The sequence below is a fragment of the Aythya marila genome (assembly GCF_965140915.1).
Source record: "Aythya marila genome assembly, chromosome: 2".
NCBI lineage: Eukaryota > Metazoa > Chordata > Aves > Anseriformes > Anatidae > Aythya > Aythya marila.
Window position 1 is genome coordinate 118,005,896 of NC_139043.1, and position 72,089 is coordinate 118,077,984.

Here is a 72,089-nt window from a genome sequence, read left to right on the forward strand (position 1 = left end):
TATGCGATGGTTTATGCAATAGGGGAGTTTCTCCAGACGAGCTGTGGGCAGCGAGCCGCAGGCCAGGTGATGTGGTCACGGCAGGGCCCCGCGACGTCAGGACTTATGAACGCATGACGAGGGAAGGGAAAGCGAGACGAGATTAAAAATAAATAAACCAGTCACTGAAACAACGCGGAAAGAAAAACAAAAATAATTTATTTTCAAAAAGAACAAAGGAAAGCGAGCCTTTCCTCAGGCAACCAGGCTGTGAGAAGGCACTAAGCTGCGCGACACGCCGCGGGCAAAGCCCCGCATCTAACCAGGGACCAGGGCGAGGCACTGAGGGCCGGGACCCCCTGCCCCGTGGGGCAGAGCCGCCCCCAGCCCCGGGCTCCCCCTCTGCGGCCATCTCCGGGGCCCGGCCCCTTCTCTCGGCCGCCGCCGCCAGAGCATGCGCGGGGCCGGGCCAGCCCCGCCGCCGCCCCCGCTCCCCTCATAGCGGCGCCGCCGGGAGCTGCCGGAGCCGCTGGTGCCGCCGCTCGCCCCTGGGCTGGAGGTGAGGGGCCGGGAGGGGGGGGGGGGGCGCTTCGTTCCCCTTTGTGCTTGGGTACGGGGCGGTGTGTGGGGAGGGTGAGGGGTGAGGAAGAGGAGGAGGGGGCCTGGTGGTGTCGGAGGGAGGAAGGGAAGGAGGAAGGGAAGGGAAGGGCTTCGCCCGCGGAGGCTGCGCCGCCGTCGCTCGGTGCCCGGCGCGGAGGAGCCGCCGAGCAGCCATTTCGTGGGGCCGGGGGGCGGCCGGCGCCTTCCCTGCCGGGGCTGCCTCCCGCACCGGGCTGCGGTGGAAGGAAAAGAGCGATTAAATAAAGGCTGTCTGCGCTGGCGTCCTCTTCGTGTGTTGGGGTTTTGGGGAGAGGGGCTTGGTCGGGGTCTGTACTGCTTTCTCTGTAGGGCTGCTGTGGGTGTGTTGCGCCTTTTGGGGTGAGGGAGCCTTCCTTCGGGTCTGAAATGGAGGCGGCGGATTCCTGAGCAAAGTGCGCAGCGAGAGCAAATGCTCAGAGGCCGATTAGATGGTATCAGAAGAAAAACACTTCTCTCTTTTTTTTTTTTTTTCCTCTTTTATTGGAGGACGCCTCTTGCAAAACAGTTCCTGTCTTCCTGCTGTCTCAGCTCGACCTTCGGGAGGTTTTGTCCTTTAAAGATAAAACTTCGTCTCATGGCTTCTAGCTGCTCGGGAAGCCGAAACCAATACTTTGCTGTAGGTGCTGGTTTTGTGGCCTGCTGTAATCTCTCCACGGGACAAAACACTGTTATTCCTTCCCTTTGCCCCATCCAAATACCGTCTGCTGCTCCTTTCAGAGACGGCAGTCGCCACGGACAGGTCAGACTTCAGCTGGCTCTCAGCCTGCATTCAGCTCTGGTGTTTCCGACCCAAGAAATGTTGGGAAGCCCGTCATCTTCCAGTTGAGCCACTGTGTGTAGTAAGAGCCAGCTCCTGCATACAAAACTTCCTGCTAATAGCCCGAGAGTGTCATGAGTGCAGCCTGTCCGCAGTCTCTGCCCAGTGGTCAGGCACTTCCCTTGGTAAATAGGATCCTCTTGGTGAGACAGCCTGCCCACGGGGCTGGCAGCTGGGTTTATGAGCTTGAGGGTACTTGGAAACTGGCATTTTCTCCTTTTGCTTTCATTTTTGCTTTCCTGAAAGCTTCAGGTTACTATAGGTGTTCTCCACAGGATGTAGGAGCTTGCAAACAATCGGGGCGAGTAGCTCCGTGTCGGTGTAGGCTTGGGAGTCGCCCACCTCCCTTCCTCTCCGCTCTGTGGTTACCACTCCCCTGCTCCTGCAGAAAGCCACGGCTGTCCAAACTTCATGTTCAAATCTGTTTGTGTTGTGAGTCATGGACGGATTCTTCCTGAGATTACTGGCAGTCCCCGACAGTGACGATTGCTGCTGAACTGTCATGTTTTAAACTAAACAGGGTATTTTGGGGCGTTTCACATTACCTAATGAGTGGTTAGATGTGTACCTCGGTGTTACAACTGCCTGCAAGGAAATCAAAAACGCTCCTTGCTGGTGTAAAAGCAACAAAGCTGGTATGCAGGGAGCCGGGCTCGCTGGATGCAGTGACGGGTGGCCGTTATTTTGGGTATTTATTGAAAAACCAGAAATAGCAACCAGTGAGATTGTAAGGAGGGAGCTGGCAGGCAGCTCCTTGGTGGCCCCGACAGAGGGTTGGAGTTGGAAGCTTCCAGCTGGGGAAGGGAGGTGGCCTGGGCGGTGGCAGAGTGGTGGGGTAAGCTGCTGGAGTGCTTCCTAAAGCGTTTGGGGAGCTAATATATGTTGAGTTTTGCTAGTACTCTTCGACAGAAAGCTCCTTGTTCCTCATATTAAAGTAGAAGAAGTTTCAGATGGCAGTCTGGCAAGTGTGACCAGAGATTGCAGGGCAGGATGAGGGTGGTCTGTGGAGGAAAACCAAAGCTGGTCCAGGTGGAAGTTTGCTGGTGTTTAGCTTAGTGATATGGTTTAGCGGAGGACTTGTTAGTTTTAGGTCAGAGGTTGGACTTGGTGATCTTGAGGTCTCTTCTAACCTTGGAATTCTGTGATTCTGTGTGGAAATGGTCACTGGGACCAGAGACACAGCAGACCCTGGGTGCTGTCTGTGCTACCATGCAGATGTTGGAGCTCGTGGTGGGCTTCTGCTCCCTTTGTTGCCCTATGATGGGACCACTCTGTCCCGTGGGGTGCTGACTGCTGACTTTGAACGTGTGCTGCAGCTGAAATCACCATGACCAACGTAGCTTGGAAGGAGATATCCAGCCTGATGTGTGTGCCTCTTCACTGGTATTGGCAGCAGAGTGCAGTGCCCAGGGACTGCATACCCGAGCAAGCGTTTTGCTGGGCTTGGGTTTGCATTAGCCATTACCCCTTTGTGTTGAGCAAAAGCATTTAATTGTTTTCAGGTCAATGCTGCCTTAAAATGGAATTTTAAACTCTCTTTAAATGTGTTTAATTTTTAAGGCTTCCAGGTCTTGGCTATACGTGGTTTAGCTGCATCAACTTCACAAAATTATCAGTTGCAAGTAATTACAAACACGTGGCCTGTTATGTCAGGGCAGTTCAGATCCCTGCCACGTTTTGGGCTCTTTTAAAGTTTTAATTGCAGTTTGACATGATACTTGAGCTCCTGGGCACTCTGCTGAACAAGTAGAAAAGCTGTTAGTGACCTTGATGTAATGCAAGGAGACATCTATTGTGTTCCTGCAGTGTCATGTTAGGCATCGGATTTTTTTTAATCAATTCGGTATCTGCATGTGAAGAAGCAGTTGCTCAAGGATTTATATAGTGGTTGCTTTTAGTCTGGACTTATAGTTAACTCGTTACGCAAATGAGGACCTCTGAAGTGTTTGGATGAGAAAATTAATCCCCAAACCAGAAGCTATTAGTAGTGCTGCCCCGTTAACTGTGTTCTCTGTGCCATATGTAACTTGCAAGACTTTGTCATGTTTTGATCTCTTCTCCTTCTGTTCCTCTTCTAGCCTTCCTCCTCTCAGTTAACACATTCATGTAATTTGGGGTGAAATGTCTCATTACTCTTTTGCAAAGCTCTGTTGACCTTGGTGAGAACTTGAGTGAAGGATCTCTTGAAAATGGCATTGCCTAAAGCCTCTGGTGCCCAGCTGTAGCAGAGCTGAGCGTCGGTATGCTGCATTACAGGATCATGTGAAGTGGTTTTTTTTTTTTTATTATTACTTCCTGTTAATGTTGTCACAGGGCTTTCACAACATCACATGAGAGGCAGGCTGAAGTCCCTGTGGATTTTGAAACTCACCTCTGACTGAATCTGGCTGGCTCATAATGTGGTACAAGCGGACATGGGAAGCCAGCTCTGTTGAGTGACTCCTTTTGTAGGAACATCAGAATTATCAGAGTGTTTAGATACTTGGGGTAGTAGTGTGAAAGCTTACAGAGTTGTATATAAATTACTGTTGTATTTGTGTGGAGGAATATGATTAGGTTTTTCTTTCAAACCTCCTCACTGTTACATCATTGCCTCCTACACTCTTTCTTTGTGATACTTACTGTGAAACAGTTTTCTCTGTGTGGGATTTCTCATAGCTGAGACCTAAACTTTGGCACCACTAAGTATAGTAAATAAAGCCTATTACACAAAGACTATTATTGATAATAGATTAAATAGATAGCCTTAATGGAATTTGTCTCTAGTGCTGCGTATCTGTCATGCTGAGACTTGCAGGTCACAGCTGAACTTATTTAATGCTTTGTCTGTTTTCTCTTTTCTTTTTTAAGTTGTAACATTAGGTAAATACCTGATGTCTAACCCTGTTTTGTTTGCTTTTCTCCTTTCCGTGTCTTCCTGTAACTCAGTGAGACTGCATCAAAATGTCTCTCTATCCTTCCCTGGAAGATCTGAAGGTGGACAAAGTTATTCAGGTATGGGAGGCTTTTGTCAAAGTAGTGTTGGTGACAATAATAGATGTGTTGATATTTAGTAAGGGGAGGGGGGGATTGCTATGGAAGTTGTGATGTAATGTTTTACCATTGCACTTCTAAGGATCATTGGACCCTTGAAGTTGTAGGTAAGGATTGTAGTTGGGATTTCTTTGTTCCGTCTGCCATGTCCCATGTGCTTCTTATGTGAAGATGCAGTTGGGTAACATGAAATTTACCCCCCCGAACAAACAAACAAACCCACCCTGCCTGGAGCTAAAGATCAACTGCTAGAGCTTGTGATCTAAATGCTAAATGTGATCTATTTACTACTTTTATCTTTTGTTACCACTGAATGAAGCAGTGAGGAAATGGAAGTAGGGTATCTCTGTGTTGATAGACAAAATCTGTGTCCACAGCAAATCAGTGAGATTAAAATGGCTGCTGGTTTAAACGTAAACTTCTTGCACCAAATATTCTAACCAGTTGTTTTTGCCCAGCATTTAAGTTAGAGACATTTCTTCTAAATATGTTTGATAAATAATGAGTCACTCGTGCTCTGAAACTTCTCTCTAAACAAAACTTCCTGAAGAGGACTACGGGATCTTCTATTTTTAAACATTATTTCCGTGAGGGGGGGAAAAAATAAAAAATTAATTCAACAAGACAATTGAATTACTTAAGTGATTCATGTGTCCTGTACAGCATAGTTTTCGTTGTGCTGAAACTTTTCCCCACCTTTAACCTGTGTCTTAGAGATAGATACTGGGATAGCTGTTCCTGTCATACTTAGCAGGCCTCTGTATGCTAATTTATTTTGGCCTCATGTATTCATGATCAGTGAAAAACAGGTAGCTGAGATACCATGAGGAGGAAGGGAATTAGCTTACTTTAGTGCTATCTCTTCTATTTGCAAGTCAGCCACAGACAGTGAAAACACTAAGTTTAGTTTCTAAGCTCAGTTGTGCGTTTGGGACCTCCTGTAGAAAACTCCTAGGAGGTCTGTTTCTTTCAGAAGGTGTTAAATTAGTAGCACTGAATTGCGTGGAATGTGAATTGCAACCTGCAGGTAACTGTGGCAGAACTCATGGCTGATACCTGTAAGCAGTGAAAATGTAGAACTGCCATTCAACTGAAAACAAACCTACAAAACACTCTGCAAATGCCGTACTTCCATAATTTTAAATTTTAAAGTTTGTCGGCCAAGTTGAATGTGTCTTTCAGGGAGATCTTAGGCTCTTTAACTTGCTTAATAACAAAACTGGAACTGAGGTTGATGGTCAAGCTTTTGTGTTATTTGTGCAACTGTCTTTGAGGAAGGTACGAGTTTCTGTTGACATAATAATGCAGTATATTGTATTAAATCATTTGTTTCAAAGAAAACAGCTAACTTCAGAGCTTCAAGATAATGGCAACAATGTGTAAAATAATGCATAGTCTCCTGGCTTCATAGTAAAGATATTTGTAATTCCTCTTTTACAAGATAACACATGAGTTTCCTTGCTCTTAGGCTCAGACCGCCTTTTCTTCAAATCCAGCTAATCCAGCAATCTTGTCTGAAGCTTCTGCTCCTATTCCTCAAGATGGAGGTAAGATCATATACTGTGTGGTATCCTAATGTTTTGGAAAGCAGTTATGAAACTCTATAGTTAAAGTGCAGTCAAATACCTATAAAGATGAAACTGTTTACTGAAGGTGAGGCCATGCCTTTTTGGAAACGCTTCCCCAAGTGCAAACAAAAAAAAAGTGGCAAATAACATTTTTGTAGCTTTAAGAAGCCTTTTTTTTAAGTGAGCCTAACGTAACAAGATCTGTTGCTGGTACTGTTTGATCTCTCCTTAATGCTTACCTCAAATGCTTATGTACTTATCACGTGTTTGTAAACTTCAGAGAGCAGCCTGAGTCTGAGCGTCTTTCCCCTACCCCACCCCCAGCATATGAGCTTGCTGGGGAGCAAACAAGCACAAATCTCTGTCAGTAGAGAAGAGGAACTTCGCTACTGTCATGCAAGCAAAATAAAGCTTCCTGCAGATTTTGGGCTCAAAGGTCTGTTGGGTAATCCACCAGACCTAAAGGTGTATCGACTGATATCTCCTCCTGTTTACTCCATGCTCATATACACCCACAAACATGCATGGATATGTTTGAATTCTGGGCTATTAAGTTATGTTTGGTCTAAAGGACCTAAAATCTAACGAGCTTGACCAGCTGCAGTGCTGGAATAGCCATCAGGAATGTTGGTGGATCTGATATTAAAGCATGGTAGGTGTACCTTTGTCTCCAGTTCTGCTCTTGGAGTTGGTGCATCTAAGATCACTTTAAGGATGGATTTTCTACAGCTCACCTTAAATCCAGGAAGGATCTAAGTTCTTACCTGACCTAACCTCATTAGAGTAAGTTTGCTTCAGCAGTTCCTCTCCCTGGCAGCATTTCTTTAGACTGTCTGGAGTTTGAATTCTCCTGCAACTTCTATGTCTACTGTACTGCTGGCCAAATGACATTTTGACATCAGCTTGTCTGCAAATTTCTCAGGAGCTGTGTGTGGCTGAAGACTGCTTATCGCTTAGATCACCTTTCCTTTGGGATATGTTGTTAACAATCTCTAGGACTTGCCAAACCCACAGGGGATCTCTGTCTTGGTAAAGGCAGGAGAAGATACATCTGACATCTCTTGATGATGTTTTCTGCTGTTTTGGAGACTCTTTGAATGAGAATGTAATAGCAAGATTCATTCTATGTTGTCTTTTATGAAGAATGAAGGAGAAAAATCAATTCACTGCAGAAGTCTTGGGAAGCTTTAATTGCCTATAATCATAGGGGCTTGAAAGGCAAGCAGAAGACAGCCACAGAGCTACTCATTAGAGGTTTACTAATCTGTATCAGTGAAACCAGTTTGGAAATAAGATTGGGCAGTTCCCACATGAAACAGAATGCTCATGTGACAGCTGACAGTATTAAGGGACAAAAAAAGTTTTTCTTGATGGGATTAGAATTCTTTGTAATGGCCTTTGAGTTCCTTCCTGGAAAAGTAGCTTTCAGTTTCTGGTCAAATGTGGATTCTTATAATAGCTGTTCTTAAACATACACCCATAAATGAACACTAAAAACATCATCTGTGTGGATCAGGGAGCCTATGTGCTTTCAAGACTGCCCCTTGTACCACTTGGCTCTCTGAGCAGCCTTTTCTGTCTCTGCTGATTTGGTCAAAAGGGCGTGTGTTCTTGTAACTGCTTCTTGTTAAATAGCATCACTTAATTATCTCTGGAATGTCAAGAGCAGCATCAAGCTTCTTTCCAGAGTGGTTTGACTCAAGGTCTGACAAATCTGACTTTTCTCCCATTCCCAGCCACCTGCTCCTCTCAGAGTAGAGGAATGTCCTGCTGGATATTTTAAGGTCCGCAGTTTTTTTTTTTTTCTCTTGGTATGAGGACTGTATCTAAACAAGACTTCAATTTGAAGCTATGGGAAAATGACAGCCACTTTCTCATGAAGAATATTATAGTCAATTTTCTTCTGTGTGTTGCTTCTTTGTATGGGCTTCTGGGTTTTTTTTTTTTTTTTTTTTTTAGTTCTATCAGATCCTACACATTCAGTATCTGTTGGTTCCATGAATTCCTCTTGCACTGCACACTTCTGTCAATGCCATTCCCTCACGCTTTTTCAATTTATCCTGTGTTCTCCAGCTATCCTGCTGTGGGGGTGGGAGGGAGAGTAAGTAGTTCCACACCAATTGCCTGTAAACTTTGGAGGAAAGAAGGGCTTGTCATGATGGACTGGAGTACAGCATTGGTTTTGGACCTCATCACCGCATAGCTAATGTTGGTTGTGCCATGAAAGAAAGGAATGAATGGAATTGCTTAAAGAACGTGGATAACTTTTAGTTATCTCAAAAGCACTGCTCCTGTAGTTGCTTTTCTCAGCTGGGCTAGAATAACAGTCCTGATTCAGGTGGATCTCACACTGTAATTTTCAAGTTACGTACATTACGATACTGCAAGGTTTGTTTAAGTTGTTGTCTGTGTGATAGCAATAAACTGGTTTGTTAAACATATTAATGGCTTTGTTTTTCTTGTTCGTGTAGGTTTATACCCCAGACTATATCCAGAACTTTCTCAGTACATGGGCCTGAGCCTCAATGAAGAAGAGGTGCAGAGAAACCTACCAGTGGCAGCAGCTGGTCAGCCACAAGGGGTAGGTATCAGTCAAGCATACCTTAGAAACTGAAAGTATAAAGAATAAATGTGTATCTACCATTCTAGATAGTAGACTTATTTGTAGTATGTATCCCACCTCACTGGTAAATGATTTTTTTATTTTTTTTTTTAAGTAGCAGAGGCTATTTTTCTACAGCTTTAAACAGAACACCACACTTCCAGTTTGGGGGGCAGGAGGGGAAGAACTGGTGTTGTGACTTGCATTTTAATTTTGCTGCTTTTCTTTTTTTTTAATCACTTGATATAAACTGACATACAAGTATTGTAAAAAGTTGAAATTAAGTTGTCTGGCTATTTTGTCTTAATCAGCAACTGGTAACACGACCTTCTACTAATTACATGGTAGCTCCAGTGACTGGAAATGATATTGGAATTCGCAGAGCAGAAATTAAGCAAGGCATCCGTGAAGCAATTTTGTGTAAAGATCAAGATGGAAAAATAGGACTTCGCCTGAAGTCTGTTGACAATGTAAGTACAGAAGCTTGCTTTTGCCTATACAAATCCTACTGCTGAATTAAATTAGTAGTTGAATTAGTGTATGGTCAGAGAACTGTCTATTATATAATACTTGCTTGTCTGTTACTAGAATTTGAAAACCCTCTGTTAGATCTGAAACTAGGGCATTGACTAAGATCTAATTTTATAGCAGTAATTTATTTTCATATAACACCTGGAGAATAGCTGTAGTATTTCTTCAGAGTATAAAATGTCCTTGCAGAGCTGCTGTGACTCTAGTTTGCAGTTTAAGTACTTCCCAGAGTTTCCACAAAGATACAGAAGTCTTGAAGTTCAACAGTAGGCAGAGAAATGAATGTGATATAAAAGGAGAGGTATTTTTACAAACTCTTGCAATATGCTACTCATGAGAAAATTTAGGATAGTGAGGGTGTCAGCTATATACAAGGAGGAATTTAAAATCTCTCTTCTAGTTTCCTTTAACATGACTGTAGCTGCCAAAAGGTCCAGGAGGTTGTCTGCTTCAGAGCTTCCCTGTTTAGTTATTTTCAGATTCTCAGTATGAGAAATGCTACTTCTTTGTCTCTCTTTCTTGGGTGTGTTTTGGCCGGGTCATTTATTTACTCAAGGTTTCACATAGAACTACAGAATCATTTTAATCCTAACCCAGGAAATACTGGAGTTTTCCTAGAAAGTAGTGTGAATTCTCTGTTGCCTGCCCTCACCCCATGGGAGGGTTTATTTATCTTCTGTGTTGACATCCTTTACTTAGTTTTGGGGTTACTTTGACTGGAAACATTGTGTTTTTTTTAACACTTTTTTTTTGTTACTTGAGGTGCTAACAGTAAGTAAAAAAAAAAAAAAAGTTAAAAAGTAATGGGTTGAGAAAGAAGGAAAAATCTGCTATAGAGTTCTTAGTATTGATGATCTATTTCTCAAGCTATATGTAGACAGTCTTACACAGGAGTTTGTAGTCAAATTCCCAGGCAGACATGCAAATTTAGTACCAGTCTATATGACCTAGTTTTTCAGAATTCTTGTTAAAACAGTATTTACTCCTTCAAGGAAGGTGTTACTGTGAAGCACATGTCTCTTAATTTCTAGAAATCTAAACAGAACAGACTTCCTTATTTCCTAACTTCATTCTAACATTAATATCTATCAGTCTCTTAAAGACATCTATAAACTTACTGAAATTTCAAAAATGTGTCTTAAAGACTTGATGAATTCGTCTCCTTTTGTCCATTTGGTTGGTATTACACAAGAATAGAAAACTTAAGGGCTGCGTATTCAGTGATTGGCCTTCCCATTTAAGGAAGAACATCCTGTTTCTACCATGCCCCCTTCTTTTGCAGGGTATATTTGTCCAGTTAGTCCAAGCAAACTCTCCAGCATCTCTAGCTGGTCTGCGGTTTGGGGACCAAGTTCTGCAGATCAATGGTGAAAACTGTGCCGGATGGAGTTCTGATAAAGCACACAAAGTTCTGAAACAGGCTTCTGGAGAGAGGATTTCAATGATCATTCGGGACAGGTAAGACTGACTGCAGATTGTTGTTATCCATCTTGGAATAACTGTGAAGTTCAGGTCTCCCTCACCTGAGAAGCATGGCAGGCATACAAAATATGTTCATCTACTTTACTATTAAAGGTCATTAGAAATGTTCCTTTTTATGGGGAACAGTCAAAATAATATTTTAAAATAGTCACTAACTCGTGAAGTGCCATTGCACGCCTCTTGCTTGGGCATGATGAGGCCTAACACCTTCAAGATAAACTAATGAGTGATAGCATAACGTAAATTCTGAGTTCAAGAGTTCTGTGCTTTCTCTGACACAATTTGACTTTTGCTTATATGTATTGAAGCTTCTGCTTACTGAAATACCAATAAAGACAGTATTAATACAGTGACTATTTTGATGAGCTTAAATTTTTCACTTCCATTTTTATTTAGCATGGTAGTTTTCCTGTGGACTTTACTGCTCACATACGAGTTCATGCCAGGCTCACTAAAAGTATGCTTGATAAACCAGTATGTTTTTAATACATTAAATACCTTATTGATGTAGTAATAATGGGACAGATGCAACATAGTTTCTAGGCTGAGATGACAGAGGATGCGTGACGTGACTAAGTACATGTCTTCAGAAACATTTTCAATGTTCTTTTGTGTTTAAGAGTCAAGTTTGACCCCAGTGGGGGGCGTATGACTTCTATTGTATTAAATCATAAGATTCCCTACTGTCTACCACTTCTGCGCCCAACTTCTGCTCTCTTGCTGGATTTCTTAACTTCTTAAGACAACTTAAAGGTTTGTTGTTTATAACACAGTGAAAAATCTGTTGGAGAAGCCTTTAATCTCCAGAATCACGCAGTCACCTACAGTTGTCAAAATGGCCTGCAGTATTTTAGCTACCTGGTAACATTGGTTAGGCAGAACTTAAGTTTGAATGGGCATTTGTGTGGTTGCCTGTTGGGTGGTTTAGTAATCCAGAGGGTGGAATACCTGTAGAAAAGAGAAAACACAAAAACTTTAAAAACTAATTTCCATATGGAAAGTGACTTCAGCCTAGAAAGAAGAGATTACAATAGCAAGTAGTCCCAAAATGAAGTTAAACCCCTACCACTTTTGATTGTACTCTTTAGAGACTCATACATCAACTACATTAACTTTTTGCAAATCAAAGGTACCAAAATAGTGTGTGGTTCTCTCTGTGGTTTGGTAGACTGAAAGCATGTTCTTGCATTAAGGTTATTCTGTTTCTTACAGACCTTTTGAACGAATTATTACCATGCACAAAGACAGCACAGGGCATGTTGGCTTCATATTCAAGAATGGAAAAATAACCTCAATAGTGAAAGACAGTTCTGCTGCGAGAAATGGACTTCTTACGGAGCACAACATCTGTGAAATCAATGGCCAGAACGTCATTGGACTGAAGGTACATTTTGAGGCTTCTCTGTGGTTTTCTTTCTGTAGGCAGGGCAACTCATTCTCTTCCTCTCTACCTCTACCTTTTATAGTTGGTTCTCAGTTTTTATCTTTAAGGTATGCTTTGCCAACAAAGGAATAAGTTTTTCCCCCTGCCAGCCAGTGTAAAATCATAGTAGAATGTCTATATCCTTACTCCAATGAGTTCCTGTAAGGGATGACTCCGTAGGAAGTTCATTAGCACTGCAGTTTAGTGATTTGCCCTGAAGGTTAAATACTGTAAGCAAGGAGTTGTGTGGCTGTTAAGCTGCGTGAATGTGTCTCGATTGGGTTCCTGAACTGCTGCGTTATTAGTCATCTCAAGTGATGTTGCTGATATGATTTCTTGTTCAATAACAGGACCCCCAGATAGCAGACATCTTGGCAACAGCTGGAAATGTAGTGACAATTACCATCATGCCTTCCAGTATTTATGAGTATATAATAAAGAGGTAGGTAACAACCAAATTAAAGCAGCCATGGTGTTAATTATATCAAAGCTGACGATTATTTTGCAGGTTAAATAAAATGTAATTGTCTTGCCATGAGAACAAACCTGATAGAAGGTCTAGTTAAGGTGGTGAAGTCTGAAAGTGTACATAATCCAGTGGTTTTAATCAGACTAATGTGATGTGGTTCTGTTTTTAAACTGTTGATATGTTAGTGATGCTCCTTTTGACTTTTATTCTTTTGAAAAACCCCCTTCTAAACATGACTCGACTAAATTTGAATCTCTGAGCACTTTGAAGTACATGGATAATACCAGTCTTTGTTACCTTGCAACTAAACTGCTTCTAGTGCAGCTAGTTCTGGTGATGTAAACATGATTCTTGGCAGGATGTCGTTGGGTTTCTCTAATCCTTTGGCAGCACTAGCTTTCTACAGCTAAATCTCTCCTGGGGGAAAAAAAAAAAGTTTTAAAGCTGCTAGGAATTAATTGTAACACTTTGAATGCTTAAAGCATAATTAAGTGTTCCTCCCCACCCCCATTGTATGTTCTTCCTACAAAGCTGTTTCCAGGACAGCCGTCTTCCCACCAGCCCTTTTCCTCCCTCCTACTTGTGATACTGCTCTGAACAAATGACTGCATCTTGAAAGATGTTTGTATCACAACCCAGCTGCTAGCAAAATGTTGGGTATTGGGACATGTCTTATTTATGCAGTGTAGTGCAGCTTTTCTAGAGCAATGTATTTGTTAAAACAGTGGAGTGAGACTAATTTTTAAATCAAATTAAAGGGCTAGCAAGGACAAAGATACAGTGAACAGACGCTTTTAGTCGGCTTCCATGTCTGTCTTAAAAACCTGAATGACTTTTCCTTTTCTATAGGATGGCAACTAGCATTATGAAAAGCCTGATGGATCACTCCATTCCTGAAGTCTAAACGTGCATCATGTACATGTGTCTGTACATACATTTGATGAGAATTCCACTAAACTCGGGCTATTATACTCAGTGATTTCTTTCTTCTGCACATGAGCCTTTCTGGAGGCCAAGAGAAGATATGCTGCATCAAGCATTTGCATCTATAATGGCTGGGAATGTTACAGTTCAACATATCTTGTTTATTCACAAACTGTAAAACTTGTAGCCTTATATGCTTGACGAATGTGAAATTCCAATTGTGTTATGACTTTTCGTAGATCTCTTCCTTAGTTCACTACTCCTATAAGCCATTGCAACTAAAGGAACCAGATATCACTTGCAAAATTATGTGTTGTTACCTAGGGCAATGCTGTGCTTTGTATGTTTAAGAGAAACAAGTATTTTTACTGCTTTCTGTCTGCAAGAGTAGATATGAAATAGCCTATTTAGAAGTATGGCTAGTACTAGTTTATTTCTTGTTCTAGTAAATTCTGTTTACACAAGTATGCCAGCTAAGCTGAATATAGCTGAAGGCATCATTCAGTAAGTATATTAAATAAGGTAGTGTACAGATAATCAAATCTTTTTATTACTTGTTATATGAATTGTAACTGATGCTTATCTCTCGCCTTAACCAAGTTCTTAAAGATTCAGAAGTAACCAAATAAATGACTGAAACTTTAGATGGTGTGTGTGCATGTTCTTGAGGTGAGCTGAGACAGGTTTCTTTCTTAAGGTCATTTTCAGCTGGCAAGAAAGACAAGGTAGGAAATAAAGTTTTAAATAGCTTTCTAACAAAGGTCATAGGCATGTTCAACTGAGATTTTTAAGTGATCTGAAGCTAAATGCCAGGTGGTGAGCAGTTTCTTTTTTCATGTTCTATTCTAGCTTCTAGCTGTGCAGTTCTCCTCCTCAGATGTTGCAGTAGCCCAATGCAAGTAATTTTAGTTTAGTATAAGTATTAATAGGTATGGGAAATCAATTCAGGTTTCCTTTCCTAAATGAACCAGCATCCAAAGTTGGTTGGAGAAGATGGTACCGGACTGACTTGCTAGTCCATCTAACTGAAGAAATATTTCAAAAGGTGAGTGCAAGTGCAATATATAAAAGACTTCAAAGCTCAACCCTGCAATAAGGATAGTCCCAGGCTGCCAATCCCTTAATAGCCTGTGTAGCTAGCTGTAGCTTTTCCAGCTTGTAGGAAATGCACTGGGGGGGTAGAGTTGGGAACTCACAGACATACTTTTCTTCCTGGGAACACTGCCAAATTTAGCACTTCAAGTTCAGCCATTTCTGGCTTCTCAAATGAAGTTCTGTTACTGCAAGAGAAAACCAGTATTTTTAGGTTGCAGTGGTGATCAAATTCTTCCTGAGAGCCAATTTAATTGGATTGTCTCTAAAAACTAGTGGGGTAAGCACTTACTGGCAGGAACTGGTGACTTCATGCAGCCTTGGTATGGCTCAGAAGTGCATGGGTGTTGAGCCTGTGACCTGTAGCAATAACCTTAAGGAACTCTAGCACAGTGTTATGAAACCCCTGTAGCCCAAAGAATATATGGCCTCTGTATCTAATTAACTTCTCCTTAGGAGCAGACTATTTAGTAGGGGACAATTCTATACCCCTTCAAGCTTTAAAACCCCTTATTTAAGCAAACCTTTTCAAATATGTAAACAGCAGCTTGACCAGCTTTTCGCTAACTAAATCCCTTCAATTCGCTACTGAGTGTAAGTGGATAAGTTGGTATGCTTATTTTATATATGTAACTTAAATAGTCTTAAAAAAAGTTAAAGAAACAAACACACACAAAAAAAAAAACATGCTGCACAGAAAGCCCTCCAATGTGAAAGGAACATGCCTGTCTGAAACTTGAATAAGACAACCTGAAAAAGAGGTGTGTGAAAAGGGAAGGGTAGCTCTTTGTGGTTTTTCAAACACATTATAGTTCAAGCTGAAAAACTGCAGGTTAGTACCTTTTATGCAGGTCCTGCTAAAAGGGAAAATGAATTGCAGTGCAAATTTTAAACTCACAGTAGTATTGTATGCAGGAAGCCTAATGCTTGGGGCCAGGGATGAATACAGTAGGGTAGAGGTAAATGAACAATGAATGGCACAATTAAAACTTTTAACATGCTGCAAAATGCCTCTGAGACTTCTCCAGGCACTTGTAGAATTTGATTTCCATCTTTTTTGGCTATGTACAACTGTAGGTGGGAAATAAGTAAAATGAAAAGCAAAGAAGGAGTAAACACCACCCATGTTCCTGCAAGATCATGTCTGGTAACAGAAAGTGCATGTGATGTGGCTTAATTTTTTTGTTACATATGCCTTCACTACACAATAATTAATTGAATTTTATGTAATCAATCTAAGTGAGCAATGTAGATGATATAAGTTTGCTTTAACTCTATACCATTGCAACACTGAGAAGGTTTAAGTCCCATCATAAAAAAAGGTTAAATAATGCTACTGACCATAAAACAATTATTTTACAATGCTAACTAAAGAAACAGCTACCTCGTGTCATAGCTGTTATGTTTCAAAACCAAGGCATTATGTCCTGAACCTCAAAGGAGTGACAGTGTAATTTAGAGGAGTGTTTGTCCTGGACACGTTATGGCTAACGCTAAGAAGGTTTGCTAGAGAATACTGTCAGAGAAATAATAATCATGGGTCACAGTGATGAAATACCACAGCTGTAGGTGACTATTTCTTAAATATGGCACTTAAAGTCTATTACTTGAAGTCTTTACCCCCAGAATAGTTCCTTGCAGAGAAACATATTCTTAAGTCCCACAGGGAAAATAAGCTTGATACAACACCACTTTGACCTTGGGTTAAGACTAAAAGGATCACGTAAACCCAGAAGTTGTAGCTCTATTTGAAAGTTGTATCGAAATTCCTTCCCAAAGACTATTTGAGTTGAAAGAAGCATATAGAAAAGGTGAAGATAAATAAGAAAAGGATAGTAACGGAAGTGATGAAAGGCAGCAGTAATAAAACCCAATTATTAGGGAAGATTTATATCAACATGCATATGTATCACTTCTGTTAGGGGACCAGTTTTATACTTGGCTTCCTTTCAGGGTATTAAAATAGGTATGGTTTTAGGTGTGTCCTTCCCACATTTTCTTTTTAACAATAGGAAAAAATAAGATGGAATGTGTTCTTATTCTTCTCTATGCCTTTGCAGATAATAACAGTTGGAAACTAGATAGCGCTAGACTGATCGCTGCTCAGCCCAACAGCTGCCTTAGCAGTAAGTGTTGAAAGTAGTATTTACCTTTGTATGCATCTTCACTAGGAAGAGGTTTCCTACACAAGAGGTACATACGTTATGTAATGAGACACAACACAGAGGTGCAAGCATCCTTAAAAGACTTGAGAATGCAAAAGATTCTTCTTTTAAGCCAGTTCAGACAACATGCCGTGATGCAGTCTATGTAAATCAAACAATGACTGCCAGTTAAGAGATCTTTAATTACAGAAAAATAGGTCTTTAATGTCATCTCATATCACTTTAGACAAGCATTTTCAATGATAGTCCATGAAAAATAAATGCATACACTGTGGAAGTTAAGAGCTCTCAGTGAAGTCACCATAATCCAGAAAGCTGTAGTTGAACAGAGCTTCCTATCTGGTTGAACTTCAGCAGCCATCATTGCACACAGTTAAGTTCCTTTAAAAGGTTTGGTTTAAAATAAAGAGTTCGTTTAAGTGTCTGGAGGGAAAGGCACTTAGTATTGCAGTTTCCAGAAAATGATTTGTTTGTCTTCCCCTCCTGTAATAACACTGTTGCATTGTTCATTCATCCACATGGACATTACACCACCTGGGGGAAAAAAATAATTTAGAATACAAGTAGTACTCATGAGAACGGAACATAACTTTTAAATAGGTTAGGGTCATCAGTATATATTTAGTACCTCATTATATACTTAGTGTCTATATACTATAAACTTATATAGTGTGAATGTAATGCGAAGAAGATGAGACTGCAAGGTGGCTGTTCTTATTCACAGGAGTAATCTCATGCTATACTGCCTCAGCTGATTTTTGGAATTGGAAGTGGAACATAAGTTCCAGCGTATGATGCAGACAACACAGTAGCAAAAGGATGTATTGGGATAAGGGGAGAAGCTTCTCCAGAAAGAATTTTTTTCCTACATCATCTAGACTTGTCATATTAAAAGTATATAGCGCCTTATAGAATATGCTTAGAGGCCCACTTTTAAAGATTCTCTAGCTGCAGTTTGATGTTAATACAGCTCAAGTTTCAGAGTACAAATTTACAGAAGGGAAGTTTGAAATAACTTCATGAAAGCAGCCTTAAAAGCAAACTGAATAAAACTGAGATAGTTATTCCTTCTTCGTACATTTTGGTTTCTCATGTCTTGAAGACTATGCACATACATGTAAGATGTTTGTAAATCTCTAAACAAAATACATTTATTTAGCAAATTTTACTTAATTGTTGTTAGATTTACAGTCTGGACAGACTTTGATATAAAGTAGTCTACACTACACTTTATTAAGACTGTGAAGTACAAGAAAATATGGTATTTTTGATGCTACATGAATTAGAAAAGCCCAAGTCATCTGCCTCCGTTCAGTCTTGTAAAAAGCAGTACTGCTCCACTAGTGTCACATTTCCTAGGAGGCTCATGTGTACCTCCTTGGGGTGTTCTGGTGTTCCAGGTAACATTTAACATAAAGAACAACTCACAAGCAGAGCAGGTGACGCTAGAACTTGTCAATACCAACACAGACAGAAAGTCAGACACTTCCATTCAATTTGAGAACAAGAATAGTTCAGGCATACCTGTATGTCCCCTGATTCTTTCAGTAACTTTTCCACCAAGAAGGTCCCAAATCAGTAATTCACCAGACTGACTTCCTGATAAGATGGTATTTCCATCCCACTTGAAACACCTGCAAAGTAATCAGTTCACTTTAAGCTAAACAATTCCAAACAAAGCCAAAGATAATTGAAAACTGAGGTATGAAACTGAAGGAAATTTACCATTTAAGAGTCTTTCTGGAAAGGTTATTCCACATCCATTTTAAAGGGTCATGACCCAAACTTTCTTTTCTGATTGCCCTAAACCCTCCTGCCAGAGGGATAAAGTATATTCCCACAGCACAAGAGGACCCAGTCAGTTGTACATGTGTATGGTACATACACCCAAGTGTTCTCATCTCATGAACCACTTTCACTTCCATCACTTCACGTTTCTGAAAGAATCACTTGAAGTGCAAAGACGACTTTCAGGGTAATGACAAAAGAAGTTGGTGCTGAAAAAGCAGGAGTTATTTGCCTAGATACCTGTTTGTTTTCATTCCAGTTTGGAAAGCTTGACCATAATGCACACAACTTACTAGGATGTCAGCCTTTGCACTTAAGTGCAAATTAAGTATTTAATTCAGTAAAACAATCTTCAGCATTACTACCCTTTCCATTCTGCTATTGCCAACCATTAAGCATCTCCACAGTTAACTAAGCTGGCCATGCAGCTTCATAGCCTGTGTTCTCAGGATTACCTCTGTGGCTCATCAGCAGTTACAGAAGATATGAGCATTCCAGTCTGCACATCAATTACTTTAAAACAGCAGTCTTCTCCTGCACTGAGTAGATGTCTGCTGTCTGTGCAAAAGAGCAAACAAAAAAAACAAAACAAAAAAAGCATGTTTAAACATGCAGCTCTAGTTATCAAAGCAGTCTACAGTACAGCATGTTTGCTGTGACAGGCCTGACCTGCTTATTTATTCAAAATTTACTGTAAGTTGTCTTCAAGCATGCAATGATAAACATTGGTCTAGAGTCTAGACCGCTGGTCTACAGTCTAGTATGGCCTTATATAGAATTAGTACATTTTTTTATTGTGAAGAATCACAGAATGGTTTGGGTTGGAAGGGACCTTAAAGGTTATCTAGTTCCAACCCCACTGCCATGTGCAGGGACACGTCCACCATTCCCAGTAGACCAGTAATTTCAATAACAAGAGTGTATTACATGAAATCAGGAATAAGATTCCCTTTGAAACTCCCAACAGTGCACATTAAAAACCAAAATCCAACATACCAGGACTAAAAGCAGCTTCAAACACAGTACCAGAATGACATGACAACTGGTGCAACATTGTTGCTGTAGTAACATCCCAAATACTAATGGTACCCTCTTTGGTTCCAGATGCCAGTACAGTATTTGCAGCATTAAGGTCGATTGTATTTACCTAGGAAGTTAAACATCCCATGATTTTCCTGTTCTTTCATGTAAGCCATCTTGAGACAAGTTTTAAACACACCCAAAAAAAGTCTCATCCATTAAGATACCATTTTATTTACAAAGGTTTTACGTTTAATTCTGCAACATCCTTAATTAAGTACAATTATTACCTAGAAAAAGCAAAAGATAGGTCCCTTTGATTATATTTTTAAATATTTTTTCTTCACAGAGTATGGAATGCAAATTGACATTTCAGACTATTTGTACCCCTGCTCTCCACCTAAATGCAAGACATTACCCTTATGGGTAATATTCTCCTTTATTCCTAAAGAACTTCAGTTGTTTCCAATACTCTTGGGTACTATTCTTAAATGTTATCAACACTGTTTCAATACTTGCTTATTTTGTGCCCTGTTAAAAAACAAAACACTAAACTACCAGTCAAGCAGGTTTACAATACTTAAATATCCTAGAGTGATACCAGATGCTGTAAGTAAAAGTGCACATTACACAAAACCAATAACTCTTCTCACTGTTGCTTCAGTCCACAAGAGTGCACCTTCCACCCAAGAAAGTAGGGGACATTGTAGAGCAGGACATTCATCTCAGATTAAAACAAAGAAACAAAAACAATAAACAAAAAAACCCAAAGCAGTAAACGAAACTAATAAAAACAACAACAACAAAAAGCTAAAAACACACAGCTAAACAAAACAATCCCCCAAGACAACCCTCATACTTTAACACATTATCTTGACTTTTGTTTTACTGAGCAACTAGTCTTCAAATTCTCAGATACTGTATCTCTCTCTGCATACTTACACTAACATCATGTTCTAACTCTGCAAGGAGTTCAAAGTGGTGTTTTTTATTGCTCAAGGTCTCTCCAGGAACACAGTGCCACACCTGTAACACAGACATTTCAGTTTGCTCAAGATAGCATTAGTAAAACTCTGAATGAATTTCTCCATTCCTGAATTCTCATATTAAAAGGGCTGCTTGTGTAACTGTGGCACAATACAGCAACAACAAATTGCACCATAAATCATTTACACTAAGCAGAGCAACATATTAAACATGATCATTACAACTCCAAGTAGGTTACAGAAGCTTACCAAAGTGATTGTAAATCACTGCACTGAATGTATACTTATCAAAAGCCATTTACAGAAGGCTTTGGGAATTTTTTTCATGTTTGTAACTTTTAATTTTAAATTATCTTTCAATCTAACTGTAAGCATGCTCTTTTGATTAGCAAGTGCCTGGTCCACTTGGCTGAAGAAATAAACTACAGAACTATCAAACACTTTAGAAGCCTATTCCAGTCAGCAAACAATTTTCAGTCAAGGTCACAAAACATTCACATTCCTTCAACAAAAGCAGTTCACCCCCAAAAGAGCACATTTGTAGTAAATTAGAATGAATTAGATTCCTTTAAAGTAGCACTTCAGCGTTGAAACACAGCTGAGGTAAAGCTAATGAGCTTGTACTACAGTAAGATTATTTCTAGGATAAGTATTTATTCTACTACAACAGGTGCATCCACTCCAATGCATTTGTCTGGCTAAATAATAAAGTGTTAGCAATAAACAGTTATTGAAATATTAGAAATTTGTATACAAACCTTCACAGTGGAATCCCAAGACGCAGAATATAAACGCCCATCACGCCAACAGATCTTACTGACAGCATCATCATGTCCCATTAAGATGTCTTGACGTCTTCCAAATGCAATTGAATAAAAATATCTAGTAGGAAGGAGTTATAACAGCATTATCTCTTCAGAAAAATTAAACAGGTTTCTCTGTATTGATTAAAATAACTTTTCTTCTACAGTTTCTAACACAAACCCATTGAAAAAAAACACATAGAAATATAGATACTGCATATTAACAATGAACTTCTGTATCTATAACCATAAATATAATTACCAAGGTACTCAATGTAATTCAATAGAGTCACTAGGAAGTAAATACACACATATGATTGTCCCATGAAGAACTTATGACAGTGGTATCTCCTGGTAAGATTAGACAAGATGACAAGGCCTGTAGGAAAAAGGAAAAAGAAAACATGTTTTTTACCATGAGTCAAAGTGAAGTACATTAACATGCTTCTGGAGAACAAGAAGCATTGTAACTTATGAAAAACAACATACAGGTGTTACATGAATATTACATGTACATAAGAAAAACCTTTTAAGTTGGACACTGGCCATCCTTTAAAGCAAGAACACTGAATGTCAGGTAAATAGAAAATTAACCCTAAAGTTCAGAAACACGTGTAGAACTGATGGATCTCTTTTTTCAAAATGCTGTTTTTCCAAGTAAATTGGATGTGATTCCACTCAGGAGAAACTGGGTCAGCTTTTCGTCTTGCAAGCTACTGTCAATTCTAGATGCAAGAAGAAACCAAAAAACATAGGTTTCTTTTGATGTTTGTTCTCCATGTCAGCATCTTATCTGCTCAGCTCTTTTAAACAACAGATGTAAATACCTAATTTCTATTATTCTCAACACAAAACATTCTTTACAGACAGGTGCTCAGTTACATTGCCATTAATGGAAGCAGAAGAAAAAAATAAATAAATCAGCCCACTGCTTCTACTAGTATCATCTAAAACACGAACAATATACTGTTCTAAAAAACAGGTAGGCAGCTGGAGTGTTAAAAGACTATTGTTTCTGGCCTTTCTCCAGCAGATCTGCACTGAAACTACATAAGGGGTGGCAGAGAGGGAAGAGTACAAGAATGTACATGGCCTCCTCATGACAAATAACTTCTGGACTAGGATTCAGCAAAGAGCTCCCTTTCTATAGTGTCAACAGTGGAATTTCTAAGTTTGCCTTTGTTAAAGCATTAAGAATTCTTGTATATAAGTTCACCCGCTAGTGTGTGCCACAGAAGGCACCAACCAGGGTCTTGATGCTAAAATTTGTTTCGGGACCTGCTAGAGCATAACTACAGCTTCTATCAAGGCAACATATTTGGTTTTTCTCCCCCTCCATAGAGATGAGGGTACAGAGGAGGGCTAATGCACGCTAGTATCTTGTCTTGGTAAATTTCTCAGAACATGACAGAGAGGGAATCTCAATGACCCAGCTCTGACCACAGTGCTCAAGCACAGAAAATCAAGTAGAGAATTCATTTCCAACTTCTGATTTAGAAGCATGGGAAAAATGTTCAGAGGCTGCTGAGATCACTGCTCATGAAGAAAGGATACCTCGGGTTCACACAGCATGGATTCCACTTCCTGCCCTTGGCTTTCCTCTGCTGACTGACTCACAGACTCCAAACACTTTGCAGCAGTACGGCAATAGTGGGTATGAGAACACGGGTGGCATTTAAGCTTTGTGAATCTGTTCTTGTACTGAACTGCAGCTCAAGGTTGTACAGAAAGTCAACCTCTGCTCATGCAGAGGTATTTTTGTCTACCACAATCCCTTCCCTGGACAGCAGAGCAACTCAGAACAGCACTAACACAGATGTAAAGTGCAAGCCTTTAAATGCACCCTTCCTGTGTTCACATAATGTGCTCTCTTCTCTCCCTGGAGGCCTGACAGGGAATCTCAATTCACTCTACTAAATTATTCACACACAGTAAAACTGAGGAGGCAGGCAGGGAGGAAAAAAAAAAAGAAAAACATTGAGGTATGCTAAGAGGTGTTTCTGTGAGTAGCTTTCAGAAGATTCTTAATGATGTCCTTTTTGTTTTGACAGCAACTTACCATGTTTGAAAAGGACACACTTCTTTGCAGTGTTTTTGATTCTTTGGAAAACATCTTCAAAGTTGAATCTAAGGATAATGGACAAAACAGACAAAAGACAAAAAGGACTGTTTTATATTACAGAAGCTAGTAATTTTGCTCCTGTTTGAATATTCAAATAGTTTATTATAAAAAGGAGGTATAAATTTCTCAGTCTTTGAACTAAGAATCTAAAGTGAGAAATTACCAACTTGTCAAGCCTAGATATAGACAATATTGAAATCTTTGAATTAAAGATCTAAAACTTTAAAAATACATGTACTTAAGCTTTTTAATTACATGAAATATATATATTTCACTTCATTAATTTCCGTAATAAGTGACTTGCAAATCTGACAATCCAGAAGCAAACAGAAGAAGCCTTTACATATTGCTTGATATGTTTCAGTATTCATAAGAAGTAATTAAGCATGAATCGAAAAAACAACAATCTTGCATCTGGAAGATTAGGGCAAAGCTCCTTTAAAGACTGTAAAAAAAAAAATTGAACTCAATGATTCTGGAAAAATCCCATATAATGTTGCCTTCATTTTGCTCTCAGAGAAGATATTCAAAGGATTCAATCTTAACTACATTTGAAAGCTTCATGCTGTTTTGTTCACAAAACATTATTTGGTGTTACAACCTATTACTGAAGTATTTACACTGCAGGTTCTAGTAAATACCTCTGCAATAATACTCACCTTGGGATGTAGTGAAGACAGAAGACCCATTGCTTGTGACTGCTATTCCAGTAATTGCCCTGTTTAATACAAGTAAACTTATAGGAGATTTCATAGGTTTTAAAACTTAACCACCAACTGACTACAGTTGAAATTTGTTATTTCATCTCTGTAAGAGTTAAGACTTTTAAGGAGATTTAAAACTCTACAGCGGTGTGTTACACAGAATCACAGAATTTCTAGGTTGGAAGAGACCTCAAGATCATTGAGTCCAACCTCTGACCTAACACTAACAGTCCCCACTAAACCATATCCCTAAGCTAAATGCTTATATATAAAAATACATGCCTATATATAAAAATATACCTTGATATATGTGAAACACCAGTACAGGTCCTCCATATTGTTCTGCAATAACTTCATCCTCACCAGAAAGGACATGCCAATGTGAAAGGATTAATGATTTCACATTCCATCTTCCCAATTTGGCATTAGCTACAAACTACAAGCAGATACCGAGTACCTCAAGTATTGGGGTTTGGAATTCATACATTTTTTTCTCCTTGAATTTGATAGTGGTAGAGTCATGATAGTCTACATATTTACCCATCAACCGACTTAAGTCAGTGAGTTAGCTGTTAGGAAGCACAGAGCATTCTGTACTGCCAAGAGTCTCTTATACAGTTCTGCTTCTATTTTTTAACTCAGTATTTTCGGAAAACAAATAATATTTAGAAGCTAAAATTAAAATTTGTTTTCAGGATTAGGATTTTCTTAACCCCCTAACAACCTGGTAACTGGGGACCTTTCTCACTGCAGATACTGCCTTGTTTTCTAGACAAGGAAATACCCCTTTTCTAGATTAGGTTATAATCACTAAGAAGGTAGTTCCAGTTGGTAAGACATCCTTCTACTGGTCTAGCCACTAGGAAAAGGGATGGGGTCAAAGGAAAACTTGTTCTTGAAAATACTTTTGCTCTTGTTCATTGTTATCATAAGCCCTAAACCATCATTCAGATTGATACACAAATACCCCTTATCCCCCAGTTAAATAGAACAATTGTGACTGAAAGGCAGAGTAGTACCTACTCTTTGTGAATTTTATATTGCTCATCTAATTTTAGTTTGGCAATATTATTCCAAGCAAGCGTTATACTTTCTTCTGTCAAATCTTCAAACGATTCTTCATGTACAGAAACTGCAATAAAATGCCACAGTAAGTTTCATCACAAACACAAGTCAAAAAGATGAATTTCAAAGAGCTAGGTAGTTCAAGTTGCAAATATAAATATGAAAGTACAGAAATCATGCAGAGTTTCAGGAATACAAATTTCTGGCTACTGTAGACAGAGACCAGATAACTCTTTTTCCAAATCTTTTCCTGACTGCATAGGGCTAAAGTAAAAAAATACCTTGTTGTCTTCCTCCCCTCCCCCCCCCAAAAAAAAAAATTATGGCTTTTAAGCCATAGACTTTATGTAATACATTTCCAAAACAGAGGAGGCAGGAGGGGAGGAAAACAAAACACACACACACACATAAAAAAGAACCCTTAACACTTTCTGCGGAGATGTTGTGGTGTTCCTTTGAGATGCCAAGAGCTTTCCAAATGGAAAAGTACCAGGAAAGCCACCTACTGCTTTTTATCTTACTTCATTCTGTTAGGAATGTAGGAATTTTACAGCTTTATTTCACTGCAGTGTTCTCAAAGCTAAGGGATAAAAAATGCAAAGAAAACGAGACAAAGTAAAAATATCCATTACTGTAAAGAGGCCAAATCTAGCAATTTAACACACATGACCATTATTACAACCATATACAACTTCCAAAGCCAGTCATGCCATTTCAATGCTTCTGTTTGCCATGCTAAGTAGTAACCAACTTTACTTCTCTGCTTAAAAATGAAAGCCATCAAAAGGTAAGAGAATCAAGGACAACCACCCTGAGAGAAGTCTTTCCATGTTATAGCTGGGCTGAAGATCCAGTCCAGTTTATAGTAGATCACTATTCACATAATGAGGGCCATAACATCTTAATTTCAGAAAAATGGGCAAAGTTTCACATGAACAGAAGCCTGTGTTGACCTTACACATCCTTTCCTCGAAGTTATTCAACCAACATTTTCTTCCATACTTACTGTAGGAATAAAGTAATTTCTTTACAGATTTTCACTCAAGTTATGATAGAGTGGAGGGAAAAAAACAAAAACAAAACCACAACAAACTACGCATTCATATCCAGACGCTCAAATTAAGTTCTTATGGTTCACTTAGACCAAGCCAACCAAACACCCCACAGACATCCCTGTTCAAAAACTGAACAAATCTTTATGTCAGTTAGAGTGCCTGCAGAGATAGTCAAAGAAGTTGCTGTCAAGTCAGTTTGATTCTGAAGTGCCACGAAAGGCCAGGGAAGATAGCCCTCCCACAGCTTCAAAAGCAAAGATTGAACAGTCCCAGAGGAGACTACTGGAACATAAGGCAAACTGCAGGACCAGAGTTCCAGGACAATGCATGTATTTTCAAATTTGAAACTGATCTTGTCAGTTTTTCCTCTAACAGTTAGTCAATGTATTTATTTTGAGTTTGCTTAAAGGGCAAGTGGCCAGGAGAGTTATCTAATGAAGTCCTGTGGGAAAAAGATACAGAACTCCAAATCAGTTACATTGTCAGTTTATCTGTTACACACTTACCTGGAGACTCAGTTATGGAAACACTGTGAAAAGACGTTCGAGAGGAGCTTTTCGATAATATCCGTTGGGGATGAGGAACTGTAAACAACTGTTTTGGCGTCTGTCCAAACTCCAAGATTTGTGTCAGCAGAGCTACTTTTTCATTAGGGTCCATAATACTTCAGAGGAACAAGATATTTAATTAGGGCAAGTTGTTTGTTTCCTCCCTGGAAGCATGGATCTGCACATACAGTTACTATGCCACTATCAGCAATCACAAATTCTTACAGAACAGATTTACCACAGATACAACACACATCCATACGACAGCTCCACTATTTTAATAATAATAAAATTTCACAGAAGTCGGACTGAAGAATCATTCAAGTTACAATCTTTCAGCATTTTTTAAAAATGACAACTCTGTATCAGTTCACTGTGTATTTGGGAGTCTAAAATGGAAGAGCTACACTGTTCACATACAGAGCTTTCTTGCAGACAGCAGAGAAGCTGAAGGGATACTGGCATATGTAGCTAACTACTTTAACAAATGTCTTCAGATTTTTGTTAATTACCTGTTTAAATCCACTCCTCCTTCATAAGTTAATGGGTGAAACACTGGAAAAAAATAAATTCATACAATATAAATATACAAGGTTCATTTTCTTTAGGTATCTGCTATGAACAACTTATATTTTTACTCAACTAAGTTATATTTTAGTAACCAAGCTATTTCATCAAGCTAGAGAGTTTGAGATCCTGTGTTTTAATCCTGTGTTTCTTACTTGAAATAAAATCCAGGATTTCTAAGACACTCAGAAAAAGTTTCAGAAGTCAGTCCTTTCATAATGGTAGCAGCTGCAAATACAGTGAATTAATTTGGGACCTCTGTATCCGAACACTTACTTTGTCTTTTGTCTTTGTCATTCTTACACAAAACCCTTCTGTCTCTCGTCTGCTCAAGACTGTCTTGCAAACTCATCCACATTGCAATGAGAGAAGCACGCTGTGTTTTACAAGTTTATTTGTGAGACAACATACAGATGCCGTAACTTAAATGCCAGTTTTCCTCATTCAAAGCCTCTGGTATATTTTACTTGACACTTACAGCATCCAACCATATTGTAACCAGACCCTGCAAGCCTAACATACAGCCAATCATGATTTAAAAGCATGTGAAAAAGCATATTAATATATATTTTTAAAATCACATCATCTGACTCTTAAAGTAGAAAGCATTGACAAGCAAAATTAAGAGGTATTTATTCCTTCCCTCCCAGTATTTGAAAAGAACAAAATTTATCTATCTTGTTAAGTGCACTCTATCTCACGTTGTCTCTTACTTGTAATCCTTCAAAAGGATCAGGGCTTCTGAAATAGACAGAGTATCTTCACTCTATAATACAAATCTGCTAATGTTCTTTTACCAAGAAGACATTTCCTTACCAAACAGTAACATTCTTAAGCTAAGTATCAGACCACTGAATAGACTGATTGTTGGTATTCCTACTAGGTCTAGAGAAATTAAACATGCCAACATAGCTATCCCATAATAACATCCTCTTTTATAAGCATTTACAATGGCTCTATACACGTTCAGTATATATACAGAACAATGAAACTTTCCACACACGAAGTATACACACTACACAAGGACAAACTCAGTCACCATGTACGTTTCCTCCATTCTCACTCCTAAACAGCTGTAGCCCATTAGATACTTCTTTCCCTTGACAATTCACAGAAAAGGAGGGGGGGAATTTTAGAACTGAAAATCTTACGCGGTAGGAATGTTAAAAACACATTTGTGTGGAGGCTCCTACGAATTCCCATTCTTAACTGGGAAACACTACAACTTCAACACCACATTGCAACACCGCACTGTGTGAACAAATAACCGCAATGCTGCAGAATCTTCTTGCCTACCATTTAAAATACATCTTCAAAGATGCCAATAGATTTTACTGGATAAGGCACCATTTCCATTAAAGAACTGTATTTCCTTAAAGGATCAAGAATTCCAAGCATAATTATGAAAGCTCAAAGCAAATCGAGCATTACAGATGGCTGTTAATTTACCTTTTTTGTTTGTTTGTTTTGTTTTTTTTCTATTTCAATAAAATGTATACTTACCATTGTGAGCTGCAACTGCTTCAGTTCCCTTCTGCTTGTAGCCAAACACAATGTCAATCCATTCATGAAGATGTTCTGATACATATTGACTCTCTAAAGCCTCTCGGCTCTTCTGAAGAAAATCGTCAGGACCTGGCAATAAAAAGGTTAATTAAAGACAACATCCCTCTCAGTATTGGTATCCATTTATGTTGTTCTTCACATAAAAACCTGAGCCCTAAACAAGTAAAACAACACCAACAAAAAACCACACCAAACTCAAATTTGCTATGAAAATTAAATGTAATTATTATACCAGTGTTTAAGAGCAAAAAATACTTCAGAAGGAAACAGAGTAAGAGCTTTTGAGAGAAGAATAATCCCAGGAACCTAATAACAATGATAATTTAATTCATTCATAAAACAAGAAGCTTGACTATTAGTACCTGATGCCCAAGGCGGAAGCTCTACATCTTCAACTGTCTTTCCACCTTGTCTTTTTCCCAAGTCCAACTTCAAACTGTTTACTAGAAAACTAGAATCATTTTCATAAAATTCTGGAATCAACTGGTAGAAAAGGAAACGGAAAGTTCTGAGATCAGCTTAGCTTTGATCATTTTAAGTAGAATACAGTTAATAAAAAATGATAGTTATTGAAACTCATACATTAAGCTCTAAAGGTGGATAGACATTTCTCCAGGCTTTCCTCTCTGTCAGAGAACATCGGAAACTTCCTTCTGTTACCCTTCCAACTAGGCTTCCTGGCTACCAACATGGTAATTCTCAAAGTTAAATTCAGAGTAGCATAAATATTTTTAACATTATATGTATGACATATGAATCCATAATATCTAAGAGTATCTTCAGAACTCTAATCACAGAGCTGCCTTCTTACTTTTAAGACATGATTCAAGACAAAAAAAATAGAATAAAAATAGAATTACAAGAACAATTTGAGAGGTTAAGTCAGTTGTTTTAAAGACCACCACAGCTAACCATTCTTAATTCCACTATTAACTATTAAAATAAAAGTAGTATTTAAGTATCACTAACCCTGTCATCAAAGAAATGTTATTTAACAGTACCCACAATCTGGCAATCATTCAACATACTCCACAAGTTTTTGTCTCTAAAAAGCTCAAAAACCTAAGATAAAATTTCTGTAGTTTAATCTCTCCGGATGTACTGTTATAATGCAGCCAAATCCTAATGAGATTCCAGCAGGTGTATCCAGCACATAAAATTGCATGTTTCACCCTTAATATACTTCGATAATTCCCCCTTATTCAAATATTATTCATATGGACATTTGTCTTAAAAAGAATGTAAAGACAAGCATGGAATAACACAATTATAGAGAAGAAAAGTTTAAAACTTTAAAGGTTTCATAAAATGCATTAAATAGCCTCAATAACATATAAATTCAAATCAACAGAAGATATCTGAGAAGAGGAAGCTCAGCGTAAGCACTAAGAAGGACTTGAAACATTTTCTGGCCACTTACCTCTTTGAAATCTGTCGCACCATCCAAACAATTTTTCCAGGTTTCTGCAAGACTAGACAACATGCATCAATCACACAATTGTTAAACAAAACGAAACAAAAGCCATGTTAAAAGCTTTGTGCTCCCTTGATACCTATTTTAAAATGAAAACAACTTTGCTATAAACAAAACATAAACAAACCTGTTAAACGTTCTGTCAGCATGATCAAACTTTCCGTTCTGCAGACAGAGCATATATTCTGGCGCTAGGGAGAAAGAAAAAGTTATCAGATGGCTTCAAACCTTGTCCCCTTCTTAGGCAACAGTCTGCATAGAGAACACGTAAAAAGTTATCTTACCAACTCTAACAAGATAAAATAAAACATAACCCGGAGATGAATAGTGGCTCCCATACATGAACTTAGGTTCTGGCATTTCCTGATAACGTGTCTGCAACATAAGAAGAAGAAAAGAGTTCTGTTTAATATCAGCACTCGTGCCTTCTTTCAAAATTGTACACCCATATACTGTCCCTTTATCTATTTAATAAAAAAAGAGGGAGTTGAGGGTCACCTCCCAGAATTTTTTTTTCCTAAAGACAAAACATATTCTAAGTACTAATAACTATGCTGCTTTAATCAGATCAGTAAATCAGTAAGAAGGCACAAAGGTTTTTTGTAATTCATATTCCAGAATTATCAGGACTTCTGCTTTTTTCTTCTCTCACTTTCCACACACCATGGCAGTGACTTAACTTCAAAGTACTTGATATTTTTGCTTTTCACCTGAAGTTTACTAAGATTACGGAAGGCACATATTGATTGAACTCAGCCTGGCAGATTCCCTCCTGCCTTAAGCTCCTATGTGTTACCCCCAAACCCAATTGTACTCTAAACAAAAAGTCCATTAAGTATTTGCTGTTATTGAAGAAGTGGAGAGTACAAGCATCATCAGTATTACAACCTTAAGAACCATTTATGATTTTAAAGTACTTAATATTTTATCAATAAAATGCAGCTATTATGGCAGTATTTTCTTCTCTAATACTTCATTAAGGACTAATGAAGACTGCAAAACATGAAACATTTTCCATAAACTATTTTGGAATAGTCAACCTACCATAGTAGAAAATAATTTCATAAAAAGAACTAAGAGCAAAAAAAACTTGGGACCTTCTAACTGTAATTCTGTATTTGACTGTTTATGAAAAGAAAGCGTGCCTATTTTGAGAAATGGAAAAAAATTGTGCACTGCTATCTGCATGTGGAAATTTCAACGAACTCTGATCTGCATGGATCTGTATTTCCTCCCCTTAACAAATTCTCACTCAAATTCAACATTTTTCTAACACGGAGATACTTAAGATTTCTGTTAGTTTGCCTTGTGTAAGGCACACATTTTACATTATGTATTTTAATCCTTTGGTCTTGAAGTTTTATATTTCCATGTATGTTAACAGTGTCTGCCATACAAATGCAGTTACAATAATGACAACTTGATGATCTTACTATAAAAAACAAAAACAACAACACCAAACACACAGAATATTTAAAAGTACAATACATACAGTATGTTACTAAGAGAGATGAAGCAGATTTAAATAATTTTAAATTAGTACCAGTAAAATCAGTACTAATAAACTGAAAATAAATATAACACAGTTTATAGGCAAGTTTGCTTCTGATAAGGTTTATAGTATTTTATATATGTGCATTAACTCCAAAAGGTTGCTTGACAAAGCTCCTTTTATTTCCAATATGTACAAGGCCTAAAACGTTCAGTTTAAAAAGCCAAGATATACATACCAATAATCTATCCAGCCTTTCCTTATTCAGGGCACCAATTGGTTTACTGAGATCACGGAATGTTTCAGGCTTTGTTAGATCTAAAAAAACATAGTTAGACTATGAATTGCCAGGAATAAATATATTCTGATCAATAGTAAAAACCACAACTACTACAACAATCACCACAGAAACACCCCAGTAATTCTTCCTCCTCCCCAGGTGCAAAAGAATAATATTCTTGCTCTAAATAGCTACTCAACTCCTTCCTTCCCGGTAGAATTGCTCTTAAACCACTTGCATAAGAGCTAGTGGTTATACATGCTTGACAGTTACTGCAACTAACATCGTCTTCTATATGAGACACAAAAGCAGCTGGTATTGCCTTATTTCTGTTCAGCTATTCTGCATGCTACAGTTAAAACCACCAAACAATCAGATTGCACTACCTGAGCCGGTGCTCAACACCACAACATTCCTCTACTCTACTGGTTTTAGAGGGACAAGCTTCCAAAACAAATTACACAAATATCCTTAACCAATGAGCCTATTTAGACACCATCCTTGTTAGCCTATTTCTTTCAACTTGAAATATTCAGAACTGTGAAAGAACACCTGGATCCTGTACATTTCAATACATACAGATTGTTCCACGAAAGGCCATTTTATCCATTCTTACACACTGAATGTTCAATACCACTGATTTTCAAAGTGACCAAGCAGATGCTAAAGAGCCTTTATGTGAAAAGTGAAATATTTAACAGAGAAAGTGAAAGTTCAGTTGTCCGCTGAACTCTTGAGCAAGAGTAAATACAAATGAAAACATCCAAGGCCACTAACACCAAGTGCATTTTGATGTACCTGGAACTTTTGGCAGTGTAACACCCATCCCCCCCACCTGCCCCAGAGATGTTGGGCATGATGCACTAACATGGCTTCTTGTATATACATACCTAATACTGAACTAGAGTAGTCTGCTATGATCCAGGGAAATACAGGATACTGGGAGAGATCATTGCAGCTCCTATCAGCCAGATTGTTGAGATGAAGAAGATATTCGTAGTTTGATAAATGTCCTCGTTGCCATTGTAACATGTAACTTTCAGCTGTATGCTCCGTAATATGATTTTCTAAAATGAAACATAACATTAAGGGGTTTTGAGGTCTGGAGTTCCACCCACAAAATTATACTGTAATTAATATTAATCAATGTAAAATAATTAAGGGCACAGTTGTTTAAAAGAACCAATCAGAATTAAGTGGAAGTTTTGTGTTTCAATAGCTACTATTCTTTATATATTTTGTAATACCTGTTCAGATGGGCCTGAAGTGCAATTCTATGTGTACGTCCCTGCCCCCCTGCTCTCCTCCCCCCCCCCCAAAAAAAAAAAAAAAAAATCACCCAGAAGGAGTTTTGAAGCTGAATATGGTCACGATAGGTGGAAAAGATCCTGAAAGTTTATGAAGGTATAGAACAATATTTGCAGACCGTGAATAGTGTTCATGGCAAACAGGCAATCTTTAAGATTTCAAGTTTCAAGAAACAGCTCTGCTGGGAAGCAAAGAAAAAAATGTTTCCTACTAAAGATGCCCACTGACAATAATTTATTGCAAGGAGTCACACACAAATGTAAAAGGAGTTCAGTATCAAGACAACTGAAACAGAGAAACTAGTGGCAGATAAAACTTTACCACCACTAAAGTAGAAACTATGTAACTGAAGCATCCAGCCACTGAGATGTTACAAGCACCTTTAGAAATCATAAAAGGGTGAGCCCTATCCCTAATGTCCAACATCAACAAAATCTTCAAGACAGAACAAAAAACTTTACTGGAAGCAGAATAAAAGAGAGAAGACTGATTTTTCCACTTCACCCCCTTGTACATCTTTTGACCTCTTTGGAAAGTAGAGTTGCACTCAAATAATTTATTTCCATGGAACTGGAAGCTTTGACTTCATCAGTCCCTGCACCTGGAAACTTTGTCTTTGGAAAAAAAAGTACAGGAGAAAGTTATCCAGCAAAGTCTGAAGTGAGGTAACAGCATGCAATTAATTTAATAACAGAGGAAATCATATCAAACTCTACTTCCTTTCCAAAACGAAAATGTAAAAGACAAAAAGGATTCTCAAGTTAAGTGATTATTTCATTGTGGATTTTCCAGTTTCCTTTGTGAATACTCCAAGATTTGATGAAGTGGGGAAAATGTCAACTGGTATTTAGGCAAATTCATTAAAACAGAACTACAGTTCCGGTACAATAACGAGGTAGTACAAAATTTACATAAACACTTCCAATATTGGCAGTAAACATGGAGTTCCAGTGTTTCAGTTGTAGTAGTATTCTAGAAAAAATAACTATTACCTTTTTCTTTCATTTTCTCAGTGCACATACTAGCATTTTAGAAAGTTTGTGTTCATGATCTGCAAAAGATATGTACCACTTTCTAGGAATTAATGAATAAAAGACTTAACAGAAATGATAATTTAATTGTTTTTGAAAGGTGATTTTCATAATTTAATTGTTTTTGAAAGGTGATTTTCATCAGCCGTTGCTGCTGAGTTTGAGGAAAGTTCAAGTATTTGCCTGCACTAAAGATCCATTCACTACAGGAGCCTTCTCAACACAATTTATACCCAGACTTAACAGGGGGTAGGAATGGAATCCACCCACTATCCTCTCTATATTCTTCCAGCAAAGCACAATTCAGCTGAGTGGATCTTTCTTACTCCTTGCTTTGAAGAAACTCTATTTTATTATTTTGGTTTTTGGGCACTACCTATCAAGTTGCAGATTAAAGGAATCAGTTTCACCTTAATAATGTGAATGTGTCTCAGCTTTCATACTCAGTTCTTCAAACACAAACAAAAAACATGCCACTTTGCAACATTCATTTTGAACTTTCTTCGCTTCTACCAAAAATTTTTAGGGCTTATTCTTCCAATTCTCCCTACAAATCAAGAAAGCAAAACCCAGGCAAATTTCCCCTCACAAGAGTCTACAAACTACGTTAATAAATAAATACTGCAAACCTAGATATGTTGCAATAAGGAAATAGAGCTCATCTCGATCTTGACAGCTGTAGAATTTCAAGTAGATATCAGAACAAAGATCATTTTCTGTGCAAAATACTTCAAGTCCCTTAGAAGTTAAAGGGGAAGAAAAAAAAACAAATTGAAAGCAGTTACTGACAAGGTATAACATTCATGTTTTTACAAAATATTCCAGTTACTAATATCTAAAGCTTAAGACTAATAAACTGGGCAGTGGTTTTGCCTACATACAGTCTAATGTTTTGATCTTTTCTGTTTCCAACCCTAAAAGTATTCAATTTACACCCCACTAAGCAAACAGATTTACAGCTGTCCACAGACTGGCTCCATCTAACTTGTTTAAGGACAGGTAATATATTTTTTGTCCTAAGTGAATGAAGTGAGGCAAAGAGTTAAAGGTCCACTTAGTTTAAAGGCATTTTGACATGCGAATTTTGTTCAATACTGAAATTTCAGTGTTAACACTGAGAACACACAACTGAGGTTCCACCACAGCACTGTCAGTATCCCTCAGTCACGTACAGCAGAGCTCATCACTCCACATTAGTCTCAAACTAAACTAGTGATCAGGCTCCCTCCATGAATCAATCCAGAGAGAAAATACACCATGAGAGGGCAATTCATTCTATCATAAGATAGGTGTTTGAGATAAACGGGATGAATTGCTCCCTAGAGGTACTCCCTTCTCCCTTCCCTTACACCGACTGCTTATGAAGGAAATTTTTCATCCTTGACAGAGTTCAATTTTCCTGTTTCCATCTTTCTGACAACACAGGGAACTAAAACACCTTCTAGTGTTTTAGGTTTAGTTTTTGAGTGCTGTTCACTAAATATTCCACTGTTTTTAAAAACATATATGTTTTACCTGATGATGCACACAACTTCAGCTGGTCAGTTTAACAAAACATATACACAGCATGCTGTTAAGATATATGTATATACATATTTGATCTTACCAGTGGCATTAGACCATGTCTTCTTTTATAGATGCGACGTACATTTTGCAGTGTTATTTGTACTACTGGTTTCTGTAGGGGGAATGGGTAGGGTGGTAAGAAAGAAGACTGAGATATTCCAGGAGATGTATATTCTTTTACATTAACCTTTCCAATCAATCTGAAGTTTCTCTGAACTAGCGATACTAGCAATATCAAAGCAATATCCACCCATGTCATTTTAGAAGTGAAACTGGTTTTAAGCAGTTACTTTAAAAAAAGGAAGTTTGTCTTTGCTGTTGGTTCTTGTCTGAGTAGCAAAGCAGCTTAAGAATAAAAGATGAACAATGCATGATCACCTAAATCTGTTGCCAGTAAGAATTATCAAGCAAAAGATGTGCAGAACACAAAGATCTGTATTAAAAAATAAGGAAGCCATTGGGTTGCTGGGCAAAATGTTTGCCAATGGTGCCATCTAATGGATGAAAATTGAATGGCATTTTGTCATAAAAATGTGAAACACTTTACTTGTCTGGACACATTTTCAGTATATTAGTAGCCTGCTAGAACTATTGCTGCTACTTCTGTGACAAAGCTCCAAAGCAGTGAGATGCTCTCAATTTTCCTCTAGAGAAAGCAATACTCCGTTTAAAACCTAGATACATCTTCCAATATGAAGTAAATGTATATAAAGCTCTCACCAGGTAGGGACAGCATCAAAGAGTAAGATTAGAACTTTATCTTAAATGAAATTTTACAATAAGTTACTGTTAAATATTAATGGAGAATGAGCAAAGGACATTTTGTGCTTAGGCAGTAAGAGGTAAGTTTTAAGCAAGTTAGCGCAGAGTCAGAGTACTGAGATATACCAAATGAAATCAGAGCAGCATAAATTAAAGGAATGCTAAGGAACTTTTTATGAGAACTGAAAATACAATTTTTTGGAGATGTGCTGCATGTGCATTTAAGAGGAATAATATTAAAAAACCTGTCCACTAGAGGAGCAGCGTGCTCACATCATATGCAAGACCATCTATGAGGCACTTACAGGATATCCATTAAGAGGCTGGAAGTACAAGTTAGCATCAGTAACACACACATGCCCTGGATTAGTCACCAGTGGTGTCACCATTTCTGCTTTACATTCCATATTCAGCGTTTCAGAAATGCTTTGAAATCTACAAGTGAAGAAAGGGAGTAAGTTTACCTCTGGTTCTTACATACGCAGAGCTACCCTTAAATTCTTCAGATTAGTTTATAACCATGGGATGTCACAATGGGGACTTCACTATTTTAGGAAAGAAGAGAGTTCTTTGTTGAGACCTCTACTTTACCATGTCGTGTTCTGCACCATTCTCAGAGCAGTATACTATTTCTATGTTCATTTTTCTATACAGAGCTTTATTCTGCATATACCAATGCCCAGTTTGCAAAAAAATTAATAGGTAAACTGAACAGTTTGAAGAGGAAAGAAATGGGGGGAAATAACACATTCATCTTTACAACACATAATTTGTCATTCTCCATTCCAGGTGGTTCAGAATGTAAAGAAGATAACTCTCTGAATTAGAGAACTTCTGCTTCCCCGAGGAAGCACTTAAGTACTGAAGCAGAAGACTAATTGACCAGAATTCAAATATATTTTCCCAGTAGGAAGTTATTAGAAAAATACCTGTTTTTATCAAATGAAGTTCTAGCCAAACGGGATTGCAGTATAGCAGTTATCTAATGTGAAGAAAAAAGAAAATACAGTCTATGATCCAAATACAATTAGAGTTTCATTAGTAACATTGATATTCTGATAGAAATAATGAGATACTTACCATGGCAGCTTGATCTCCCATCTTATCTAGACAAGAAGCCCTGTAGAGCTAAAGGACGTTGAACATTAAGTGAAATAGCACAGAACTCCCACACAAGTCACAAGTCAATAGCAACTGGAAGTGTTCTTAGTGCTGGAGTACTACAAGAGCTATTATTCTTTCTTTTTAAAGTAGAACATGTTTGTTAATTATTATTATTATTACTTTGTCTATACACTACCACCCGGCATAGTAAAAAGCTAACAAGAGTAGCTTACAACAGTTTTCAGAACTAGATGCTATGTTCAACTGCTGCATTTAAAAAAAAAAAAAAAAAGATACTCCCATCATTTCACTTTGAGAATAAGTTACTCAAAATATTTAAAGAAAGCTCCCCATCAAATACCAAAAAGACACTCTGACAAAGTGTGTAGTGATACCAAATAACCACATACCTGATGTAGAGTTTGCACAACATCTCCTACTTTCCCAGCCACATCCAGTTGGAATAAGTGTTCTGTAGTACCCTAAAACCAAAAGGATATTTACTATAAGTAAGTTTAAAATAAAGAGCAATAAAAAAAATAAAAGAAAAAAAAACACCTAAAATTAAAATACACTAAAACCTTGTCAAATTGTTTCCACAGGTTGCAGTATATATTTGAAAGACCTATGTTAAACCCGAAGTTTTTTTTTTTCTTTACAAATCTATCTTCCCTGTGGTAAGCTCTTTACATAATAATTGGTCAGTCATTTAATATAATGCAACATAATAACTTTGAAGCGATCCATTTAATATAGTGAAAACATCTGTAAGTGTAGAACTAGTACATGCTCTAACTAGTTTAGTATCACAAACATGTAAATATAGAATTAGTAAATGCTCTGACTAGTAAATGGCAATACATTTGGACAGCTACTATATATAGTTTTTTAGACAAAATATTCCAGCCCATTCAATCTTGAAAGACCTGGCTTTAAAAGTCATCATTCTTCTCTACATAAATAGTTTTAAACTGGAATGATTCCAAATGTAATTATATGTTTGGACTACTCATTAATAAAAACTCTAGGAAACCTGCTTTGGCAGGGGGGTTGGACCCAATGATCTCGAGGTCCCTTCCAACCCCTACAATTCTGTGAAAACCTCATGAGTATACCACACAAGTTGGGTGATGTTCATTTCTTTCCTCTACAAAGTCTTCCCAGATCTCTCAAGTGTCATTTCATTTCTCATTTTGACTTAACTATATTAAAAGTATGTGTGCAGATCAGCTGACAGTGACTCTTACACAAAAGTCATCTTCAGCAAAGGTGGTTAGGATCCCTTGAAAGACCCAGAATGTAGTATAAAACTGTATTAACACATTTCTGTAGGGCTTTGTTTTATCTTTGGTTAGACTTTTAAAATAGTTATCAGTAAAACTACTTCAAGACATTGATCGGTGGATACAATTGGATTAATTTAAAACTTAAGGAAACAAAACAATCTAGAATTTCAGTAGCAATTTGGTTAAAAACTTTGTAACATTTTACAAGCACACAATTTTCCTTCAACAGGGAAAGCATAACTTTCATATTCTAGCGGATGGTCTACAAGGGCTGCTTACAGCCTACAACGCAGAAGCTTTCATGAGCAGTTCTCTGTCTAGCTCTCCAGCTGCGTGCAAAGACAGCAATGCAGTGTTTTGTAATTGATCTCAAACGATCAATGGAAGACATGGAAGCTAAAATGTACTACCAGATTCCAGTACTCAGTGAAGCATCCAGAACTGGCAATGATCTAAGTGTAAGACATCTAGCAGCAATTAAAAAATATATATTCTGAAGTGACTTAAGGCAAACTGAACTTCTGTTTTAATTCACAGAAACATACCTGCACTTTTGTGAAGGAAATTGTAACGGTTAACTCTCAGGAATGGTTCAGGTATGAATGACTCTTGATTCGGGACAAATTAAAATGAAAAACCTTACAAAAAAAACACTAATTCTTTTATCTTTTCACTGTTTTGACAATGTGATAGTTATAAGATATTTAATAAATGGTGCACTTGGAGGCAAAACGGAAAATACAAGGACCAAAACAGAAATCAGGTTTAACACAAAGAACTAATGGCATAAAGCAAATGAAAAAAAGAAAATCAAGAAATAAAATAAAATAAAATAGTTTAAGAGATATCAACAAAATAACCTAAACCAGTTGTTGAGAGAACAATTCCTACAATTTCTTGTCTCTTATAGCAGCAATACATATTTATGGACTCCATGACTCCTGAAATCTTTCACTTGAACGAATATGGCAAGAAATATAATACAATAGCCTGTTTCAATTCTTGCCTTTGGAAAGACTTTTTGGTCAGAAATAGCGTTTCAATGACTCTGCGTTTTCATTTTGTATTTGTATCTTAAACCATCTCCCATTCCATCTGAAAAACCCTTACTTGTGCACTTCAAAGCCCTCAGGCTCAAGAATTGGAGCAGACTCACCCCATCAGCAGAAAGGAACCAGAAGCAAGCTCTGGTTTCTGCTGTAAGCAGACTTATCTGCCATTCCTTTGAACCGCAACGCATTCAGCTGGGAAATCTCAGTTAGGAATCTCTCATCTGGGTGTGCTTAGAACTGAGGAGAAGTGGCCACTAAATACCAGTGGCCAGCTGACAGCTCTGTCTGATTGTTCAGCCCACAGAGCTGCACAGCAAGGGCAGCAAGGTCTGCAGTATGTCCTCCAACAAATAATACAAATATGTTGTAGAAGAATTCAAGCACTGTTTTTTATTCAATGTGTACAATTTTTTAAGCTTTATTGTCATATTCCTCAACTTATAATCACCTTACGGTTTCCGAAATGAGAGGATAGGTCTTTGCAGAACAAGAGTTCACTAAAAACAGTGAAAAATTGTATACTTACTCTGACTGTTTTATAGGGTGCAATAATGTTTCTTTCTTTAATGAGAAAAGCCTGAAAAAGCAAGAATGTTAGTTTTAGTCTGAAAAAAAACACACCACCCCAAACAAAAAAAGATCACATCCAAAAAAAACAAAATAAACCCAAACCCACATCAATAATAAACATAAATCCTGATAAAGGCAGAGCTAAAAACACTGTTTAAGCAGTCAAAATACTGGGTTGCAATATCCTGCTTTAACAACCCTACATGAACTGCAGAAAAACAATGACCTTTTGTAGCTGCTAACCACAAAAGGGACAAGTGTCCAATGCATTTCAGAGGCTTACTCACTTATACAGTCAATTAGCGAGCTTTTATTCCCATCATATGACCTTCAAGGAGTTGCAAGATTAAAGGCAGTAAACATAGCCACCAGTCTGGCCCCATTCAACAGAATACTCCCCCCACCTTTTTGTCTGGCAGCTCATGTCCCTCCGGTTCTGCCCTGAAAGGAATGCCCCTTCCCATAGAGGCAACTCATGAAATACCCTGAGACCTCTCAAATGAGCTCTGTCCACTGCCAAACATTTTGCTTCCTGTTCCAACAGCCACAAATGTCAGATTTCCTCTCTCATTCAATAGCTCGCTTTTGGACAGTTTTGTATTTCTGATGCTACTCAGATCTGGAGAGGACCTTCCCCTCCTCCCCCCTCCAAAAAAAAAAAAAAAAAAAAACACAAAAAAACACACATGAAACCTTCAGATTTTTCTCTTCACAGCTCCTACACAAAGGTTTAACTGTTGGCACACTAGTTCATCACCTTATCATCTGCTGTCTCAAAGGTGTCAAAAGCCAGAAAAGTGTTGTTTTGCCCTGTCCATGGGAAAGACTCAAACTTGTTAAAATCTCATGCCTGATTAAGACTAACTCAGTCCTAAACTCCACGAAAGGCACCAGACTGCACTACCAACTGCATTATTCTACACCACGGCCTGAGAGCCTTTCAACACACCAGGCATCCACGTGGCTCCACCAGACCCAGTGCCTTGGTTTGCTTCCTACAGAGAGCATCACGCCTGTGGGTCTGCATTCAAAGGCAAATAAAGAAAACCAAAACCAAGAGAAATACTGTTATCAGCCTGGCAGATCAGGGTAGAGGAGTGGACACTGTCTACCTGGACTTCAGTAGGGCTCAGAAGCTAACATCATAGCTGACCTTTGCCGTGTAACAACTCACAGTACGGGCAAGCCAGCAGAAATTGAGCAGCATGCTTAGAAGCTTGAAGGCTCAGCATGCCTCTTGAAGTGCTACATCAAATAATAATGGCAATTAGTTCCTTTCATCTGACATCAGCTTTTACAGACCTGAACCAGGCTACAGGAGAATAAAATTCAGAGTAAGAGGCACCTACTTTATACTCAGCACTTACTTCTGTACGATAACTAAATATTATTCTACACTGAAAGTCCCAAATTCCAAACTGTGAGGGAAAAGCCAACAGCACACATCAAAAAACATATGGAAGCAGAACAAAAAATTTAGCATACTACATTAATTTCATATTTTGGAGGACCTTTCTCCAATTATTATTTATATTTGCTGTTTTATAGTCATTATTTTTTAGTTTTCTTGTTACATAAAGCAAAGCTTCTTATCCAGCTATGCATTAACAGCTTTGAGCCCAAAGAAAAGGTGAACATGTTGAAGATGATCCAATTATTCACTGTGTACAGTTTCCTACAAGACAGAAATTCTACTAAAAAAATATTCGGAACTAGATCATGATTTATCATCAATACAACCACTGAGCGAGTACTTTACACTTGAAAGTCCCTATGCCTTTTATATAAAATACCAGCGTTATCATCACAGCAAAATGTTTCAGAGCACTTCCCCAGTGACAGAAGGATGACTGGCATGCTACACGTAGTGGGACAAATAACATTTGCCACTCAAAAAGTTAATTCTCTTTTCTTCATGAATGTTTTTATACTCATCTGTTCTTCAGAACATCAGCATATGGGATGAATAAAAGGTGTAATGAAATAAAAGACAACACTTTTTTTTAGACCACCTGCAAGTTTGCATGGAACAATTAGAAATACCTATAAACAACAACAACTGTAAAACACTAAATATAAAAAACAGCATAGACAAAATTAAATGCTTGGGTACCTCATTGACTGCCAGAGTACATAACACAAGGCCTTCAATCTTTGGTAAAGACATTTTACCTTCTCAAACATTCTAGCATATTTGTATTTCCCATCTCATCTCTGCTCTTTCCAGAAATGAAAACATGAGAGGTTTCTTTGTTTGTTTTAAGCTCTGGAACACTTATCAGCCCCAGTTTTGCAAAGCTTGAAGTATATTCTGTTAGTTAACATTATGTACAAACATGTTCAAGTTAATCACACCTCATGACTGAAACTTGAGCCCACATTTCAGGATAGCTACTGAAAATGACTGGTGGACATACAGTAGAGTCCAATGTTTTTATAAAGCTGAATTGAAAGGACAAAGATGGCTTTGCCATTGCAAATATATGCTGCAGAAAGAAAAAAAAAAATCTATATATATCTGTATCAAGATGAAAACAAGGATGATTAATAACCACTTTGAGATCAGTCTATTTGCCTTTTTCATTCAATTCTAACATTGCCCTAAGCTCCATTATAAAATGTAGTGTAAAAAAATCTTCTATAGTTTGAGATTTCCAACAACAGTCTCACATTAATGCTAAGGTTTTTCACACCAATTAGTTGTGTTTCCAGTCAACTTCTCACCCTAAAATTCCAGCTCTGAGAAAGACAACATTAAAGAATGTAACCTTTCATGTTTATACATCAAGAATCTGTTATATGCAGCTCTTACCTGATTACATACAACAGAAATCCCTCCAGATGTTTCCCTAAAATGTAAATAAGATATTTAAAGTGATGGGCATTTCAGCTTTTTAGAGTTAAATGCATAGATACAGTAACTCAAATTCACATACCGAGTGAAAGGATTATTTGCTTCATTGTCTTCTGGGGCTTTTATACTAACGCAGTCTCTCAGTGGTATCTGCAACAAGTCAGAAAAACACATACCCCTTCTTAAAAGCTTTTTAAAAGGAATCTTAATTTATCAAGAACTTGCAAGGTTGCAGTGCTTACCTTGATAATGGGTTGGATATTTTCATCTGGTTCAAAAATTATTGATTTTGAACAGATTTTTAGAGAACCTCTGATTTTTCTAGAAGAACAAAAAACAAGTTGTAGTTGTTGTGTGTGTTTTACAGATACATGAGACTACAACGACCAGAGCAAACAAATGTGTGTAAACCTTTCATACCTTTCATCCCTGCAACCTTTATTTATGATATGATTAGCTGTGTGCTGTTCAAAGTAATATTCTTCCAGGTTAAGAAGCAGCAGTGAAAACCTGCAAATAAATAAACAAAAAATATTTCATTAGAAAGAAAACACCATGAAACAGTTAATGTTCTTAATAAAATATATCAAGTGTTTGGGAAATCTTCACTAACATATATAGAAACATAAAATCATTCAGGTTGGAAGAGATCTTCAAGATCATCTGGTCTAACCATCCCCCTACCACCAATGCCACCCGCAAACCACGTCCCTAAGCAGCACGTCCAACCTTTCCTGGAACACCCCCAGGGATGGTGATGCCACCACCTCCCCGGGCAACCCGTCCCGATGCCTGACTGCTTTTTCTGAGAAGAAATGTCTTCTCATTTCTAACCTAAACCTCCCCTGATGTAACCATTCTCTCTAGTCCTATCCCTAGTTACCTGCAACCTGAACCTCCCCTGGCACAACTTGAGGCCATTCCCTCTGGTCCCATCACTAGTTACCTGTGAGAAGAGGCCAACACCCAGCTCCCCACACCTTCCTTTCAGGTAGCTGCAGAGAGCAGTGAGGTCTCCCCTGAGCTTGCTCTTCTCCAGACTAAACACCCCCAGTTCCCTCAACTGCTCCCCACAGGACTTGTGCTCCAGGCCCTTCGCCAGCTTCGTAGCCCTTCTCTGGGCACACTCCAGGGCCTTGATGTCCTTCTTGTAGTGAGAGGCCCAAAGCTGAACACAGCATTCGAGGTGTGGCTCTACCAGAGCAGAGTACAAGGGGATGATCACCTCCCTGGTCCTGCTGGCTACATTATTCCTGACACAAACCAGGATGCCATTGGCCTTCTTGGCCACCTGCGCACACGGCCGGCTCATGTTCAGGTGAGCATCAACCAACACCCCCAGATTCTTTTCCTCTGCACAGCTTTCCAGCCACTCTCCCCAAGCCTGTAGTGCTGCATGGGGTTGTTGTGGCCAAAGTGCAGGACCCGGCACTTAGCCATGTTGAATCTCATCCCACCGGCCTCTGCCCATCCTGTCAAGGTCCCTCTGCAGGGCCTTCCTACCCTGTATGTGCCCTGTCGCCCTCCCAACACCTGAGAATTAATTAATTTAAAATAACTTTTTAAAAGAACAAGCCTGTACGGAAACTTTGTATACACATAAAGATGATTGACTGATGCTCTTCCAAAACAGTCAAGGTTAGATATTTCAGTCTGTTCATATGTCTGAGGCGGGAACTATCCTAGCATAGCCAGTCTTTATGTAATAAAGATAATAACAACACAATAACAACACTACATTTAACTCGGATCAGTGTAAGCCAGTCAAAATATGCAATGACACAAAAGGTGGAGCAGGAACTCACATGGTGGAATGGAGAAGATAAGATCTTACCAGGGCAAGCCAAGTGACACTGGTTTCAAGTGTTAAGTGCAAACCACAGGCATGGTTTTTACAACATGGCTGAGCCACGCTATGGATACCCTCTAAAATAGCATTCTCCAATAACTTTTTGGCATTTTGTACCAGTGCCAGTGTTTGTTCAAGCCCACAGGAAATCTGTTTATGGGCTAATCCCATAGAAAACAAACCACAACAACAACAAAAATTGAAGAAGTCTTCTAAAGTATTTCATCGCAGGATCACGGTAATGCCAACACTCACGCAAGGCAAATGCAAATAGGTTAGGTTTGATATAACATGAAACTACATCCTCTAACAAATTAACTGCTGCAAGTAATGAAAGCTCATCAGCTCTACTAACAGGGTGAGCACGGGGTCACCTATGCATTTCAGCTGCAGGGAATGACAGCGGGTATCAGCACAGCAGGCAGAGCAGCAACATCTTATTTCCCTTCCACATACAACAGCTTGTTTGTCTGTGGAGCCGGCCTGATCTGCAGAAGTACTTAACATTTATGCACATCCACGCTTTGAGCTAAGTTCTGCATTGTGGTCATGAGGTGCTTTACAAGGAATGCTTGTGACAATGCTAATAAGCACCAAGTGTCCCCAGAGCAGTATGGCACGTTTAAAAAGCAAGCAGTAAACATGTCGAGAGTTCAAGAAATGAACTACATATTAAACAGTCTGCTTGTTAGGGCAGCATATTTCATACTAGAAAAAAAAAAAACAGCATTACTGGAAAATATATCCTGTTTATGTAAATTTTGTGTTGTGTCTGTGTTGCACTAAATGCACCAAGGCAAAGGTTTGCTGTACTTACAAGTGGATCCACACGCTCAACACCTCCTCCTGACACCCCGCATCCAAGACTCTCTGCCCTAATGTTCTCCTGCTTCTGCAAAAAGTCCAGTGCATTATCTTTGCCCCTGCGTTCTTGAATACAGGTGTTTTGTGATGCCATTAAGAAACAGTTAAAGTTAAAATGTTAGAAAAAAATACCAGTTACAACAGTATAAGCCATATAAATCTCCCTAAGAAAATTCAATGCAAATCCACAAAGGTCATTTCAGCCTTTCCCCCAGTTACCATTACTGTGTGTTTCTTGAATATCTCAGGTTTCCAATGGAGTTTCAGGGTCTTTGCCTTCACATATCATTTCTCAGAAGGCACAGTACCGATTGCCTTCTGTTTCTCATAGAAGTTTATCTTTCAAACTCACTGCAACCTATGAATGCACATCCTATCAACAGGTGTAAACTGAATTCCCAACTTTCAGAGGCTTTGGTGCCATCACTCACCTTCAAGAAGCTAAAATAGAAGCTCCAGCTCTGCATTTTGAAGAAAAAAGCTTCACTAGGAATATTCTACATCCTAAGGGGGTAGAGAAGTATGAAACCATAGCAGCTTCCACATAGCTACCATTAAATCCCATTTTTCAACGCATCACCTAATTGAAGTCACACGGGACAAACTTAAGTTTTCTAAGTTCCAATAGCCAAAATATTTAAAGTTAGGAACAAAGGTAACACTCAGATTTGCTTGTAAAATCTTCCACTTTTTTGTCAGGGAACAGACACTATGGACATGAGGGACAATCAGCTTCACAGCAATGATGTTAGAGGTCCCGTAAATCTTCTTTTGTGACAAGTGGTAAATCACGTTCGATAGAACTCATTTCTGAAATACTGTAAGTAAGTAGAGCCACTAACAGTAATTGTATCAACGGGGTCCCTCATGAGAGCCTTCACCACACACAATGATACTTCAGGCTTGCCAGGAGTTTTAACAAGTATTTACAGGTACCAGGGGAACAGCTCACTCTCTGGTACATGGCATCAGCAGGCAAACACAGTGTTGTGAAGGTCTGAAAAAATAGGAGATCAATAGCTATACAATTATAGCAGTGGGGATCTTCAACATGCAACTAAGCAGATGGACTGCAGAGGAACCAGCAGGGTGATTGTCTTCCGAAGAACTACAGAAGGTAGTCGAAAGACACTTGTGGTACCAAGATGACTGGCACACAAAATTTATGTTATCAGCTGCTACATAGTCCTATGGCAGGAATTTGTACATATGTTTGGTACAGAGCTAGAATAGTAATTTGTTTCTTCTGGGTATGACAAGAGAAAGCAAACACACACACAAAGGAAAGGAATGATACCCAAGATATGAAACGGATTAAATGCATAGCAGTGGAGAACTGAATCGTGGTCTCAAGCCACGGAGCAGCTGGGCTATTCCCTGTGCTGCATAAGCCTATGACTTACCATGCTGCCCTGGAGAACAGCCTGGCTCACAAACCCAGTGTCAAGTCACGTAAGACCAGGACTAGGTAAGCCTGTTCCTTTTTCCTCATGTCTGACCCTAAGACATCAAGAAAACTCAACCTCAGCCATTAGTCAGGCAAACATCTAACCAAGGCCTTCCAGTGAGAAGAGCCAGACTGCTTCAATAATACAAGTGGTTTCACACCCCCCTCCCAACAGAAAAACAACAACAGAATCTATTTGTATCTAATTTTTCCCCAAAAAGCAAACCGTAAGTATCAACTGACAAATGTACAACACCACAGCTGAATCTAAAATGAAAAAGATTTTTTTCTCCTTTTAAAATTATCACCAAGAACTAGTACCTGGAAAAAGAGGTTTTGTTCTAATGCAAACACTTGTGTTTTTTAATAAAAAAGCAAAGAGATCTTCTACGTGTGGCTGCTGCTCTCAAACCCCATATTCCTCTCAAACCCTGTATTCCTATAGCACAGTAACAATGAATACTGGCTGCTATTGTTTCAGGCAAACACAAGAGGATCAAGTTTGCGGTATTTTTCTTAAGCATCAGCAAGTGGCTCATTTTAATCCACTTTTGAAATGTATAACCTCGTTGTTACTTGAAACTTCCCTGAAGTTGAATCACTTGAAACAAGTGATTTCATTAGCATTTATTAAAAATAGCATTACCTTTTTCTAAGTAGCTACCTTCTCTTGGAAAGCTCATGGAAACCAACTCAAATATCCTTTGAAATCAAGCAATGAAACTCATACCCTAGCATATTGTATGATGTGTTTATGCTGGCTTCCTAATAAAGATACATTTCACAGGCTTAACATTCACAATTTTTGTGGTCACCAGGCTATTTAGTTACTTACAACAGATTGATGAGGTCAGTAAGCCACATTTCTTCAGAAATTTCTTCAGGCATTTCTTCAGATACAATTTACTATTTTTTCCTCGTACATTGACCTTGACACATTAAACTATTTTTAAAAAGCGATATATTGATTTGAAAGTGACAGAGAGGAACAAAACAGACAAGATTTTCAAAGAAAGCTCAGATGCTGTTAAAATATCTGTATGGGGGAATGCTCAATGCCTTATGTTTTAGCTTCTTAGCAGTCTGGTCTTTATCCTTGAATAAAGTCTTGCCAACAGTAAGTAAGCTTTCAAGAAAGCTTCTCAGAAAATGATATGTGCCTAATGCATTTGATCATTTCAAAATCTGAAGGAAAAAGGCTTTAACAGCCTCCCTTGTCCAACCCAGCCTACCAGCTTCCTCAGAGACCACTTACAGTTCAGGAGACAACTCACTTCAAACTGCAGAAGCCATCAAATTAGCAGACAGAGAGGAACACCAGCTTCCACTCGGAGCTGCGGAGTTCCCTCAGGATAGTTTTGCACAGGTTTAATAACCTGAATGAGTTCATGGAGGGGAACAACAAGTAACACAGACTGTACAGCATGAAGGGGTCGGGGGCAAGAACACTGTGGCCAGAAACGAGACCTTTCTGCTCAGAGGGCAGCAGCCCTGCTGTCAGAGTGAGAAGGCAGCAGTGCCCCTTCCAGGATGAAATGAATCGGCAGCCTCCACGGCCAGCAGGGCAAAGCCTCGAGCTTTAACACGGGTGGAAGGGCATTTGAGCTGTTACAGGGTTTGCATTAAACCTGAGCTGTATCTGAGACCAACAGCAGAAGCAGCTTGGAGGGAGAAAAAGAAGAAACTTCAATGAAGGCCCTAATAGCGTTTCTGTGGAAACATCTTTGATACCCACCCGCATCCACTGGTGTTTGTCCATTAACTCTTTACTCATGAGGATCAATCTTTTAATAGCTGTTGCTTAAAATCTAAGTACCTACACTTAAGTGTAAATTAAAGCATGCTAATACAAATTTGCTTGAAGGCTTTTTCATATTCCTGTTTGTGTTGTCCCAGAAAAGTGGCATTAAGAAAATAATAAAAAAAAAATCAAATGGAAGTGACGTGGAAGGTGTTCGCTTGTGATGAGAATCAGTATTGGTTCAAAAAGTAGCTTCAGGGGAAAAAAAAAGGAGGAAGGGAAAAGGAGAAGGCAAGCACCTTGCCAAGACAAACAGAACTTAATCTGTAGCAGGAAGAAGAAAGAGTACCGCAGGTAAGGCTGGTACACAAACAAAGAAGTGAAAAACTCTGGTTGCTCTTTTTTTTTTTTTTTTTTTTTTTTCATTTTTGCCTTTTTCAAAAAGCTCCAACATAATTGCCACTCAGAAAAGGGCTGAGGAATATGAGTCAAGAACACACCCTAGATGCATACAAAAACTAAGCAGGACACTAAGCAGCAGGAGAACACTTGCAAAACCTAACCTCATGTGAGGTCATCTCCTATAAACAAGGTTTGGGAACCCAAATTGCACCCAAACATTCCTAGCATTGTTTCAAGTAAAATACAAAGCCATACACTGAACTCTTCATTTACCAACTACAACTTGAGGTTTGTAAGTTCTGCCAAGACGCTATAAAATATCCCCCAAGTAGAAAGTGTGTTATATCAGGCTTGGTTCTCAAAGACCAAGTGAGATTCAGCAGGGAGAGAACCAAAATCCAACCCAACAACAACAACATAAAAAAAACAAACCCACAATTTATTTTATGCACCAATGTCATCTATCACCTGAAGCACCAAATCAGGTACAGGAATGAGCATGCAGGGACCAGCATCTCAGAAAAAAAAAAAAAAAAAAAAAAAAACAACAAAAAAAAAACACATTTACGTTATCCAGAAGAAACAGCAGCCAATTGATCCTGCTTTAGATTCTTCATCTGTGATTGAATTGGTTCCATTTCCACCACTTCATTGCACACGCTGGGAAACTACTGGGGCAGAACAGTTTCAGGTGGTTGACTGGACACACCTGGGACAATCACTTGACCCAATACTGAAGTACAGTCCTCAGAAGTACACTGCCAGGGACGAACAAGCAGGCCACCCAGCTCAGCAGCAGCCTGCAGGTACACAAAACCAGCTCTAAGTAAACCTCATCCTAAGAGCAAAGTATCTATCGGCCAGCTGATGCATGAATAAAAGTCTTCCTTATGTGTATTTTGTCCTCAGAGGCTAAGATAAGGCTACATACTTAAACATGAAACAAAAAGCCAAGGGGACATCGATCTGCAGGACCTACATGCTACCAGTGTGTTGTCTTACGTGAGTGATGTGAACAGCAAAACAGATGAACTCCTCGAACAGGAAGCCGAGCAGGCAAACCAGCAGAACTATTTATAAAAAGCCTCTGTATCAAGTGTTAGATATGCCTACATTTGGGCACACAGCCAGCAGAACCCGGAACTCTATTTATAAAGAAAGCAACAACCTCACCAAAACGCCACATCATTTAATTTGAAGTTTTGTAACTAAAATTATTAAAAAAATAAATAAAATATCATACTAATGAATGCTGAGTGCTTTTACAGATTAAATTGGGTAATCATGTACACAACACTGCATTAATTAGAAGGGAACATAATATCTTTCTTCTCTCTGAACACCTAAGAAAAGTGAAAATAGATGTCTAGCAATACAGATACATTCGAAGTTAAAAATCCTGCCAAAATTAACCCAACCTCATTAGGTAGATTGATTTGTTTAATAAAAAATAAAGTAAAGCCCGTTCTTTGTTCCCAGTGTACAAACATAGGATATTTTAGAATGATGTTCTTTTTTTCTAGAAAATGACATAGTAAGAAAAGTAGACTTACATAATCAGATATTAAATCAGTCCAAGTAATTAGTTTAGGATTTTTTCCTGATCTCTTAGAACTGATCTTCCTTCCTCCCCCCAGAGAGCAACTATATAAGAAGATTAACTTTTTACCTACTGTTTCACTGTGCTCTCAACCAGAACTTTCATAGCTGGTACATTTGCTCATTGCTTTATATAAAAACAAACAAACAAAAACAAACAAACAGCAAACTAACAAAGCCACACATGAAACACCATTATCACAAAGTTTCAGAAAGGCCTGGTCATCTCACTCGGAAATAACTACAGCAAGATTACTGAAGATAAGAGAAGTGTGAGCTATTGTCCCTGTACCAATTACCCAGCAAGAAGGCTAAAAGAAAAGCTCCCAGAGGATGTCATTTCTATTAGGCAAAATAAACAGCTTTTTTTGTGCTGTTTTAAGGCAGGAGTGCCTATTAGGAAAACAAAAGACAGGATTTGATATTTCACAGCCAAAAACGTTTTAAATTGCTTAAGAAATATTTTACGATTTCCTTTTTTTTTTCTTCTTCAGAAAGGCACAAGAAGAGAGAAGGAGAGAGAGGGGAAGAGACACAATACATATGTGTGTGTGTATATATATATACATACACACACACCTGATTTCATATATACACATTTACTCTTATTTTACACATTTGTCAAATTAGGCAAGGGGAAGAAATAGAGAAATGAGTTTGCAGATATTTAGATGGGAAAAGCTACAAGTGAAAATGACGACAGAATTAATCTTTCATGATGTTCTCAAACTACAAACAAGAAGATACAAGATCCTAAAACGCTTCCAAGGAACCTTCATTAACTGCAGATCAGTAATGCTGACAGACATTGATAAGTTGGTTTTGTTGTCAGGGCTTTTAGGAGAGACTTTTATACCACTTGGATCTTTAGAGCAAATCTGATGAGTCGTGGCCTCTTCCTCAGTTTCTCAAAGAAGCAGAGACAAGTTATGTTAAAACCTGAACAGAGCTATTATAGTCATACTTCTAGCTTTTCCTACAGTGAAGATGTTTCACTTCACAATTAAAAATCCTTCTCCTCCTCCGAAGGAGCTTGTCCATTCTCCCTCCAGAACCCCCACAGTTAACTGAAAACACAGCAGTCCCCAAAAGCAGCAAGGAAAAAGATACTCAAGAAAGCAAAAAAGGGATCCAGAATACGTTCAGCCTTTGGAAGCGTTTCAAAAGCTGCCGTAGCTTAATCGGCTGAACACCTATGAATCAGAATTTATACGGGCAAAGTGAGCCAAGCCCTTCGTCACATGTTTTTCTCCCCAACAATAAACAGCACTGTGCAGCCAGGGGCAGGGATTTGCACAGGGCTCACGCGGGCCCTGCTCGGTGTCCACGCGGGCCCCTGTGGCTGCGGACCCCCCAAATCCTGCAAGGGGAGGGAGGCACCTGGGGGGCACCAGGGTGCCGTGCCCTTACCTGGCAGAGATCTCCTACAGGGCGATACGAAGCTTTATGAAGGGCTTTGAAACTTTCTGACGAGCCCGGCGTCGATGAGCCACATAAAAGAAAGTGTGACACAAGCTAAAAATAAGAGAGCGAATTCCGGCCAGGCGCAAGGTATGGGCTGTTAGTCACAGGCACACGAACTGCAGCCGGAGAGCAGGAAGGGGGCAATTGCGTTTAGCGCTGTAAGGAGCTGTCAGCCTGTAATTGAGGGGCTGACGAAACCCGGATCGTAACGCTCAGAAAAATAACAAACAGTGAAGCAGCGCTGTGCCACGACACCAACACAACCCAAAACAGCCGAAATGCAGCTTCCACGCAGCTGAATTCAGCCGAGCGAGCTCATTTTATCCCCATTTCCCCAGCTTTGCCCAGCACCTTTCCAGCCCCGGCTGCGGGGACCCAGCACGCACCCCCCTGCAGCGAGGGCGCAGCGGGCACGGCGCCTGCCGCCCCTCCGCCCCCCGGCACCCCGGGACCCTCTCGCCCGAGGGGTCCGTGCCCGGGTCCGGGTCCGTGGCCGTGGCTCTCACCTCTCCTTGGAGTACAGCTCCTGCTCCAGCCGCCTCCTGCGGATGAAAGCCATGGGGCCGCCCGGCCTCCCCGCCGCCGCCGCTGTCGCAGCAGGCCGGGCCAGGCCGCGCCTCAGGGAGGCGGGGAGAGTAGGGCCGGCCCGGCGGGTCGGCGGGGTGCCTGCCCTCAGCTTCCTTCCTCTTCCCCTTCCCCTTCTCCTTCCTTCCTTAAAACTCGAGCTGTGCTGGTTTTTATCGCCGCAGGTCCAGAGGAGCAACGCGAGTCGCCAGCTCGCAGCAGGGCCTGTGCCCGAAGTGGTGTCGGGGGGAATGGTTTGGGGTTGGGGTTGGGGTTGGGGTTGTCCCTGTCCCTCTCCATGGGGCTTATTCAGAGCAGGAATGCAAGCCTCGTCCTCCTCCCAGGGGTTTAAAACCTAAAAAACCTCCGTGGCAGGAAGAGGGAAATAAAACCCCACACGCTTTTAGTCTGTGTCACTGCAGAGGCATCTGAGCAACCCGTAACATGTGCGCTGACACGGTTTCACGTGAGGTAGGAAAACACTGTTGTTTGCATTTTTATAAGTAAAAAACATAAAATAAAATAAAATTGAGTCACACAGGGAATGTGATTTTTCACGTAGGAATAAAAAGAATCATAGGCTTGTAGGCCTCGAGTCTGTCTGATCTAATCTCTGCGCTGAGGCTGATTCAGATATATGTTGATCAGTGTTATTCAGACAGTTTCAATTTGTGGACCCGTAAACATGAATACGAGAAGTGCTGTATATGCTAAGAATTGATCTGCTTTTGCCATTTGTCTTTCAGGGACGTTTTAGGAGTAGTTCACAGACTCTAAGGAGGCTGTGCAACATGGTTTGAAAAGTGGTATCATCCATAAAAAGTATCTCTCTAATTGATTTATAAAAACACCTATTTGAAGGAAATATACAACACTGGTATGTAGATTGCAACAATGTTTAACTGCATTTGTAAAAATGTATTTGCCTTGTATCCCACTTTATTCTTTTACTGCATTGCTTGCTGCCATCTCAAAATGGAAACTGACAATATTTTTATATTGTTCAGGTATGTTTTTTAAATCTGTGTGTAAATATATATACGTATTTATTTATACAAGTGTTTGTATGTGTAGATATGTATATCATCTTCACACAGACTACACAATTTTGTTCATTTTCCTCCCAGACTGCATTCATTAAATGATTTATTCTTACTGATTTTCTCTAGTTTCTTTTGAGTATGGTTTTTGCCTTTATCTTAAGGTGTGAGACCCCTGAGAGCAGTTCAGCTGAGGACTAACACCAACTAGAGTGTAAGAATTACAGCTTATGTATTAGACAAAAGAGGAACTTCTATAAATACATCCCAGAAATAAATTGCTTTTCTTCTGACAGTGTTACTTCTGCTGAGAACCTTTTCTAATGTACTGCCACCTACTTCTCCCCATTTTAGACTGTGCATTTGAGTTTTTCTCAGTTGTAACGTTTTGCCTTAGCCCTCCTTCTAACTATAAATACTTAACCAGGTAATAGAAATAGTTTTGAACTCTGACTCTACCTTGTAGCTCCCAGGTTGGTGAAAAACATTTACTTTTTTTTTTTATTATTATTATTTTTAAGTATATATCTATATTCTGTTACATATTGCAGATCATTAAAGGAAATATTGAATAGAACAGAAATGACAACATACCCTGACAGGATGTCCCTGAATATGCTCTTCTTTGTTTTTTGCAAGCAGCATGCCAGTTGGTTGTGATTTCATGAAAACTGTATTTCCTTTACCTTTTGTTTTAATAAAACTCTCATGGGACAGTCTCCAAACTACAGTAAACTCAAGATCTATGATACCTGTTTTTCTACTGAATCAGTGAAATTGATTGTAAAAAAGGGCATTAGATTAGTGTGAGATTATTTGTTCTTGACAAACCCATGTTAACCTCTTTATAAAACAATTTTTCTAGAATATCAGGATTAAAATTAGCGTGTATATGAGGGGGAATGGGCTTAAGTTGCACCAGGGGAGTTTTAGGTTGGATATTTGGAAGAACTTCTTTACCAAAAGGGTTGTTAGACATTGCAACAGGCTGCCCAGGGAAGTGGTGGAGTCACCATCCCTGGAGGTCTTTAAAAGACGTTTAGATGTAGAGTTTAGGGATATGGTTTAGTGGGGACTGTTAGTGTTAGGCCAGAGGTTGGACTCGATGATCTTGAGGTCTCTTCCAACCTAGAAATTCTGTGATTCTGTGATTCTGTGATAGTTGTGGATCTACTTACCTTAGATAGACACATTTTATCCTCTTCTTGTCTTCTGGAGCCTGCATAGTCTTAGCAGTTCAGAGATTACTTTTGCCGTATTATTAAACCAAATTCTTCAGGCTCTATTAATTCAAACCTATATCATCTAAATAGTTTTTAACCCATTCCTTCTCTAAATTCTTTGTAAGATAAATTTAACTAAGTATCTGGGTACATTTCCTTGTTGCATTTTCTATCCCTTTTTACCTGTCACTCATTTTGTACTGTAGGCTTTGTGATTTTATTCTTTTTTTCCCATTCTATTAGATTACTCTTCAGTTGTGTCCCCTTATTGTGGCCTTTTTTTTTTTTTCCAAATCCTTGAAGGACTCCTAATGTAACTTTAACACAGTATACCTAAGCTTTCTACAGTTTCTTTTGTTCACATCAAGATAGCTTGCTATTGTATGTTTAATTAAAAATGAGTCTATTGTTCTCTGTAGAAAATCTAGGTTAGCTTTAAATGACCGAGCACAGGCTAGACCATACAGAAGGGAGGTTAAATAACTCATATAGGATGTCATGCTGTTATGATGAACCTGCTTTTAGTACCCAGATTAGCTTGATTAAAGCTAGTTTAACTGTTCCTACATAACAATGTAATCTGTAGTTGGCAGTGGCAGCATGCTTTTTCTTCCTCTTCTTAGAATAGAGAAGCCTATTTTGCTAAAAATATGCCATGATTGCTTTCACCCGGTTTACCTTCTCCTTTTAAAGTCAAAATGAATTCTACCCTACTTGTCATGAAATTCAGGTTAGTAATGCCTCTTTAATTTCTGTCCCTTGAAGCAAAAGATCATCCCTAAAATGTAACAAGAACTTCATGGACCTTTTTTGCCCTGGTTACATCATTTTTCTCATTTTCAAGTAGTTGAAATCCACCGTTATCTCAAGGGCGAGTTTTTTTGTATACCTCTATTGCTCAGAATAAGTCAGAAAAAAAGCACGAACTTCCTCCTTTTTAAGAGAGCTATAGTCTGTTATGAAAAGTAGACCCCAGTGGTGACATACTTCTGCCTTTTCATTTTCACAAAGATACAATCTCTCCCTTCCTGGACTTGATATAAAATGAAGCACCTTCTCTTGCTTTCCTCTGCCCATTTTCCTTACCAAGCTGCATTCTTATACAGCTATTGTTGAAGTGTGCCACCGTATCTCTGATGATACTAAAACCATATTATTTCCACAGGTTTGTTAGATCCCTGACATTTGACTTCAAATATCCCTGCATGTCTTTCATGATTTTCTTTTCTCTCTTAATGCTTAATCATTTCTTTCTTCTGTCTTCCTCTCTAAGATTTCTTATTCCTGGCTCTTTGTGGCAGGTCACTTTTTCAAAGTCTCTCTCTCGAGTTGTTAAAAGATCACTTCCCTGCATATGTTAGTGTCCTCAGATGCTCTTTCCCGTCTTTGTTGAATTCACACCTCTCTTCTCAATATCGAAGAAATATATTTAAGGAACAATACCCCATGGTCATGTTGTTCAGACCCCCTGTCAAACCATCCACAATTCTGTGCAGTTAACCCTTGTATTTATTACAGAATAGCCAATGCCCAGTCCTCCATCATAGAGGTGTTAGTCTTCCTTCTGTCAATGTGCTGCTATAATCCTGTTATTCTGGCTAGCTTCCTCTATTCTAGATTTGTGTCATGTCAGCATCATGCTAATGATGTCCTTGTCACCCCTTGTATTTCCCAGGTAAAAACCCCTGCTCATTTTCCTTGTCCTGAAGGTGGAGAGCAAATAATTGAAAGCAGCAGAATGACAAGACCTACTACTATTATGTTTTCATATTACTGCCATCTTAAAGAAATAAAGGGCTCAGTTAAGTCAACGTCCATGCATCAGCACAAACTTTAAGGCATACATGATTTTTTCTTTCAGGACTGGAGAGAACATATGAATGTATATCAGTCAGTATCACTGTGAATACAGGAGTCATATATTAGGTGTAGTATCATATGTACTGTGCCAGCAGTTTTATTAGGGAAGGTTTCTACAATAGTAGAATAGCTTCTTCCAGAATAGCTTCTGGAAGATATTCTTCAGTAAAGCTTTGTCCTTCAAGTACCTAAAAAGCTTCACGAAATACAATGTTCAAGTATTCCATGTCAATCCATTCTGTTCTATGGAGAGTTTTTAGACATGTTCAGGAGAGGCTTAACCTCATCTGTTGAAGTCAGTGAAATTCCCACTGAATTACTGGGATTGTAAAAGGCTTCCTGAGTGCATTTCAAGGATCCATCCAGTACTATATTTATGCTGTAGTGTATGGTAATGGCCAATCCTTGACATGTTAATGAAAAGCAGAACTTGTAAAGAATGCTCTAGCTATTATTGTTAGAACTGGTGAGAAAACACAAGCACATTTTTCATGCAAAAAAAAAAACATAGTCACCTCTCACTGTTTTTCAATGACATTTAAACTATTTTAAATAAGTTTGCCATTTTGTAAAGTTAGCTTTTTTTTTTTTTTTTAAAGGTGAAAACAAATACTTGTACTTTCAGCAAGAGCTTAGGGCAGGTTAAGTCCTGTAAAGCAGATGCTAGCTCAAAGTTCTTTGTGGTATATGCTATCTTTTCATTGTATGTGTACTCACAGCCTAGACTAATATGTCTCTAACTGGTACATCTTGCTTCTACCACAGTAACAATAGTAGAATCAACAACATCGGCAGCAACAATAATTAGATGTGCCATGGCTTAACTGTTTTTCCTGATCTGAATGATGACTTCGAGGTACATGCAGAAATTACACTAATTTGAAAAGAATCATATAAAATTTACTCTCATACCATTGCAAGCTCCAGTGTGAACACTTTTAAACTAGTTTTTAATCGGCTTATTTGTACTAAATTCTGCAAAGATTTTTTGAGCTAGTTGTGTGTACACAAAGTGTTTAACTGATTTAAAATCAATTTTAATTAAACCGATTTTGTCAACCAACAAATGCATAATTTACCATTTTACTTGTAGCAAAACAATCCTATAGGCAGATCTTTAAAGTCAGCATTTAAAGCTGTTCTATAAGAAAAAAAAAGTGAAGACAAGGAAGAGAGAATTTTGTACAAGTATTTTACACAACAATTTAAATGGATGATTTCATACAAAGGTAATTTTTCTTGTGAAATCCCCCTGAATGACACCAATGATTAAAGGGAGTACCTGACTAAATGGTTTTGATTTTACTGACATCCTCTACCCAGACTTCTGCAAAGCATTTGACACTGTCCCCCATGATATCCTTTTCTCTAAATTGGAGAGACATGGACATGAGTTGGTTGGATGGTCTCACTCAAAGAATTGTAGTCAATGGATCAACATAATGAGTGGTGTTTCTCGGGGATCAGTATTGGGACCCGTACTGTTTAACATCTGTGTCGGTGACATGGACAGTGGGATTGAGTGCACCCTCAGCAAGTTTGCCAGTGACACCAAGCTGAGTGGTGCAGTCAGCGTGCTGAAAGGGATGCCATCCAGAGGGACCTGGATGAGGTGGGCCTTTGCAAACCTCATGAGGTTCAACAAGGCCAAGTGCAAGGTCCTGCATCTGAGTCAGGGCAATCCGAAGTACAAATACAGGCTGTAAGGAGAATGGAGCGAGAGTAGCCCTGAGGAGAAGGAGTCCGGGGTGTTTGTTAATGAGAAGCTGAACATGAGTCAGCAATGTGTGCTTGCAGCCCAGAAAGCCAACCGTATCCTGGGCTGCATCAAAAGAAGCATGGTCAGCAGGGAGAGGGAGGTGATTGTCCCCTCTACTCTGCTCTTGTGAGACCCTACCATGAGTTTCAGCTCATTTAGCTCTGGGGCCCCCAACACAAGAAGGACATAAACCTATTGGAGCGAGTCCAGAGGGGGGCCACTAAGATGATTAGAGGGCAGGAGCGCCTCTCCTATGCAGAAAGGCTGAGAGAGCTGGGGATGCTCAGCCTAGAGAAGGCTCCAGAGAGACCTTAGAGCGGCCTTCCAGTACCTACAGAGTGCCTACAGGAAAGCTGGGGGATGACTCTTTGTCAGGGGGTGTAGTGACAGGACAAGGGAGATTGGATATAAGGAAAAAAGTATTCAGAGGGTAGTGAGGCACTGGGAAAGGTTGCCCAGAGAAAAAACTGTTGGAACTAGATGTCCTTTAAGGTCCCTTCCAACCCAAGCCAGTCTATGATTCTATGATTTTAGTGCTCACTGTGAGGTAGCCTCCTCTAGGTCTCTGTATGCTTTCACTAACATTGCTAGGAGCTCTTTATCACAGTTTGAGCCATGGAGAATTCCAGGGCTGCATTCTCAGCCCCTGTTTTGGTCAGTTGAGCCTGTTTATGGGCCATAAAGGAGCTGATGTAGTCAAACATGAAATGGCACCTCTATAGGCAAATGCATATCATTAGAGGATAGTTGTCAGAGAGTGCAGGCATCTCTTGAAACAACTGCAGAGGCATTTTAGGTAATGCAAGAGGTATGTTGTCACCGAAGTCTTCAACTGCTTTGATGTCTGCTATGGTCAGAGGTCAGACTACGGTCAGACTAATGAAATAGTGCAGGATGTATGCTTATCCCAAAATAATCCAGTACACATTTATATATCCACACTGGTGGGGTATACAGAACTAAATGCTAATTAAGTTTCTTTACAGGCATTTAAGTTTTAAAGATCAAAGGCAAAACTTTAACATGAGTATATTTACTCTATTAAAATAGGTTTAGGACACATGATAACTATACCAGGAAAAAATGTAGATTATGTTCATCAAGTAAGATCCCTCCTCACTACCTCAGTGCCCGCGTACTTCATGAAGTGATGACTTTGCTCCCCTCCAACATCCATAAATCACATCATTAGATTTGCAGAAGTCACTCTGATCTGCTGTAGAAATACTAAATATCTTACTGCAGATATTAGTTTGAAAAATAGATGAGTGGTTGAGTCATTTCCCTGTGTAACCTCTGTTTTAAACTTTTCAGTAACCTTATTACATAGACTCGCAGTCCTCAAGACAATGGAGCTGTATTTGAAATAGCAGCAATGAAAATGAATATGGATAGTGATGGTGAGACAACCAGAAAAGTCTAGGAGAGTGGGGGGCATCTATTCAGCACAGACACATTATGCAAAAGTAGTATTTAGAAATACCACCTTTCAGATTAAAGTCTGATTTTCACTGTATCCGCCACCATAATATGTCACTTAAATGTAGTTACAGTTTAGAAATTTATGATATTGTTGGGTTTTCCCATTTTTTATGTGGGAAAATTGTTTTGTTGTCAGAACATCAGTTTGCAAACGAATACATTGGTTTTTATTCCTGTTGTGAGCAAGTGCATGTGACAGGACGTTTAAGAACGTGTATGTAGTATGTATAAAATCCTGTGGCAAGGGGAAGTTCAAATTCCACTCTGTGAATGCTAAAGTCTCCCTTTTTTGGTCAACAGCTTGAGCATTCTGCATGGAAGCACCTTCCCAGGCAAGGGTGGTTTGCTCAGATGTAGGGGATGGAAAAGAAAGCAAAAGAAGAATCGAGATGCAGGGCAAAGCTATGTAATTGTATTAGTTAGGCTGTAGCTGAAAACTTTCCAAAATCTTAGCCAAGGATATTTTAAGTGCCTATATGTATATGTATATGTATATGTATACGTATATTATTTTTTTTTAATATTTTTTTTTCCCCATAGGTAATAGTCCTAGGTATGTTAGTCCATTTATTAATCAACTACTGCTACTCTGTATCCAACAGGTAAAATGGATCCATAATTTAGATTAATTTTCAGAAATACATGCATGCATGTAATATTTCTTTGATATGTTTTAAATTATTGGTTGACTGTCTCCTGCTTTCCATATATCAGAACCCACTTCAGTAAAGATAAAGAGCAAGCCTATGGTAACGTAAGTTCTGTCTAAAACCTAAAGCTGTGTGATGAACTGGGGAGGTATAAGATCAGTTCAGCCAAAGCCTAAATAAGCAATCAGACCACTTACGTCTTAAAGACCACACGACAAAGATTTAAGGGCCCTTCCTTCAACAGCATTGCCATCCAGAAAACTTGACACATTTTATATGATGTGTAATGCTCATGTGCTGTGGATGTATTTCTGAATGCAAGACCAGATTTTTTCTTGACTGGAAACTTCTGTCTCCTCTGTCACCAGTCAACAGAGTTATATTTTATTTCAGAGCAGCTGGAGAAGTGACTAAAGGATACAGCACTTCTATTCAGAGGGATTGTTCAGAACAGAATTTCTTCAGGAAATAATCGTAGTGCAGGCGCTAAGGGTGGATTTTTCTCCCCTAAATATAGCCATAAATACAAGTTAAGCTTGTAATCTGAGATAGTCTTCCATATTTCTACTGTAGATCATAGCGGGAGAGGTGATTCACCACTCTGAGCTCAAACACCACCACTCTGGGATCTGCATTCACTGTGACCTCCTGAATTTTGATGGCCAGATGTGCCTGGGCAGGCTGTCCACCGGGCAGCACTGTGAAGGGATGGTTCACCAGCCATAAAGCGCACCGTTCTTACAGCTTCTTTGCAAGCTGTGCAAAGTTCATTCGTTGTAGTGGAAACAGGGCTGCCAGCAGCTGACTGGTTAGAAGGAGAGGAGAAGCAGTCGTTTATATTTCAGAGGGACTGCTTTTAATTCAAGAGAAGAGGTGAAATTCTAGGTTCTTGTGTGCTCTGAAAAAAAAATCCAAAACCAAACTAGGGCTTCTGCTCAGTACTCATAAGCATATGGTAATTTTTACAGTACCACATTTAGAGTTCCCACTTGGTATGATTTGAAAGAGAAAAATTCAGTATTTGATACTGCTGCCTCATTATAATAGCCTGACTTCAATGGCCTTCTGTTCACAGAATTGGAACAGAATAGGTGTGAGAAACTACTTAGGACTACATCACTCAGCAATATGCAGGAAATAAATTGAAAAGCTCTTCGTGCTGTATTCCTTCCAAAAATTATTATGATTGTTATTATTGTTAATTCCTAAAGGGGAAGACCATTGATGAAAAAGCTGTTTAACTTCAAGCTATCTGAGCCCTTCTTTCAAAAGTATGTTTGAAAGATGGTTTAGACATTGAAACAAACAGTGTTTGGCTTTTCATTTTGGGGAGATTAAAGGGTTCGTCTGTTGCAATAGCATACTTTAAGTAACTAAGAAGAATTTTTAAAAGTGTAAAGCAAAAGATACCTACTCCTTTTCTGAGGTTGTGAGCCTGAAATCCACTGCTTCAAAGGAGCTTGTGTGCTCAGCATTACTACTGATCAGGCATAAAAGAATCCAGCACTCTGGTTGACAACTTAAGCAGTGGTGGCGTTGATTTGGGAAGAGGAGAAAAGAAGAAAAAATAAAGCCAAGAGTACGGTTTATCACCACAGGTGTCCAACAAGTGGGATGCATTTCTCCAGCCAGTTGTACACGTGAGCCGGATATTTTTGACATTATTTTCCTTCCTCAGACTGTAAACATTTTTTATGTCTTTATGTTAAGTAAACAGTATTTTTTTTTTTGGAAAATGGAGCATCTTTTGGTTGTGTTTGTGTGATATGTAGCAGCATATTGTTGCCCATGACATTAAATACATTTCAACAATAGAACTATAGTAGATGATGATGACAACTGGACCATAATAAAGTCCAGAAAAACAGCAAGGCATACAAAGTATAAATTGTTATGAGGCCATAAGCAGATGTCGTTAGCAGAAGGAAGATGTTATTATTAGAAAGTAAAATTCTGCCTGGTTATTACTGGTAGCATTTGATTGGCATTCAGCATTTCCTCTACGCTGACCACTGCATCTCAGTCAACCATCTGTATCTGAACCCCTCCAGAATCTGAAATCTTGTGATATAGGGATGATGTTTAACTTAATTTCTCTTTTCATTTTATTTTTATTTTTATTAATTTCTTCTTGCATATGAGTATCTCTGGCTGATCTCAGCTTCTGGCTGTGCTCTTTGTGGAATCACAGAATGGCTTGGGTTGGTAGGGACCTCAAAGTCCATATGGTTCCAACCTCCCTGCCTTGGGCAGGGACGGCACCCACTAGATCAGGTTGCCCAAAACCCCATCCAACCTGGTCTTGAACACCTCCAGGGATTGGGCACCCACAGCTTCTCCAGGCAACTTGTGTAAGTGCCTCACCACCCACACAGTGAAGATTTCCTCCTTATATCTTATCTAAATCAACCCTCTTTTAGTTTAAAACCTCTCCCCCATGTCCTATCGTTATCTGCCTGAGTCAAAAGTCTCTCTCCCTCTTTTTTATAAGCCCCCTTTAAGCATTGTAAGGCAGCAATGAGGTCACCCTGGAGCCTTTCCTTTGGGCTGAATATCCCCAGCTCTCTCAGCCTTTCTTCATAGGAGAGGTGCTCCAGCCCTCTGATCATCTTCGTGGCCCTCCTCTGGACCTGCTCTAAAAACCCCACATCCTTCTTGTGCTGGGGGCCCCAGACCTGGATGCAGCACTCCAGGTGAGGCCTCACAAGGGCAGAGCAGAGGGGGACAATCACCTCCCTCTCCCTGCCGGCCACTCCTCTGGTGATGCAGCCCAGGATGCAGTTGGCTTTCTGGGCTGCAGGCACGCACTGCTGGCTTGTGTTGAGCTTTTCATCCACCAGAACCCCCAAGTCCTTCTCTGCAGGGCTGCTCTCAGTGAGTTCTCCCAGTCTGTGCTCATGTCTGGGATTACCCTGACCCAGGTGCACCACCTTGCACTTGGCCTTTTTGATCCTCATTAGGTTCACATGGGCCCACTTCTCCAGCCTGTCCAGGTCCTTTTGTTTGGCATCCCTTCCTTCTATTGTATTAACTGCACCACTCAGCTTGGTGTTGTCTACACAGGTCTCCAGATATGTAACTTAAAGCTTTGTTTTCCACAACCTTTTCTTTTTTTTTTTAATAGAAAATTAAAAGCAAACAGTTGTTAGTTTAATAGAAGCAAATAGAAGAAGCAAATACAACGAAGAAGCAAGCAGTTTTTGAACGATATTTTTTATAACTTCATAGGAAAGTGAGAAACAAAGCAGGAAGAAGTTAAAAAAAAAAAGTTATACATTTTAGTAAGTATTTAAAATGTAAATAGCTTGTAAATATTTCAGTACTGATTATTACAGTGCAGTCAGGACACTCCCAGAAAACATGAAACCACTGTAAAAGCTAGGGAGTATGTGCTGAGTTTTTAATTCTTGCAGGCTTTTCACAAAAGAGATCCAACTGTAAACCACAGGCTCTTGTGAAATAGCACCATCACAAAGGTTTGTTCTTCCTTATATTTCACTGGTAGCTATAACCACAAGTGCTAACTGTCTGCACATGATATAGGAATTTGTAAAGGCAGAGGTGCTGTGAACTGTCAAGGAAAGTGTTTTACAGAATCATCTATGGTGTTATTTCTGGCCAGGGGACTATTGATCAGGTAACAAGCATGGTTTGTAGTCACACTCCATGCTGCTCTTGACCACAGCCAAGCTCTGGCAGAACAGTATTCTCAGCCTATTTCTCACTAGGGCATTACCTGAGATTTTTAAAATGCTTGTTTTTAGTGTCCTGTCTGCAGATCCTCAGCTCTCCCAGCCTCTCTCAAGCGTGTTTTGTAGTTTTTGCACATCCATGGTGCTTCGTCCACTCAGTAAGCCTCACGTTTACCTGACTGACTGAGAGCTTTGTCTGCGGGTGAGAACTTAGTGCAGTGTCCTCAAGAGTCAGTGCCTGCACCTCAGAGAAAACAGCTCCAGAACAAGGTTGTGTTTGGGTACTACATTAATGATCACTAAGAAGTTGATTTACATGTATATTTATATAAATAAAATCTGTAAAAATAAGTTGTAGAAATGTTTTCTTGGAAATTTACATTACATATGCTTGTTTATGCAATGGTCATTTGTATAATAAGTGGACATACTAAAACCTAACCATTTTCCTTTTTCCTTGCTATATTCACTTCAGTCCACTTAGGGTTCTTGTTTCTGACAGAGCTAGCTACTGCATTTCAGAATAAGGACTTATACACTGAGTTTATGATATTCTTAATTAAAAAAAAAAAAAAAAAAAAAAAAAAAACAGTATCAGAGCCTCAGATTATCACCATGGGATAAAAAATTATCATGATTTTTCAAATAGCTGAGACCTCCTACTGAATTAGCAAATTCAGCTAATTTCAGCAAAGATTTCAGCCAGAAGTTCTTCAGACCTTATAAACTGAGAAAACAGAGGAAGCCTTGATTTGTCAATGTATGGAAGGAATTTTGAAGCTAACTTTTAGATTCTTATGAAAAAAGCCCTAGAAGTAACACCTTGTGAAGCTATTCCCAGTAGCTATATTGAGAGGAGAACAGGTCAGTTTTCCATATAAAAAAAAAAAAAAAAGAATCAGAAAAAAAAAAACACACCACGAAACAGAAGTGCTGTTTCACATTTTTGGTCACTTGATGGCACTAAACGAACACGGTATACATATTAATCGCCAACAGCATAAGAATATTTCTGTGCCAGTGTATTTTTTTAAGGTTTGGCCTGATGAAAGTGCATTGTTTTGTTCCGAACAGATTTCAGACATAAAAGAGATTAAAAATAAACAAACATAAAACCAAGAAACAGTTGTGAAATCTGGCTTACTGTGTTCCTTCTGTCTTGCTAAAGTTCATGACATACTACAAATATCAGAAAGTAATGGAATACATAGCATTTGTGAGCAGAACAAAAGTCACTTTTCCAATATAATGCACTGAAGACCAAACCAAGCCTTCCAGCATCAAATCTGATGGACATATCTGCAGACCTTGAGCAGTAGTTTCCACCACAGTGTACTGCCAGCAGGTTGTTTATGGCCACCTGCATTAGGCAGAGCACACGGACATCCTGGCCCTTTACATATCTCAGTGTCCACAGGGAAATGGATAATATTTCAGGGCTAAATGTCAGGGTTAACTGCGTGAATGCAGAGGTGAAGGGGGGAGAGCTTGGCATGGATGATCTCAGTCCTCCTACAGGGAGCTGCTGGTGTGATTGATGGCTAAAGATGGGACTGCAGCCTGCTGTGCCTCCCAGTAAAGACAGCTCCTCATGGACTGTCCAGCACAATGGCTGTATTCTCTTTATTTGTACTTAGAAATCTGAGAGAAATCTCAGCTAAATGGAGCCTTTTTCAGGACTTTTCAGGATGTGACTGCAGTAGCAAGGGAACGTTTTTATTTGATTGATAGAAATTCTGAGCTTTAAAAGTATTTTCTTCTCCTACAAAGGTTGAAAAAATACATTTTTGGAAAATTTTTAAGAGACCTGGAATCAAAAATGCTTTGGCTGGATCAAAGAGAGTAGTTTGTTATGATAATGCTCTCTCTCTGGATGTTTTTTACTTAAACAGGAAGTCACTTAGATTTCAAAACCTCCAAAGGTTTTGAAAGACTTTTTACAACCTCCAAAGGCAATCTTTTATTTTGGAAATCTAAAGCAGGATATTACAGCAAGTTAAAATAAATAGTGGGGAGGGGGAGGGGGATTTTTTTCTTTTTCAAATGGAGATTACATTCAGTCCTTTCCCATAAATAGGCCTTAATGAAAGACAACAAGCTGTGGCACAAAATTCCCAGGCAGCTCTAGAAATGATGCTGCCGATTGCAACCACTCTCCCTCCGCCTTTTCAACAACCCTTCTGAAAGAGCAGCAGTGACTGGCTGAGCAGCACTTGCACAGAGGGGCTTTCATAGAGCTGAATTTGGGAAGTCCCATGACGTCACATGCATCTAGCTGAAGGGGAAGGAAATGTGGTCATTGTATTTATTTAAAGGACATTTTTTTTTCTTTTGATAATTTTTGGACTTACAGCATTTTGTACTTGTTTCCATTCTTGTTTTATTACCTGTTGTGTCTACTTGCAATATGGGAGACTTGGATGGTACTCATCCCAAAGGGAGAAAAACCTCCATGACTTCACCACCACTTTTGGAGCACTGAGCATCAATCTGCAGGGTTTTCATGTTGTCACTGTTGAACTGCTGCAGAGAGAGGGCTCTGAGGGGCTTCACTTTGTCATATCCTCTCGCTTTCCTTTTCCCAGTGATTCTGCAACGATCAAGAAGCATGGTGCTTTCCGGGGGGTTGTGAACTTTACCATGGCTTCTGTTAAGTGGTAATTTGCGAGGTGCCAGCCAGTGAATCCATTGCCAGAATTTTGGTTGAATTTGTAATCTCATGTGTCCTTAACCATGTTAAGTTAGAAGAAAGGGATTGGCCAAAGCAGTGCAGTGATTTCCACAATATGCAAAGCCAATTTCTGCTCTCTCTTCTATTCATGAAAGCACCTAGATTTCCACAGGAGGTAAATGAGCACAAATTTGGATTTCTTGGCTTAAAATACCTTGTTTCATGGCTATCTGATTATGCACTCACTAAATTTAATCCAGCTACAACAAACTGAATCTCTTCATGAAGTTGGATAAATGTGAGCTAAGCTAATATAAACCATGTGAAAAATGACACTGTTCGATATAGTACCAGTCAAACTGTGTTTGGAAATATATTTGGAAATATGGAAATATGTATGATAATCTTTTCAAAAATAATAGATGTAGTTCTAGTTTTTAGATGCAGGTCTAGGTTTTATATGATAAATATAAGACTAGAATGCTAAGACTAAATTCAAACTCACAACCCCCCTGACAGAGAAACAAAGGAGAGAAATGAGGAGAACTCAAGAAATCCGCTTTTCAATACCACACATTGTCATATAGGTTTTCCACTGTTACACATCTTTATCTCATGCTTCCCGTAAGCGTGCTGGAATCACATAACACAAAACCTAATTTTTTACAGCCACGGTAAAAAATGATCACCATTTTAATTACATGTCGAGTTTTGATTATGGTTGTACCCAGAATGAATAACTTCTCATGGCAACTCAGAAACCACCCGCTCCTTTATATTTCTGTACAGTGATCACTTTCTAAAACTGTTTGATTGTACAGCATAAATTTATTCATTTATTTATTTCTATGTTTCTAAAGGGTTTTAAAAACAATTACAAAATCAATAAATCCATTAACATTTGAATCAAAACCCTAACATTCACTGAGAGGGCTATTGGAGGGACTTCCAGGAGGATGGACACAGAGAGACTCAGTGGATATGCTGCCCAGATGGCGTGGGCACCCCTGCCCTTCCTGCTCCTCTGTGTCTTCATGGAACCTCGTGATCCTTAAACAAATCTGCATTACATTTCTACCTGAGTAGAGATGAAATGCATAAATGAATAAAATGCTGAGATGATGGCAGCTCAACTAGAAACACTCCTGAAGACTCCTAGGGAGACCCCTCATGTCCACTCCACTACTTGTCGGCCCTCATCAGCCGTTAGCCACTGAACAGGATAGATGATACATTTCTGCTGCCTTAGGTTCTTGCTCCCATAATTATGTGCACTCAAATATGCTAAGATTTATGCATCTGGCAGATGTGTAGCCTAACACTTCATTGCGAACAGAATTCTTCTTTACAGAGACCAAAGTGAATACGTCCATATGCTTTTGTTCACTCTCTACTCTGTCAACATTTCCACTGACTTCAGTAGAAGTCCAAATGGGGAAAGTCCAGCTTTAATATTCCTTTATGCCCACAACCTTCCCCTCATAGAGCCTACTCATTTTGACAAATTCTTGAATTATAGTTTTACTTACAATAAAAGAAAAAAAAGTGCTTAGTCTTAGACTTCAAGTTATTAGTGGGTAAGTACTGGAGACTAAGTATGATACAAAGAGAAAAAAAAGCTGTGAAGCCAGATACTAACTTGGCATACTAACCTTAGCATCAGTGGAATTCTGCTGATTTACATAAACTGAGAATCAGGCGTGGTTTTTTTTAAAAAAAAAAAGCCAACAAAACCTACAAGCATCTACAAAACTTGAACACTGTGCTTTGAAATATACTGCAGACACTTTATCCATAGGTCTGTGTAGTCTTTCATTGAAATCCACTGGAATTTAGACATATTATTTTTGGCCACTGGAAAGTGCTCACATTGTTCCATGAAAGAAACAGAAGCGTGTTGTGAATTCAGGAGAAAAATTAATAGAAATGTAAAAAAAAAAAAAAAAGGAAAAAAAAAAAGTAATAATTAAAATAAAGAAGGCTATGGAGTTCACACAAAGTGCATTCCTTCATCCCAAATTAAGAGCTGCATGCATGAAGAGCTGCTCAAGAAGTCAGACTTAATTTAGCTGTCTTTCTACAGAAATTAAGTGTGGTAACAGTAGTGATGACTTTTTTCCCATTTGCTAACTGTTCATTTTTCTTTTAGTCTCTTAATTCCAGTCCTGAATAGCGTATGCAATTTGGGAAAGACTTAGTCTTTTCCAAAGAAGTACAAATAGTGTTGTGTGTGTTTACTGCAATACCTCAGCGATGCCAATCCTCTCTGACTTGATGTTTTCTCTGTCTGCCAAGGGAGCCCCATCCTCTTCAGCCTCACAGGAGAGGCCATTGGGTCTGGCCAAGGCAAATAGGTGTGGTGGTTCTGTAACAAGCATATTTCTGGAAATATTACACAGGTAAGAAAAACTGACCTGCCAGGCCATGGATCACAGACTGGACATGTCTATGATACTACACACAACTCCTTAACTCAATGCAAAACAAAAACAAAAACAAAAAACGAAAAAAAAAAAAAAGAAAAAAAAAAAAAGAGGTGTTTTTTCAGTTATCTGGGCTAAACATGACAAAATGGGAGCTTTGACTATTCAATCAGCAGTGGAAATTAGGAGTAGTTAAATCAAAGTTCATGGTGTCAGGTAGAAAACCAAACAGGATATACATACTTATATAAACATACACCTGAATCTTGCTCTCTTTAACCACTGGAAGCCATGGAAGTGTTCAGCACGCATCTACACTGCTAAATAGCAGGAGTCGTGGAGCAAACTCATACTCTGGTCATCCATGCTGTTCAATTATTAAGTAGCCTGATGGCATGATTTTGTCCTGTGCCAACTAGCATGCTCTGCCACAAGTGTTGGATTCAGATTTGAGGTTTGGAGGCATTAACAGCCATTCCCAAAAAGGCAGTATGAATAAGAATGACAAGGCTTGGCTCCCTCTACCCTTCGCAGCTCTCCAAAACTGTACTAGCAACCTTTGTACCCTCAAGCATGTCAGCATATCAAACCCACGGCATACAATCATAGTTTTTATTTCAAGCTGCAAAAACACTGTTTTGGTAAGCTGGAATGCACTTTTTATTATTATGAACATTTTGAGCACACATGCATGCAGCAACTATCATATCTGAGAGCCTCAGGGGTACCTAAAGGAGATCTGAAGGACAAGTGGTTGTAGTAGTGTAGACAGGACCAAGCCAGGACACTTTGCTTCAGGGCCAGATAATGGTCCCTGAACAGGTGTTATTTAGCAGAATAGTCATATTCACCAGCAGCTACACTAGCAGGATCAAATAATAAATGTTTTGCTGCAGAATAACTTGTTCCTGTGAACTGAAATACCATCTCTTGCAATGTAGCCAGTACGAGTATAAAAGAGGTCTTTATCTTTCCCATGCATGCTTTAGATAAGCACATTAATGTAGGGATGTAAAAAATAAAATAAAATATCCAAATACAAATCAGTCTGGCAAGTGTTTTTCATCAAGGAGTTTTTTTCAATAAAGTCCTTAAAAAAAAAAGAAAAAAAAAAAAAGTCTTCCATTTTTAGATAGGTACAAATCATTAATATGCTATACTACATCTAACAAACCATGACATGGCAATAATAAAGTCCCATCTTTTATTGGACAGAATGTGTAATGCAACCTTTTTGATCTAGAGAAGATTCTCTTTTCTCTCTGGTTTGAAGTAGAATATGAATAATAAACTAAGTGGTAGCTCTAAGAGACTGGTGCTTTTTCTCTCTTGTAGAAGACAGAAAAATAGGAAAAACATCTTGCAAGTGGGAGTTTTTGAAAATCCCAATGGAGTTTCAGTGGCTGTTTTTGAAAACATTAGTTACAAGGATGTTTAAGTCCAGGTATCTTTTACTTAGCTACACTCACACAATTCCTGTTGCCTTAAATGTGTATTTAGTGCTGATCTGTGCGCTACAACAACACATTCATGTACAGTCACTGAGAGTAAAACTTCTTGAGACAAACAGCTCAAGACACACAACAAAAGCAAAACCAAACAAAACAAAAACAAACAAAAACCAATATACAC

At 38.9% G+C, this 72,089-nt stretch overlaps 2 protein-coding genes across 7 annotated transcripts; one reads left to right on the plus strand and one right to left on the minus strand.

The window, feature by feature from the left end:
- The first annotated feature begins 385 nt into the window (after positions 1-385).
- On the plus strand, positions 386-14,111 carry SDCBP (syndecan binding protein). Its single transcript, XM_082753361.1, has 9 exons — positions 386-538; positions 4,364-4,429; positions 5,937-6,015; positions 8,508-8,617; positions 8,950-9,108; positions 10,452-10,627; positions 11,864-12,035; positions 12,425-12,516; positions 13,393-14,111. Exons 2-9 carry the CDS (start codon positions 4,379-4,381, stop codon positions 13,445-13,447), a joined length of 894 nt encoding a protein of 297 aa, XP_082609487.1. The 5' UTR covers positions 386-538; positions 4,364-4,378; the 3' UTR covers positions 13,448-14,111.
- Positions 14,112-16,886: 2,775 nt separating this feature from the next.
- On the minus strand, positions 16,887-53,936 carry NSMAF (neutral sphingomyelinase activation associated factor). Of its 6 annotated transcripts, XM_082754014.1 has the most exons (31): positions 53,600-53,931; positions 44,148-44,237; positions 43,970-44,048; positions 43,810-43,877; positions 43,686-43,722; positions 40,830-40,880; positions 38,376-38,447; positions 37,942-37,989; positions 37,791-37,843; positions 37,167-37,296; positions 36,140-36,211; positions 35,163-35,271; positions 33,085-33,261; positions 32,153-32,232; positions 30,707-30,797; positions 30,550-30,613; positions 30,369-30,420; positions 29,311-29,431; positions 28,886-29,017; positions 27,328-27,370; positions 26,774-26,931; positions 25,171-25,279; positions 24,103-24,161; positions 23,381-23,448; positions 21,633-21,700; positions 21,277-21,400; positions 20,475-20,558; positions 19,509-19,659; positions 18,968-19,070; positions 18,249-18,358; positions 16,887-17,258 (listed from the first exon to the last, which is right to left on the minus strand). In XM_082754014.1, exons 1-31 carry the CDS (start codon positions 53,650-53,652, stop codon positions 17,164-17,166), a joined length of 2,751 nt encoding a protein of 916 aa, XP_082610140.1. In that variant the 5' UTR covers positions 53,653-53,931; the 3' UTR covers positions 16,887-17,163. The 6 variants fall into 6 exon arrangements, 5 of the variants coding, with proteins under 5 accessions (XP_082610140.1, XP_082610142.1, XP_082610141.1 ...); XR_014316965.1 differs by lacking the exons at positions 16,887-17,258; positions 19,509-19,659 and having other exon boundaries at positions 53,600-53,936; XM_082754016.1 differs by lacking the exons at positions 37,167-37,296; positions 37,942-37,989; positions 38,376-38,447; ... (4 more) ...; positions 44,148-44,237; positions 53,600-53,931 and having other exon boundaries at positions 37,791-37,809.
- Between the last annotated feature and the right edge of the window lie 18,153 nt (positions 53,937-72,089).

Bases quoted from the DNA above. Each gene is read 5' to 3' on its own strand.
- NSMAF (XM_082754014.1), bottom strand. From the start codon at position 53,652: ATGGCTTTCATCCGCAGGAGGCGGCTGGAGCAGGAGCTGTACTCCAAG. The intron at 30,798-32,152 runs GTATGTATATCT...CTTATGTTGCAG, and splicing joins AAAGGCTGGATAGATTATTG to ACACGTTATCAGGAAATGCC. The intron at 19,071-19,508 runs GTATGTTGGATT...TCTTTTGCACAG, and splicing joins TGAAGCTGCTTTTAGTCCTG to ACAGCAGACATCTACTCAGT.
- SDCBP (XM_082753361.1), top strand. From the start codon at position 4,379: ATGTCTCTCTATCCTTCCCTGGAAGATCTGAAGGTGGACAAAGTTATT. The intron at 8,618-8,949 runs GTAGGTATCAGT...TGTCTTAATCAG, and splicing joins CAGCTGGTCAGCCACAAGGG to CAACTGGTAACACGACCTTC. The intron at 12,036-12,424 runs GTACATTTTGAG...GTTCAATAACAG, and splicing joins AGAACGTCATTGGACTGAAG to GACCCCCAGATAGCAGACAT.